General features: G+C 35.9%; 3 protein-coding genes, 1 long non-coding RNA gene and 1 pseudogene across 6 annotated transcripts; 3 read left to right on the top strand and 2 right to left on the bottom strand.

The window, feature by feature from the left end:
* Nucleotides 1-20,028: 20,028 nt before the first annotated feature.
* LOC109800980 (RAD3-like DNA-binding helicase protein) lies at nt 20,029-36,319 on the top strand. 3 transcript variants are annotated; one of them, XM_020361926.3, is made up of 30 exons: nt 20,029-20,543; nt 20,618-20,702; nt 20,983-21,058; nt 21,519-21,583; nt 21,713-21,757; nt 21,850-21,950; nt 22,046-22,187; nt 22,430-22,491; nt 22,574-22,647; nt 22,738-22,808; nt 23,492-23,579; nt 23,660-23,732; nt 23,829-23,924; nt 24,588-24,696; nt 25,737-25,830; nt 25,923-26,006; nt 26,107-26,152; nt 26,222-26,263; nt 26,488-26,684; nt 29,317-29,361; nt 29,621-29,649; nt 29,749-29,870; nt 29,968-30,015; nt 32,314-32,438; nt 32,531-32,814; nt 33,562-34,462; nt 34,612-34,683; nt 35,216-35,338; nt 35,421-35,522; nt 35,895-36,319. In XM_020361926.3, the coding sequence occupies exons 1-29, from the start codon at nt 20,177-20,179 to the stop codon at nt 35,460-35,462; spliced, it is 3,708 nt and encodes a 1,235-aa protein (XP_020217515.1). In that variant the 5' UTR covers nt 20,029-20,176; the 3' UTR covers nt 35,463-35,522; nt 35,895-36,319. The 3 variants fall into 3 exon arrangements, with proteins under 3 accessions (XP_020217515.1, XP_020217514.1, XP_082919117.1); XM_020361925.3 differs by having other exon boundaries at nt 20,030-20,543; nt 26,107-26,263; XM_083062991.1 differs by having other exon boundaries at nt 20,030-20,543; nt 26,107-26,263; nt 35,421-36,319.
* Nucleotides 26,487-39,869, bottom strand: LOC145951615 (uncharacterized). Its single transcript, XR_014429387.1, has 2 exons — nt 39,219-39,869; nt 26,487-39,135 (listed from the first exon to the last, which is right to left on the bottom strand). It is a non-coding gene; the product is annotated as an uncharacterized LOC145951615 (long non-coding RNA).
* A 4,570-nt stretch (nt 39,870-44,439) lies between these two features.
* Nucleotides 44,440-52,470, top strand: LOC109800024 (putative 12-oxophytodienoate reductase 11; annotated as a pseudogene).
* A 3,816-nt stretch (nt 52,471-56,286) lies between these two features.
* On the top strand, nt 56,287-58,530 carry LOC109800647 (putative 12-oxophytodienoate reductase 11). Its single transcript, XM_020361445.3, has 5 exons — nt 56,287-56,453; nt 56,592-56,735; nt 56,846-56,976; nt 57,519-57,689; nt 57,757-58,530. The coding sequence occupies exons 1-5, from the start codon at nt 56,347-56,349 to the stop codon at nt 58,320-58,322; spliced, it is 1,119 nt and encodes a 372-aa protein (XP_020217034.1). The 5' UTR covers nt 56,287-56,346; the 3' UTR covers nt 58,323-58,530.
* Nucleotides 58,531-65,414: 6,884 nt separating this feature from the next.
* LOC109800025 (uncharacterized) lies at nt 65,415-66,233 on the bottom strand. The gene has a single exon (XM_083064232.1). It carries the CDS (start codon nt 66,231-66,233, stop codon nt 65,415-65,417), a length of 819 nt encoding a protein of 272 aa, XP_082920358.1.
* Nucleotides 66,234-72,089: the final 5,856 nt, after the last annotated feature.

Below are 72,089 nucleotides of genomic sequence, written 5' to 3'. Positions count from 1 at the left end.
ACTCTTGTGATCACTAAAAACGTTGAACCGAGCACCATATAAATAATGCCTCCAAATTTTCAAGGCAAACACCACAGCTGCTAACTCTAAGTCATGAGTGGGATAGTTCCTCTCATGAATCTTCAGTTGCCTTGAAGCATAGGCCACCACTCTCCCGTTTTGCATCAGCACACACCCCGACCCTGATGAGAAGCATCACAGTACACGTCAAAAGGCTCACCAAAATCCGGTAACACCAACACAGGAGAAGTAGTCAACCTTCTCTTCAACTCCTCAAAGCTCCGCTCACAGGCATCTGTCCAAATAAACGGCTGCTCCTTCCTCGTCAACTGGGTCAGAGGCGCTACTATCCTAGAGAACCCTTCAATGAACCTCCGATAGTAACCCGCTAAGCCCACAAAGCTCCGTATATCCGTGACAGTCCTCGGGCACTCCCACTGCAATACCGACTCCACCTTAGCCGGATCAACAGCAATCCCCTCAGCTGAAATCACGTGGCCCAAGAACTTCACCTCATCCAACCAGAACTCACATTTTGAAAGCTTAGCATACAATTGCTTCGCTTTCAAAATCTCCAACACTGTCCTCAAGTGCTCTCCATGTTCCTCCGGGGTCCTTGAATAGATTAAGATATCATCAATAAACACTACCACGAATTTATCCAAGAACGGCCGGAAGATCCTGTTCATGTAGTCCATGAACACTGCGGGGGCGTTGGTCACACCGAACGGCATCACAACATATTCATAGTGACCATACCTAGTCCTGAAAGCAGTCTTCGGTATGTCACCCTCCTTCACCCTAATCTGGTGATATCCTGACCTCAAGTCAATCTTAGAAAACACCGACGCGCCCCTCAGTTGATCCATTAAGTCATCTATCCGGGGAAGTGGATATTTGTTCTTAATGGTCAATTTGTTCAGCTGCCAGTAATCAACACACAGTCGACTACCCCCATCCTTCTTCTTTACCAACAACACAGGGGCACCCCACGGCGAAACACTCGGTCGCACCAACTGCTTTTCCAATAAGTCCTCCAACTGACCTTTCAGCTCAGCCAGCTCAGCAGGAGCCATCCTATAGGGAGCTACTGACACTGGTCCCGCACTTGGAACCAAGTCAATGCTGAACTCCATCTCCCTAACAGGAGGCAACCCAGGCACCTCGTCAGGGAACACCTCGGCATACTCCCTCACCACTTCGATACCAGCTAAGATCCTATCGGTCTCCACACTCGTGGCAGCAAGCAGAAGACAGCACTCTGCCCCATCCCTCAGCAAGGACTCAGCTTGGACAGCTGAGATCAACAGCTCATCCTCCTCTTGAGGAAAGATTAACCGCCTATTGGCACAGTCTATAAGGATGCGATTGGCAGACAACCAATCCATCCCTAAGATTATGTCAATATCCACCAAAGGTAAACAAATCAAGTTCACCTTGTACTTCTTCTCATTCACCACAACTGGACAACCCACGCATAATTTAGAAGCAATCACAGAAGTAGAAGCGGGCGTCGACACAAGTAGTCTCAACCCCAACTCACACACAGGCACACCCAACAAAGCAGCACATGCATATGATATAAATGAATGCGTAGCACCAGAGTCAAATAGAATCATCACATCCTTACCAGCGGCCTTGCCCTTCCCCTTCACAAGATCAGAAGAAGTCGAAGCCTCAGCACCCGTCAAAGCAAATACCCTACCAGCAGTAGTAGGTCTGTCACCCCTCTGTGTATCAGCTCTCTGTGCACTACTCCTCTGAGTATCAGCCCTCTGTACATTACTCCTCGGAGTGCTCCTCTCTGGTCTATCCCTCGTAGGACAATTTGCCGATTCGTGGCCCATCTGATGACATCTGAAGCAACGGCTCTCCGTGTGCGGACAGTCCCTGATAAAGTGGGGCCCAGCACACCTAAAACATCTCAGAGTAGCACCTCCACTCTGTCTACCTCCACTAGCAGCACTGGAAGATCGCCTAGAAACAGAACTCCCTTGCTGTGGTTGGGGCCTGTCATATGGTTTCCTCTGACTCTCACCCTTCTTGGACCCAGATGGTCCCCCAATAGTCCTCACCGCACGGTTGCCACCTTCCAACTGCTCAACTACCTTCGCCTTCTCCACTAAGGCTGGGAACTCCGTGATGGCCATAGGCACCACCATTTTCTTCAGCTCATATTTCAATCCATCTGCAAATTTCCTGCATTTCCAAGCCTCAGGCATACCCTGCGAATAAAAACGGGCTAGGTGCTCGAATTTTATCGCATACTCTGATACTGTCATCCCACCCTGATGCAATCGCATAAACTCTGCCTCCTTGGCATGCCTCACGCTTTCCGGGAAGAACTTCTCCATAAACACTGTCTGGAAGCACTCCCAATCAACTGTAACTCCCCTAGCAGCAAGCATCTGATAGGTGCCTCTCCACCAATGCTCAGCCTCCCCAACAAGCATGTATACAGCGTATGCTAACCTCCTCTCTGGAGGACATCCCAGTACTGTAAAGATCTTCTCTAATTCACGGATCCAGCGGTCAGCCACTTCTGGATCCGCATCTCCTGCAAACTGTGGAGGATTACACTTCCGGAACTCAGCAAGATCCCGGCTTTCCTGTGACCCTGCAGGTCTTGCTGCACCAGCTGCAGCTCTCTCAGCCTCCATCCTAGCAAAATAGGCATTTTGCTGTTGCATAGCCATGGCCAACATCTCTAGGGCACGGGCTATCTGCTCATTTGTCCTAGTCATCTTCTACAAAGGTAACAACATCTTTAGTAAACAATAACTAAACCACACAAAATCAACAGCACAACAAATCACCACAACAATTTCAGCACAGCAATTTTCAGCACAACAGACATCACAGCAAAACAACACAGCACAGAGCTAACACAGCAAAAAGCCTAAAGGGACCACCCCCAAAGAGTGTCCACTAGACTCGAACTGCTCTGATACCACTAAAGTGTAACGACCCGACTGGTCACTACGCCCGGCATAGCACACTAGAAACACCAGACAGATAGAACAAGTATATGAATATAGGATCTAGAATATATAGATATACAAGGTTCCAGTCTGACTAGAGTTAAAGTGTACTAAAGAAAAAATACAACCAAATGCTACTATCCCACGTAGCCACAAGCAAAACAACATCGCCAAGCAAAACAGCTGCAAGGTCCACCAACCTCACCACAAGACGCACATCTATTCCTGCCCTGCTCCCATACACAGTATGATCATCGCAGTCCAAAAACATGAAAAACAACAAAAGGGTAAGCTAGTGAAATTAAAATTCAGCATACAATTATATAAATGTCAATATAAATAACAACAGATACAGTTATCAGCACACTTGTACAGCTTATACCACTCAACAATATCAGCACCGCAATGCGGCAATATCAGCACTGCTTAGCAGCAACAACAACACCACTCTAGTGGCTATAACGGCACCGCAAAGCGGCAACAATCAGCACCACTCTAGTGGCTATAACGGCACCGCAAAGCGGCAACAACAGCACCGCCTTAGCGGTTAGAATCAGCACCACATGTGTGGCTAACAACAGCACCAACTTAGCGGCTATAATATCACCCAACCCAGCATATCTTAGCACAGTACAGCACAGCACAGCACAGCAATTCAACACAATTATTACTTTCTACAATTCAGCCCAACGGTCTATAATTCCGCTATACTATATAATTTCTCTTATTAATCCATTGATTCCAGCTCAACAATACACCTCTAATACAACTACCATATTTATCTCAGCTTAATCCCCTAATCATCACAACATATTTATCAAATTCGCTTGGTTCAGCATATAACATCATTGATTAACAATTTCGGCACAACTCAACAGTCAACATCCTATGGATCATCATCTCCTTGCGCGCCCGACGCACTCGAGGTTGCGCCCCGCGCGACTCAACCCGAGAGCACCAAGGCTCTCCCGCGCCTGGCGCAATTCCAAATTGCGCTTAGCGCCTGTCTGGCAGAGACTCAAGGAGTCTCGTGCGCCCAGCAGAGCCTAACCCGCGCCCAGCGTGGGGAAGGCAGAGACCTACCAGGGTCTCGCGCCCAGCGCAAATCACAATTGCGCCCAGCGTGCCCTTGGCAGAGACTCCCAAGGAGCCTCCGCGCCCAGCGAGTCCAAAAGTGCGCCTAGCGCAGTCCAAGTATCCCAAAAACATGTTACTCTTGATATCGCGCCCAGCGCAGCTCGAGTCACACCCGGCGCGGGCCAACTAGAGACCCCCATTTGCAAGCTCGCCCAGCGCACACAACCTTGCGCCCGGCGAGCTTGCCTAAACAGAGTCTCCTGGTGGTCGCGCGCCCGGCGCGAAGAACAGCGCTCAGCGCGAACTCATCAGTAACTCTCCCAAGTTCGAAAAATTTCCAAAACCTGCAAAATTTCACAGAAAACTCACATGCAAACGGTTCAAAGTGCCACATTTTCATCAAGGAGCTCGAAAGTACCAGCTTTATGCGCATGCAACAACAGATCAAAGAAAATCTCAAATTTTGACTCAAAACCATAAAACCCCAAAACCCCAATTTTTCCAGCAACTCAGCCAAACACAAAATCAATCACCAGCAGCCAAATGAGTTCCTAAACCCATTTTCCAGCCAAAAACGCAGCCAAAATACTAACTTCCCTTACCTCGGTGAAGAAATCCGAGCTTCCGGGAAGAGACGATTGAGGAACGGAGAAGAGAGAAAAGTTGGAGAAGAAGAGGAACCCCCAAATGTTCAGCTAACAACCTTAATCACTCCACACCACCACCTTGAATCCAAGAAACCAAAGTGAAATCAGCCAAAATGAGAATGTTAGGGAGAAAAGAGAGTGAAAGGGAGAGTTAGAGTGAGAGTTGGGAGGGGAGTATGGTCAGCTAAGGGTAGGGTCTCACACCTTCTATCATGCATATCATAACACATAAATAATGAAAATAAATTGAAATAAATCATAACATAAATAATTGAAATCCATACAGTAGAGAGAATCACATTGTAACTTAAACACATAACGAAAATAACTGAAATAAAAAAAATTTAAAATCATAGTCCTCCAACTAAACAACACGAAAAGGATTCCTAATCTAATCCTAATTATATTCCGATATCACATGTCTCGTCAAAGTAATCCAACATAAAAATTAAGTCTCATCACTAACATTTTCAGCATCAAGTTGATGATCACCTACAAAAACCATAAGAGTAATAACAAACAAGAGCAAAAGTAGTGAAAAATATCTTACTCTGACTCATAATGCAGGAATGCAATCGAATGGCCAAACATACAAACTTACATGCATCGCATATGCATCAAATAAGTAATAACACTCCTAAACCATTCATGACATAATTAATTTAACAACACATAGCATAAGAGTGTGTATGCAATGGACACAAACTACATATTATTATACATGTGGCGCCAATAAAAGCATCACACAATGTATTGTCGCTAGCAATCCACATAGCGGTAAAGGCTGTAGAAGAGTGTGTTGGTGTCTCAAAATTCGTCATCCAATGAAGTAAGGGGGAGTGACAATGGCTCATTCATGGACATATATGAGGTACATGGATAGTGAGTTGATCCCTGATCCTTTTAGGTTTATGGGTTGAAATTCATTGATCCATATGTTAATTGTTTTGATAATGATATGAATGCATAATGATTGTAGTTGTGAATTTTGTGGTTGAATTGGTGATGTGTTGAGTTTAAATTATTTAAGAGTTTTTGGGTTGTATGAATTTTAGATTTTGATTAGAATGAATAAATTATAGTGGATTGATGGTATGTAATTATTTATAAATAATATATGATTGTCCTACCGATTGATTAAAGTGAATGAATGATTAAAATGCATTCATATTGATTTTAGATATCCTAAATCATGAGATTTATAGTTATGTGAATTGTAGGGTCTACAAGAGTGGCGATGGGTGCACATTTTTCACACTAAGCATGAATAGGTTGCATTGGATGTGATAAGTGCAAATTTTCATGTTGAGCGTGAAAGGGTCACACTAGGCATGGGAACCACAGAAAGGTCTTAATTTGACTTCTTTGCATTGGGTGAGGAGTGTCTCGTTTGGCATAATGTGCCATCATTTTCCCAAGAGGATGACGTCTGGTGTGACTAGGACCAAGTTGGGCACAAGAACACTAGGGGGCCTACTCCCTCAACGTTGGGTGTGGGAGTAGCCGTGTTGGTTGCAAAAACAACACAGAGGTCCCTAACCTCTTCGCGCTCAACATAGGCATTTTTTGTTGGGTGCCACATCGTTGATGCAAGGACGAGAGAGATAGAGAGAGAAAAAGAAAATAGAAATAGAAAGAGAGAGTTTTAAGAGTAATAGTTAGCGAATGAGCCAATGAGAAAGTGATTTAAGTTAGAATTGAAAAAAAAGATAAAGGGAGTGAACAATTGTGATTATTTAAGAAAAAAAGGAGAGGAATATGAGTGATTAATGATAAGGAAGAATGATATAAAGAAACAAAGAGGTAAGGTAACTATAATTGAGAAAATATGGAAAGAAAGTGAGTATGGTGAAAATAGATAATAAAAGTACAAGAAATGAAGATGATGATGACGAGATGTGTAAGTCCAAGTATAGACCTCATAGTGATGAAATCCAGTCACATGCTTATATATTTGTGGAGCAATCCAAATAGAAAGGTTTGGCTAGTTGGTGTTTTAACTATAATTGCATTGTTGTTGTGTTGGTAATGTTGTGTAGAGTCCATGCTTTCATATGTACTTTCTTTGGGAGCTAATATGAATCTATGCAGGAAAACCTTTATAATCTTTTACCTACACCTTGGGGCGTTATGGTAAAGAGTCCTTAACAAGTACGGGGGACAAGCACAACTGACTGTAATGTTTCAATTGAATCTTGGTAGATTTCCCCTAGTCGATAATGGATTAAGAAAGTCATCAGTGCGTGGTGATCTGGTCTATTTGCTCCTAAGTTGCCTTGCATTAGAGCGCGTTTTTTGACATCCTTCTATCCCAAAATCTAAAATATGCAATTTTATAAAAATATTTTTTCATTTAAAAAACAATTAAACTTGATCTTTTCGGTAAAAAGGTTTACAACACCTTCATAAAATAAGATTCTTGAATAAAAATATTATTAAACTCTTAAAATAATCAAAGTAAGACACAATTGCCAAATTACATAAGGTTCCAACAAGACTAAACGTCAAGCTTGAGTTTGGTAGAGGTCTTTGACCTCTCCGTGTCAAACGTGGATCCATTCTCACCAGGTGCCACACTTTCTTCCATTTCAAGATGTTTTTTTTTACTAATTAATTATTAAATGAGGAACCATAAGAAATAGTTGATATTGTATACTAAGAAAAGGAATTAGTGAGTAATGATGTGTAAATTTATGAAATATGCTATGCTATATCTATGACGATGTATGAAGAGTTATGTTTGTCAAGTAGGTCACCAATTTATTTGGGCTCACATTGACTTTAATAATAATTAAAAAAAGCCCAATATGTTAGTTTTATTAACATTAGTGCGGTGACTCTTAGTATGTGAGATCAATCTTTCAGAAGGAAAAGAAATCAGAGAGTAATGTATGCGTTGTGTTTCTTTATGAAATAGACAAAAGAAAAAGAATTACGTGAGAAATGGAGCAACAAACTTGGAGAAGAAGCGTTTGATACCAATTTTTGTGTACTTTGGTTCTCTCTATTATTTGGTTAGATACCCATTTGGAGATTTTTTTTTTGTCTTATTATCCACCATATTGGTAAGGAGCTATTTCTAGTGACCCCTAGTGATTCCAAGAGGACTTGTGGTATACCCATTAATTATTATTAGAGGATTTTTTATTGGATTAGATCCCATGGGTTATTACCTCGCACTGAGGGTTTTTTCACATCAAAATTTGGTGCTTGTTGAAATCTTGTTGAAATTATCTTGTTGTTTCTTAAGCCTATTATTATTTATACAAGGAAAAAGGAGATTCAAGTTTGCTTTTGCTTAATTGCTATTATTAGTTATCTTTCCCAACAATGTTGAGATACCATATAATGCTATGATGAATTTTGTGATGATGTATATTATGAAAATATTAATGATGAGATGTGATGAATAAGTTTAGTGTTGTAGGTTGACACTCAAAAAGTTGAGTATGCATTAATGAGAGATTTTTTATTTTGAATTTCGATTACAGATAATAGGATATTTGTTTATCTTTATAGTTTAATATCTTATTTGGTAGTTTGTTATGCTAAGTTGTTATCTTATCAATTTGTTATAACAACTAGCATGAGTTGTTATTCTCAACCAACACAAATTGTATAAATAGAGCTCTTGTGATAGTTCTTGATTTTAAGTGATAATAAATGAATGATATACAAGAAGTATTTTTTATGGCATTAGAGTAGGAAGGTTCAGAGTCGGAGAAGATGAAGAAAAGCTCCAGAGATGCAAAACCATTATCTGCCATCACACTTGCATCACCTTATTATCTAAGCTCCTTAGATAATTTGGGAACACCTCTTGTGGCCACAACACTTAAAGGGGACAATTACCGCACCTGGGCACGTTCCATGAGGACGACACTACATGCAAAAAGCAAGCTAGCCTTCATTGATGGTATCATGAAGAAACCGATGTTCCATAGCCAAGATTTTCAAGTTTTGGAAAAGACGAACTCCATGGTGTTAGCATGAATTATAAACTCTACAGATCCAACCTTACATGGGAGCATCTCACATGCGTCCACAACAAGAAAAGTTTGGAATAATGTTTTGCTCAAACTAATGCACCATGAATTCACCAGCTATGGCACACGTTATGCTTGATGGAACAAGAATCTAAGGCAAGCGTGACTAATTTCTACACCAAGTTCAAAAGTCATATCAATGAATTAGGAGAATTATAACCAATCCCAAAGTGTATGTGTGGAGCCTTACAAAAACTTATGCAAAGGGAAAAGATCAACATGTTCACCTATTCTTTCTTTTCTTAGTTACTTTCTAAATCTTGTACTGCACTTTCTTGTATTTTCTGGTGTAATTCATCTCAAATAGGGCTGAAATTTATCACTGAATATAATTAATTGGAGGAATTCTTCCTTTCACTATTGTTAAGTATTCAAACTCTATCAACATAATTTGTTTTAACAGGAACCATTACAGTTTTCTCCATCAGTCGAAAGCACCATAAATCATGAAAAACATTAGTTATCGTTAATATATAATTAAAAAAAACTAATTATAAAATAAGACATACCTACATGCAAGAGAAAATTCAAGTCCTTGTTAAACTTCCTCGTTTGAGAACTCCTTAATACGTGGACTAATGCATGTAATTTGATCCCATGCCTATGATTGCAATAGTAGCATGCATCCTCCAATATCTATGAGACCCCTTCTTCCTTTCTTTTCCCATTTCACTCTCACTCTCATTTTTCCTTTGCTCACAATCCCAAACCCTTGTTCTCTTCTTTGAACCTTGTTCATTTCCTCTGGAACCTTGGTGTTGTAGGTGCTGATTCATAGTGTTGGGGCTTACTGAGGCGCGGACGTCCATTCTCTTCTCCATTCATCTTTTCCATTTTCTTCCGTTCTTCTATTCCCGGAGCTCGAAATTCTTCACCGAGGTAAGGGAAGCTAGGTTTTTGCTGGATTGGGTGGAAATGAGTTTAGAAACTCATGCGTGGTTTGATGTTGGATGATTGTTGGCTGAGTTTGAAGAAATTTCATTTTCGGGGTTTTAGGTGAAAATTTGTGGATTTTGATGTGTTTGTGGTTGCATGCTGAAAATGAGTTGGTTTTCTTCTTGTTTGATGAAAATGTGGCATTTTGGTTGGTCTGCATGTGCTTGGGCTGCTGATCTTTGCAGGTTTTGGGGAAAATTTTCGAACTTGGAGGGTTGCTGATTGGTATCACGCCGGGCACAGTTCTTGGCACCGGGTGCGTGACCATCAGAGGGCTCTATTGGGCAAGCCCGTCGGGCGCAAAGTTGTGTGCGCCGGGCGAGCTTGAGAATGGGAGCCTCTGGATGGCCCACGTCGGGCATGGTTGGACCGCGCTGGGTGCGATATCAGTAGTGACTTAGCATTTTGGGTTTATGGTATGGCGCCGGGCGCGACTACGTCTCGCCGGGCGTGAAGATTCCTTAGGAGTCTCTGCCAGGGGTGGCGTCAGGCGCAATTGGTATTGCGTCGGGTGTGAGACCTTGGGGAGGTCTCTGCCTTCCCTGTGCCGAGCGCGGGTTTGGCACGCCGGGCGTGTGAGGCTCCATGGAGTCTTTGCCTCCTAGCACGCCGGGCGCAATTAGAATTACGCCAGGCGCGTTTGAGCCTTGGTGCTCTCTGGTTGGGCGACGCCGGGCGCGACCATGAGTGCACCGGGCGCGGATGTGATCTTTATCATATGCTGATATATGCTAAGAAATGTTGATATATGTTGATAATTGATGAGCTGAGCCGTTATTGATGATTTTGTTGTGCTGAGAGTTGTTTACGCTGAATTATGATGATAAGTTGTATTGATGTAATAGTTGAGTTGTGCCGTATGTTGTATGCTGTTATATTGTGTTATGCTGCATGTTGATATAAACTGTTGTAGGTCGTAAGGCTGAGCTGTTGTAGGTCGTAAGGCTGAGCTGTTGTAGGAGATCTCCGAGCTGATATGCATGACGACGCATTGTTTGTTTAACGTGATTTTTGGCTGAATGATGTGAGATATAGGCTGTGATGTGTTGTATGCTGATTCATGTTGAACTTAACAATATGCTGATAGTTGTAGCTGATTATAATTCTTGTAATTATATGTGTGTATAAGTTGATTATTTTCACTAGCTTACCATTGTTGTTTCCATGTGGATTGGACTGCAATGATCATACTATGTATGGGAGCAGAGTAGGGATAGGTTGATGTGTTGAGACAGGTCTGTAGCTGGCAGATGGAACTGATCTTTTTGATGTCTTGTTGTTTTGGGCTACTTAGTGTGGCTATTTTGATGTATTTTATATTTGGATTTTTAAGCCCCAGGCTAGACCTTGTGTATATATTTTAGCTGTTTATATATATGCATCCTCTTTCCTGCGTGGTGCTGTGTTGTTGTGAGCTGTGTGACGGTCAGGCAGGTCATTACAATATCTATTTATTTGGGTACAACTGCATGATCTAAAACTCAATATAATGAAGCCAATACTACTGAACCCCAACTATAATTTCTAACAAGTGTCAAGTCTTGTAAAAATAATATATACATCATATGAACTCTTGCTGCTGGTGTATCTAGCATCAAAAATCTACTGATAAGCATCATCATATGAGTGCTAGTGTGTTGTGCAATGACTATGTAACATTCCAAATTTTTAATATCATGTTTAATTATAATATTACATAATTTTAGCATTCTCAATTTTTGTTATTATTATATTCTTAAAAATAATAATCTAAATTTATAGTTGTCATATTTTAAAATAAATAGAGATTAAGTATATTTTTTTACATAATTATAATATTTTAAATTTTTTATTACAATACTTCCAGAAACTAAAATGAAAATATATATAATATTTAATTATATTATAAAATTTTAAATTGTATTTCACTACTAGAATTTATCTTATTACATGCGACTTTTCCTACGAATTTTGTATTAAAATCTGCAACAAATATTATTCCTATGAATTTTTCTGCAAAATTTTATCTACAGGTAATACCTTATTGGATAATATGTTTTTGCAAATTTTAAAATTTGCAAGAAATTTTGATGCGAAAAAAAATCGCAGGAAAGTTTCCTGTGAATTTTTTCGCAATAAATTATGCAGGAATATTTTTACGAAAAAAGTCAAAGAAATTACTACAAATTATATCAATAATTCTTCAACTTTCAAATGCTCACAATGAATTTGGATGAATTCATCCAAAACATTTGCTTCCACGCCTCCAACATGTGATACATAATCTTTTAAACTATAAGATTGTAGATTATAAGTCTAACACTCAACCGTATAAATCAACTAGTAAAGTAAGTGTTGTCCCAACTTATATACTTTTTAATTATTTTATTTTCAATCGATGTGGGACTTAAAGCTTTTTTAAAATATTAAACTTATAAATTTAAATATTTTTTTATTTTTCCTGCAGATTAAAACTGGCAGGAAAATCCGCAGAAAAAGTTACCTACAAAATTTTTCTAAAATATTTAGTAAATATTACTTACCAATTTATTTTTGCAAGAAAATCTGCAAGAAAAAAATAAAATTCTTACAATATTTTTTGCAAATTTTTACCATGGAAAAAAATTCTATGATCATTAAAAATGTAGCAAAATTTGCAAAAAAAATTTGTAGATTATTTTTCATAAAAAATTGTAAGAAATATCTGTAAATTATTTTTCGCAAATAAATTCATAAAAAAATATTGTGAAATTATTATTGTAAGAAAATTCGCAAACAATTTATGCAAATATTTTTTGTGGAAAAATTCGCAGGAAAATGACAATTTTCTAGTAGTATTTATAATATTTTCATAATAATATTTTAATTATATTATAAGATAAAATTTAATATTTTTAATTTATTTTTATAGATTAAATATATCTAAATAATATCTAATCATATTATTTTAATAATTTTAACTTTTAAATTTTTTTTAATTGTAAGGAATAAGAAAAATGTTGCAGCTTTGCAAAAACGACATAATATATATATATATATATATATATATATATATATATATATATATATATAATCAAAATGGTTAATAATAATAATAATAGAATTTTATAGAAAATATCTAATGAAACATGTAATCATATAATGTTTATCCAAAACATTTAATGTATGGTAACTAGCTCACGTAATTATATAGGACTCAAACCAGATATCATTAGAATGCAACTAATAATAATTATTGTAAAATTTGCCTATAAATAAGCCAACAAGGGAGGAGGGGACCATCAGTAAAAAAAAAAAAAAGTAAAAGAAAGTACGTAGGAAGGAAGAAATAAGGGAAAGAGAGAAGAAGAAAAAAAAATAGTAGTTGGCTCTTGATAATTTTACATTTCTAAGATAAGGGGAAGGAGACTCTATCCTTTTAAATTTTATATATTATTATATTTATTTCTTTTATGTTATATTTATGTGTATTTACTTAGTGAGGTTCTCCTAACCTCATTTAATTGATACTTCTTACTCTAAATAATTAATGAGATGTTGCTAGTTTATGTTATTTAATTATTTTATGATGTTTTTAACTGTTATTTACTAGAGTAAGATTCTTTAATACATCTCATTCCTATAAATTATTTTATATAATTAAAAATATGAAAATTTATCTAGCTTTATTATTTTTATAATATTTATAACTATAATATAATTTTGTTTAATTTTTCCTAAGCTCATCTTCTTGATATTTCTTCATACATTGTAAAGATAAATGTTATTCTATGGCATAAGAATAGAAGTTTGAATTAATTTGTAGTTGGAGATTTGACCTTGGAGATTTAAATGAGTAAAGGACAAGTTGAAATAAGCTTTTGTTATTTGTTAATATAATGTTCATTTATATATCCTAACTAGTTACTACAAAGATAATTCAAATTTTTATTATATCAAAAAGGACTAATATATTTGCTTATTGTTGGTTAAAAATATTTCTATGCATTTTGTTTAATTATTGATATTTATTGGATAATTATTCTCACTCCTTATTTTCTTTGTTTAAATTTTGAATTAATTATAATATAAAATAGATAGAGTTGTGAGTCATACTAGGTCCTTTCAATTCTATTATTATGACCGTTTTTCTAGGTATGAGTTGGGTATGAACGCAACTGCAAATGTCATTACCTTTTAGGACATAGGAGTATCATCATTTGTATTTTCACCAACCCAGCAAACCCCTAATATTATAGATGGCCACATAGTGATTACTTTCTATCTACCCCAACCAATCACACTAATCCAGTAGTAAACCTATATCAACCTAATATATAAATATTGTAGTAAAAGTAGATAAAATATATAATATGTAATTAAATATGTTATTGTAAATATTTTAGAATGGTATGTGATATAAATATGAGTTACTATATGTATATAAGTTCACAAATCTTCTCTATCTTTATGTAAAATAGTATTAATGTTATAATTGAGTTAATAATTTATAAGAAATACATATTTAGTATTAAATTTAAGAACTATACAAATAGACGTTACAGACTACTTCATAAATATCATCAGGTAGTTGTTGGAATTTAGAGTTAAGTCATGATAAATAAATCATGTTACCTTTAATGTATTCATTAGGTGGTATTATTCTAAGTACCATTTTACAAGCATGAGTGAAACTACCATTATTGTAACCCGTGACAAGCTCCCCGTCAATTGGGAGGCCAAGTTGTAAAGCCACATCTTTTAAAGTGACAATTGTCCCTTCATGAAGAAAATGAAATGTATGTGTTTTAGTTTTCCAACGTTCTACTAAAATTGTGACTATATGATGATTTATCTCAATTTTTCCAATGGTAAGTACACGACCAAAACTACATTAATTAGTTAATTGTCTCATACAAGGATCTAATGAGGCTATATTTTTTAAAGCCCCTATAGAATGACGTCTTGGACGAATCAATCGGTCATGTCCCTCCCATACTTTGGTTGAGATATGACTACTTTGAAAGCGCAATAATGACCCATCAGCTGGTCCAGGTTGAACATTTGTCATATTATTGTAAGTGCATGTAAAAGAAGGTATAGAAGTGATACATTGTGTGTGTACGTGAAAGAAAGTGTAGAAGTGATATGTAGTGAGTGTATGTGCAATCACTTCAACTTTTATAAACATGAATGTATGTATAAACATAGAGGAAAATATATTGCATGTATAATTTATCCAATTATAATGGTCATGAGAAAGCTCCATTGCATGTAGGTGTACAACATAATGCATGAGAAATCACTTCAATTACAATAGACATGGGAAAGCTGCATTTGCGTGGGAGTGGATGTGTTATCACCTCAACTTTTATAATTGTTCACATACATTTCATTCAATGCCAAAAGCAATAAAATAATAAAAGTAACACGAGTCCACATTTGATTTGTTGACCATGTATTCATAAAAGTAACATGCATCCACACTTGCATGACAAACCACGTGTTCATAAATAATGAACACATGATTTACAATAAAAATCTAATAAAATAAAATATTACAATTATATAAATATATTAATAAAATAGTGAATATATTATTTATAGTAAATATTTAATAAAATATTAAAATTATATAAAATTTATGCGTTTGTCAAATAATGAATATATAATTTATAATAAATATATAGTAAAATATTACAACTACATAAAAATTTATGCATTCATAAAATAATGAATATATTATTTATAATAAAATAATACAATCATGTTTTATTTGTAGTTAGGAGTATTGCATCTATTGAGCTCAGTTTCTATCATTTAACTTTTATTATTTACCTTTGCAAATGTTTAGTTTTACAAGAGACAATGTTAGTGTGTTTTGTAAGGATGAATGAGTATGAAATGCATGGTGATCTTACCAACGAAGGAGAAACACATGCTACACTATCTTCATTTTATCATAACTTCAATAGTCAAGTTTCAGAAGAGCCAAGGTTCTCAAATTGTATAGTGATACTAGTAGCAAAAACAATGCAATGAATGAACTGTGTTGGAGATACAATACAATTGTCAAATATAAAACTTCTATAACTACTGTTGATAGTGAGGAAGGCTCCTCAACTTTGTTTCTTGATCGCGTGTTTTGGTCTTTCAAACCATATATAAAAGGTTTTCACTATTGTAAGCCAATCGTGCAAGTTGATGGTACATTTTTAATAAGAAAATATCATCGTACTTTGTTAATTGCTATTACGCAAGATGGAAATTGAAACTTGTTCCCACTAGCATTCATAATTGTTGAGGGAGAGACAAAGGAAACTTGGATGTGGTTCTTGCATTATTTGCGAAGGTATGTCACACATCAATCAAATTTATGCATTATATCGGATGAGGGAAAATGTTTATCAGCAACTTTACGATCAAAATAAGTTGGGTGGATTGGCCTTTGTAACAACCCAATTTTCACAGATTGTGCGAAGGCCCAAAGCCCAATAAGGGTTATGTAGTAGCCCAGAACGGGTCATTCCTAGATTGGAACGGGTCGTTCCAAACTACTAAAATGAGTGTGATTTAGTAGCCCAAAATGGGTTGTTCCCAAACTGGAACAGGCTGTTTCAAAATACAAAAATTATCAACAAATTTTAGATGGGAACGGGGCGTTCCAAACCACCAAAACCCTAGTTGGGAACAAGCCGTTCCAAACATGGCCGTTATGGGTTAAAACGTAACCCTAGAACGGGCCGTTATGGTTTTAGAACGGGTCGTTCTGGATGTGAAATTTTACGGATGACGAAGAGTCCAGAACGGGCCATTCCGAATTTGAAACGGGTCATTCCAGCCACTCCCGATGCCTATAAATAGAGCGCTCTAGCACTCCCAAAAATTACACTTTTCAGTTCTGACTTCTTTCAGTTCTGACTTCTTTCTTCTACATTCTCTTTTTTTCCTTCTACACTCTCTAAAGACCGAGGGACACTCAGAGGAGGAGACCAAGGAGATCTCTGTTTTAGTTTCAGCTACTACTTATTGAGGTACGGGGGAAAAGGGGATTATTTGTATGCAGAGTTACATGAGGGAATTGGGTAGAGGAAGAGTCCCTTAAGATTATGAGTAATTTTATAATTATTTCTGTTTGAGGAATTGATGATCCCATTAGATTCTGTATGAGTTGAGGATTAGAAATATATATTTAATTTGTAAGAATGATGATCTGGGAGAGATAACGAAATTGTAGAAAAATGTATGTGAGTTAGGTTTTGGAAAAATTGGGGGTTTTATTATTTGAGTTAATATTCTACTAAATTGATGATTCTATCTGGTTTTAAATTTATAAATATTATTGTTACATTATTTTGTAAAATCGATGATCTAGACATGGAATGTGGTGTGCTGCCTTCGTACAATATATACATTATATCTATTGTTTTAATATTGAATTGATAACATGATGTGAGTATGTTGACATGAAATGAGATGTTGATGTGATATGATTGTGGTTCCTCACACTAATGACCAAGGATGAGACGACCCCTAGGTAAGTGATGCTATAGGGAGGGCGTGCCCTTGGCATGGTGTGGGATAAGTGAGGCAATTCACACGTATCACTTATGTCAGATGTGGCGTGGCCTTGTCATAGGGTTAATTGTAAGATTTGTGTGAATTGTGATGTGATTGTGGTTCCTCACACTAATGACCAGGGATGAGACAACCCCTGGGTAAGTGATGCTACAAGGAGGGCGTGCCCCTAGCATGGTGTGGGATGAGTGAGGTAATTAACCCGTATCACTTATGTCAGTTGTGACGTGACCTTGACATAGTGTTAATTGTAAGATTTGTGTGGATTATGAATGTGAAAATGATAGTGCTAATTGCAAGAATTGTAATGGATTGATATGACTGTGAATTTGTGATGTGAAGTTGATGCATGATTGTTAGAATTATAATATATAGAGATGGTTGTAAAGTAATGAGTTATGATGAAATGATGTGTTGGATTTTTCTTGTGTACTTTATATATAGATGTTTTCTTTTCTCACCATGCAATTGTGGATGTTTTAGGTGAGGAAGATCCAACTATGAGTGACATCTAGAATGCCAATGATTGAATTGTGGGTATGCTCTGATATTGTGACATCGGGACAGAGGATTTATAGGACATGGATTTTTATATGGATTTGGAATTGTACTTATTATTTTAAAAACAATTTGTAAACTCTTATGTTTCCTTTTCTAATTTTTCTATTTTCAATTATCTTGAATATTGAAGAATATTTATGAAGGTTTTTATGTGAACCCTTTTATCGACGTTGAAAATTTTATTTCCTTAGTCTATTTACATTATTACAATATATGTATTGGAGTAGTAAGGGTGTCACAGCCTTGGTGTACATTGAGTGTACTGCATTCGACACATTGCATTGAATTTTAATAAAGCATTTCACAATGTTGAATTAAAAAAAACCATCAACATGGGTAACAACTTATTGTTATTTATTTATTTTATTTAATTAATTTTTTAATATATTTATATTTATTTGTTATTTTAATTAATTTTTTATTGCCATAAGATATGAGATGAGACAACCACAAATTGAGACAAAATTGCTTGTAGTGAGATCATAATTTCCACAAGCAACATAATGGTTAGATAAAATTATAAGTGATAAGTGGATTGAAACATATGATGGAGGCAAATGATATGGACATATGACTAACAACCTTGCTGAGTGTATGAATTCAATTTTGAAAGGAGTAAGAGCCTTGCTTATAACTGCCTTGGTCAAAACCACATTTATAAGAATTACTGACCTCTTTGTTGATAAAGGATTGCAAGCACTTCATATGATAAATGTAGGACATGTATATTGTGAAGAAGGTTATGATGCAATAAAATTGATGTATTACTAATACATATTATGTTAGGAGGTACACTTGAGAAACATGTGAGTTTGAGGTTCAAGAGATGACAAACTCTCAAGTTGGTCGACTTGCAATGGCCTTTCAGTGTTAAATTAAACGAATGGTGTGATTGTGGAGAATTTCAAGCACTAAGACTTCTTTGTTCTCATGTTATTGCAAATTAGATTATGACATTTTTGTTGATCCCATTTATAAGTTGTAAAATATTTACAAAGCTTGCGAACATGAGTTTCATCCCCTTCAAAATAAAGATTATTGGTTTTCATATTTAGGTCCAAATCTTATTTCGAATCCTACCATGAGACGAGCCACATCTAGAAGGCCAAGTACCAATCGGATACACAACAAAATGAATCTAGCAACTCAAAATAAGTTTAAGAAATGTTTATTATGTCGAATTAAAGGACATAATCATAACAATTGTCCTTTTAAGGAAATTAATATTAATTTAAATTTATGTGCATGCATTTAATTTAAATTTATGTTTATTGAAATGTTCACTTTACTATTAATATTATAGTATTTATATTATAATTAATACTAGCTATTGATATAATATTTATTATTAATAACATTTTCATTATTATCATGATATTATTATCAAATTTTATAAAAGTATTAAATAATTCATATAAAATATTAAATTAAATTTCCATGTGAGACATCACCCCTATATTATTTTTTATTATAAAATATCTAATGTACATATAAATATGTGGTGTAAATTTATTTATCACGATACATAATGTATTAAACTTTTATCATGATTTTAAATTATGATATCAATACTTTAAAATAATTAAAAGAGTACATATAATTAACCTAGTAATAAAAAATATTACCTTTAATATTAAGAATTTAAATTCAATTTAATTAAATTTTATAGAATTAATTTTACAATCATATACAAATATTTAAAATTTATTCATAATAATTTTAAAAAATGTATTTTAATTTTTATAATTTCGTGTAAATGAAGAAAAGAGACGGGAAAGGGGAGCATGTTTGAAAACACGACTAACCCCACCAAATCATTAAAACAAAAAAAAAACCAAAAAAGGAGAAGGAAGATTGTGAAAAGAAATACAATTTATTTTTATAAAAAAAATAAATCTCAAATTCAAGTATTGACTTTCACATTTTGTTTTTTTTTTTTTTAAAGAAGAAGTTCATGGTTGAAAACATGATTTCAAGTAAAATAAAATAAAATCGTGTTTTAATATATGAATTTATGTCCTCTAATCAAATCTGACTATTTTATTTTTCAATTTGAAAAATTAAAAATGAAAAAATCAACTTTTTTAAAATTGACTTATATTTTTAAAATCAACTCGACTTACCCTAGTTTCAATTTTTTTTTTAAACCTACCCATTTTGAATTTTTTTTAAAAAATTACACTATGGATAAAAAAACCACATCCACATCATGATTAATTAGTCCGTAAAGTTTACAAAATAGAAATTAACAAGAGCGAATCTTTTGGGAACCAGCAATTTAGCGCCTAAATCGTATATTCATATTCAGAAACGTGGTCTCCCGCCTAAAGCTATATTATACCAAAGAAGTAGAGAGACACGATATGATTATGAAGTGATAGCATCAGGCGTTATGAAAACTGAAGCGAATGCAAAAGGAAAAATGGTCTCTGCGACGAACCCTAACCCTAAAAATGTGTACCACATCGGAGGCCTTCAAGTGGAATTTCCTTACCAACCGTACGGGTCTCAGTTTGCATTCATGGGTAGAGTAATCTCAACGCTTGATCGAGCTCAGAGAGAAGGCCATTGTCACGCGTTGCTCGAGTCTCCAACCGGTACTGGCAAGTCCCTTTCGCTTCTCTGTTCCTCTCTCGCTTGGCAGCGCCAATATAAAGATAAAGCTAAACAGCACAAACTCAACCTCGCTACGGAGGCAACCACCGATCCTCTTGCTCATGGCGGCGGATTTGTTCCGGAGGAGGTTTCGCTTTCTTCTGGTAACTATCTCTTATAATCCTTATTTAATTTTTTTTTTGTGTGTGTTGTCCTCAGCAAATTGTTCTGCTTTTAGCATCAGAAAATGTGGACCGTACGCAGCCTGAGGTCGGCAACAAGAAGCAGAAGAAAAAGGAAGCGCCGACTATATATTATGCCTCGTAGGTTTTATTATTATTATTATTATTATTTTTTTACCATCGACTTATCAATTGATTTCCTTTTTTATTTTTTATTTTATTGCATAAGTAATTCATGGTTATGAATTGAGAATTTTTTCATCGACTGTTGTTATGGTTTCATGCATTTAACATTGCTAAATATTGTAGAGATCAGTAGATTAGATGGATTCATATTTTCAAGTTTCAACTAGCATTCTATAATTTAAAGTATGGGCATCATCACTTAACTATGTCATTTTTTTTTGTTACACTGTATAAGGAGAACGCACTCGCAAATTTCTCAAGTGATTCGTGAATTGCGGAAAACGGCATACAGGGTGCCTATGGCTGTGTTGGTAGGTTGAATCCGTTTCTTTGATATCACTGTTACTTTTTATGTTGAGTCGTTCGATTTTGTTGTTTTCTGATCATTTTTGGATTTCTCCCTACTAATTTACCTTTGTTTTGCGTTTTTAACCAATATTAATGAAGATTACGCAAAATGTGATTTTGTTTGGTATCGTTTTGAAGAATGTGACTATGCGGCACTTCTCCAATCTGAAGTATTAATTGTCGCACCTTAATAATAAGCGGATATTTTCTTTTGATTCTGAAGCATATTGCATGTTAGTTTTAAAGCATTGCTGATGAGTTACCAATAAACAGCCAACTCATATGATAAGGATTTTAAGTTAGCATGAGTTTTAGTAAAAAGTCAGTATGCCTTATTACCACTCATTCTTGGATATGCAAAAAGATTTTACTTTCAGTAAAGTGATATGGATTTAACTGAGTATTTTTCCCTCTTTTTTCCAGGCATCACGGAAGCATTATTGCACAAATAAAAATATAATTGGCAAAGATAATATCAATGAAGAATGGTTGCTACTTGCTTTTACCTTGATAATTTTTACTTTACATTTCCCCTTTAATCTTCGTACTGATATATTTTATAAAATGTTCTCATCTAACAATATTCATATTGATACTGTTTTGTAAAATATTCTCAGTAAACTATTATTGAAAGATCAGGAAACAGGGTGTCCGGAATTCAAGTGAGTGTATGCGTATCCACTCATGCTTCCTATCTATTTTTTATATCACTCTTCCTGAAGTAACTGAAATGAGAAACCTACAATCTATGCAGAAATGCACATAAAGTCAAAAGTCATCAATCCCTTCAGAAAGGAGGATGCAATGAGGTGCATGACATAGAAGATCTTGTAAAAGTTGGGCAAGTGGTAAAAGGTTTGGCCTCTTGTGATTTTTGTCTTTTATTTATTTGTTTAAATGTTTATGCTAAGCTTTTTGAAGTACAAGACTTATGCTGTTTTCACTTTCAGGTTGCTCTTATTATGCAGCTCGTTCTATGTCAGATGATGCACAGTTGGTATTCTGTCCATATAACTACATCATTAATCCAGTAATACGGGCAGCAATGGATGTGGATATTAAAGGAGCCATAGTGATTCTTGATGAAGCTCAGTGAGTTGTTAATCTCTTTCATTTTAGTTGCCAAGTCAATGAAACAGTTCTTAGGGTCCAGTTAGATGGAACTGGCTTTATTTTGTTATTTTAGATATTAGATAGATTCTCATTCCAGATGTCTTTCACACACCAGTTGTATGCAAGCCAATCTAGAGCTAAATGGCAATTTTTAATAGTTTGGCAGTAGTATATTCCTGGTTTTCTCTATGAAACGTCCCTCACATGCTTGCACTTTGCAGCAATATAGAGGACATTTCTCGTGATGCTGGCAGTGTGGATCTTGAAGAGGATGTTTTGGATAGTATGTTATGAACCTTATTGCTTTTCTTTTCATTGTCACTAATAATGTTGTTTACTTATATGGTCATTGATACCTTTGTAAGAACTACAAATGGAGCTCCAGCAACTTTGTTCTGTTAATGCTGCAATTTACCAACCGCTATATGAAATGGCACAGGTAATAGGGTTAGATATTGGGTTTGAAATGTTTGACTTGTAAGTGTTTTCCTTGGTGCCTATAACTTTAACAAGTGCTGCATTTGTGTAGGGCCTTACTAGTTGGATGGAACAAAAGAAAAACAAGCTAGAAAAACGTGATTTTCAGCACTATGTGTCGTGGTAAGCTAAGGATGTTGTCGTTGTAGTTGTATTATTTTGTGAATGCAATTTTCATTTTGTATTTTGGATCTTGAGGCTGTAGAAATTCCAAGTATTATAGAAGTTCATGTGTTATAGATTTGATATAAACATGCTTGATTGTGTCATTTGCTACTAGTAGTTGATTGGAATTGCAATAATCAGACTGAATAAAGGATATTGGGAAAAGGAGACTTCACTGTGTGTTCTGCACCATATGATATTTTTTACTCATTGTAACTCTTTCTATGTTGGGTTGGGATGGTACTCTTAACTGTAATTTTGTTGCATGTTATATTATTTCTACTCTTGATAAGGAACATGTACTTTCTTTCTCCCGAGTACATCTTCATTTATTTATCTGCCCAGGAAATGACCTATTAAGTTTTTTTGAAGCCAGTTCATGTATTAATAAGGAAATGATCCTTTGATTGCCTAGTGTTCACGTATGATATTTATTGTTTTTAAGAATTGAAGGGTTGCTACAAGCTTTAAGTACTTGTGGTTAATTTTGTTATTTTTTTAAACTCCATTGCAATTTAATTGATATTTTGAGAAAAAATTATTTAACTGTTGTCATATGGTGGCTAGAGCCTCATAAAATAAAACTCATAACTTGTGAATTATATCCGGGATTCATTGACATAAGCTTTCTATATGTATAGTTGGACTGGTGATAATGCTTTAAGAGAGCTTGAAGAAGCAAATATTTCAAAGCAGTGTTTCCCTATCTTGCTAGAATGTGCTACCAAGGTATATCATTTATTTGGCATTTGGATTTGGATTATTCTTATGTTTGCATTGTCATTTATCAACTTGATATTTTGTTCAAGGCAATCAAAATTGCTACTGACTTGGAGACTGATGCACAGCATTTAAGTGGCATGTCAGTGATAACATTGGAAGGTCTGGGTTTATGGTTATTATGTGTTGTACTGTATTCCGTTATTGACACCATTCAATATTTGTTACTACCAATGATATTTATTGATCTCATTTCAGGCTTTTTCTCATCACTGACTTATTTCTTCTCAAGAAATGGATCTCACATGTTGGATTACCAGCTTGCTCTTCAGCGATGTGTTAGAAAAGATAGTGGTAAGTTGTTGCAATTACAGACTAACAATAATATCCAGAAGAACCACAAACGATATGGTTGGTAGCTAGTACATAAGTGAATGCTAAATGGTTTGGAGTTAAATCGATTTTTTGAGGCCTTTATTGAAATATAATAGAATCTAAATTAACTAATTGAAATCATTTATGTGGAGATAACATTTTAAAAGATTTGTTTTATGTCAAACATGAAAGATTAAATTGTTTAATTTTTGGAACATATAGAGTGTGTTTGTATAAACGTTCATCTAAACGTTAACGTACGTTTGTCTAAAGATGCCTCAGACTTACTTCTCCGTTTCGTGCTTCAGAAATTGGGATTGTCCGTTTGAAGCTTCTCAAACAGAAATCCAAACATGCACTTAGTGGTTCTGAAATATATGGTGCTAGAGTACTGCACAGAACATTACTGTTACCAGAACATAAAAAGGAGACTTGACATGAGATATAAGACAGTGCATTTAGTTTGTGAATTGAATACAAACGAGGACCCTTTTCTTTTTAAGATTGGGAACTAATTATATAGGTTGCAATGATTAAATGGTTTTGTAAAAGGTTATAATAGCTAGCATATAACTATATATCTTATGTTTCCCTCGGTTATTACTGCATTATTATAATTACCATTCATTGGTTCTATGTCAGGAAGAGCTTTTGGAAACTGGACACACACTCTAAGTTTATGGTGCTTGAATCCAGCAGTTGTGTTTAGAGATGTTGCTGATCTTTCTTTATCAGTCATCTTGACTTCTGGGTAAGCATTGTGTGAACAGGAACCTATATGGCAAGCCCAAGTTTATACATGTCCAGATCTTAATTCTTAGTATTTTTTTTCCTCCTATTTCAAGCATGCATCTTGAAACATATTCCTGAGTGGTGCATGCCTATAAAACAGTGCAAATTTCTCGAGTATGGAGGAAACTCCTACTGAAAAGCCAGTGTCTATAGCCTGACCTGATCATCTAGACTGATAATGAGCCAGTTAGGTCCAGGCCACTTAACCCTGATTTCATGTAAGCATATTTGACCCAGGTTCTGTTGCAGTTATTGGCAGAATTAACCTGCTTTTCCATGCTAACTTTCCTGAAAAGTGTCTCTCTTGGAATATCAAGTATTCCAGTAATGTATTGATGTCTCAAGTATTATGTTAAAATATCTCAAATTAACTTGGCATCTTATTTGAAAAACTGTATCGTTGGACAACATTTTTCCTGTTTAGACAATAGACATTCATATTTCAGAGTAATAATGTCCGTAAGAGGAATGCTTGTAACAGTTTCTCTAATACTCTCTTAACACTTTCTTTACTATTGACTAGTATTTATTGAAAGTCACAAATTTGGTGGGTCCTATCTCTCATCTAATGAGTCTCCCCTAACTTAGAAGTGAGATCCATCAAAATTTCTGATTTCCTTCTAGCTAGTAGTCAAGGTGTTAGAAAGAGTGTTACTAGCATTTCTCATGTTTGTTAATATGCCTAACGATATGTCTGGGTGGCAGAAATAACCTATTAACAATATTCTGTGTAAAGTGTTTGTTGAAATGTAGTTCCAGGAGACATTTCTACCTCAAACATTCATGGTAAAGTTAAACTTTCACCAAAAAATTGATATTTGATATATATGTCATTCACATTTTTATTTCTAAAATGAGTTTGCTAGCTAGTTTTATTTTTAATTGCTATGACACCCAGCATGTGAGGGCCAAATTTTGTTTAGAAGTTAGATCAGTTCTCACAATTCTACTTCCTATCATCCTTGTAGTATCATTTATGAACTTATTTTGGTACTTCAGGACACTGTCACCAATGACTTCCTTTTCTTCCGAGCTTGGAGTTCATTTTGAAACTAGTCTAGAAGCTCCTCATGTAATTGATGTTGACTCACAGGTCTTGGCTACTTCTCAATTATCCTTAAAGTTCATCATTCCTTTTTGTGCTGTAAGTTCTTTGTTAAACAAGTTATGATCTCTTGAATGTAGGTGTGGCCTGCTATAATCTCCACTGGGCCAGGCAATTATCCTCTGAATGCAAGTTATAAAACAGCAGATGGATATGCATTCCAGGTATGCTTGCTCAGCATATATTCTTCAACAAATGCTATTCTCTTCTCTAGAACACATCTGTTTATTATAAGCTATGTGATAGAATCTATCACTGATTTAGGATGCGGTTGGAAAATCTTTAGAGGAAATCTTCAAGATTGTTCCAGGTGGATGTCTAGTGTTCTTTCCAAGTTATAAATTGATGGAAAAATTATGCAACCGTTGGTCTGAAACAGGTCAATGGTCTAGGCTAAATGCAGAAAAGTCTCTTTTTGTTGGTGAGTTATCCTTATATCCGAATGCTTTCTGTATTGTGGACTAGGTTTAAGATCTGAGTTTCTGTTGATATTTATGCTTTTACTTTTCCTCATCCTTTTCTCTACGAAGTTCAAATGTTAAAGTGGAAAGACATTATTTTTGGTATTTATATCCAAAATTGATTTTGTTGTCTTGGCAATAGTTTTTGGTTGAATTAAGAATTTGTATTGTGCTTGGTGTGCAGAACCAAGAGCTGGAAGCCAAGATGATTTTGAACTTACAATAAAGGGGTATTATGATTCAATTCATCATGGAAAAAGACCTGCATTGGGAGGGAAAAAAAGGATTAAGAAAAGTGATCTAAATCATGTTCATGCAGTCGATTCCTTACAGAATTCTATGAAAGGAGGAGCTGCTTTACTTGGTGTTTGTCGAGGAAAGGTGTGCCACAATTTTACTTGTATCTAATTATTTTAGATGCTGCTTTTATAGGGCAACTATTGTGGAATTTGATTTTTTCCATGTTTTAGTAGTTTAGTTATATTGTTGTACAGTTGTTTCCTAGATAAGGCCTTTTTTATGTGAGAGTGAGAGAAACAAAAATTAATAACTAGATTATACTGTGAATGATTAAGATTAAATCATACAAGTCACTTGAGTTTTTCAAAAATTCACATCACTATTTTAAATGATCATGTGATTTTAAAAAACTTTTAATCTTGACCATCCATGTATAGTTTTACTGGTATGGTCAAAATTTATTCCTCACTCATAAAAAACCTCTTGTTAGTAGATTTTTTTCTTCCGGTGAATTCTTCCTACTAGATATGACACATGTGTTGGGAATGTTAAATTCCTATTTGGTATGCGAATTTTAAAAATCATTTGCAGGAATTTAACTTTCCTAGAAATCTTTTTTTAATTAAGTTTCCCTCTAAAACTTCATAGGAAGGGTTAAGAATCCAAGATTCCCTTGAAAGAAGATATTTTCTTATAACTATGTTTTAAAAGAAGTATAATTCCCAGTAAATATGATTTTCTTACGGGTGGAAAAGTTTCTGCATACAAAATGCCTCTTAAGAATAATTCTTAGTAAAATTATTCTCTTTAATAACTTCTTTTATATATTAAATTTTATTAATCCAGCAGTTAAATGAAAATGTATTAAGTAGATCAAGTCTGTAAAATTTTGTAAAATTTTAAAATTGTTTGCTACTTTATTAACTTAATATCATGTATAATATACTTTTTAATAATTTAATTAAAAGTCATCAACAAGAGTACACAATTACAAATGTTTGATACTCTGATTTCTCAAACATTTTTGGTGTGCATGCTTGTTCAGTTAATATCAAATTATTCAATGTAAGAACTAATAATTTACATAGTTACCGACGAGACTAATTTTATTAAGACTTAGTCTTTGCCATTATTCATCTTCTTAAGAGTTTATTTTCCCACTAACCCAAATGTTGTGATAAATAATTAGCCCAATTTTGTTTGTCTTCTTGGATTTATAATCTTTCCATATTACAAGTCAATCCTTGCTCGAAAACCTTATAATATTTTTTCCATCTCTTTGATATCTAAGTTTTGTAATACAATTTATTCCTCATCTTTAATGCATCTTACTTGGTCCAAATCACTTGATTTTGGTTCTCAATTACTGGCAAGTTTATATTTCTTTTGTTCTCTCTTTTTTTGTCCCAAGATCTTGTTAAAACCCAAAAGCTTTGTGTAGTGGTTCCCCTTACCTTTTACCAGTAACTTTTTCTTAAAAGTCAAATGCATTGCACTATTAAGTTGTCACCACTTAATTCTTGTATTCTTCTTTGTTTATGATTCTTAAAATAGACATCTTGGATCAATACCTTATGTTGTATAGCAAGTCTTTCTCTTGAAAGCAGCTTGCAATTCTTTCAAGCCCTTTTACTAGAGCTCCTTATCAAAACAAAAATAAAAATTTTGCAACCTTAAAGTTCGTCACTTATAAGTGATTAAATGTTCTTCCCACTTTTTAAGATACATGTCCATAATTTTGAAGTCATATGCTGCCACGAGCTCGCTAAAACCAAAACTGTCACAAGCTCTTGTTAATTGCCTTATCTCACTTCCAACATATCTATTTAGATCTCTACCAATAAGAATGTTTTTTTTAATGAAAAACTTGAACCAACCCCTTGAAATCTTTCCAAAACTTTTCTTTAAAAAGTACTGTAGATCACTAGATCCTATTTGTAGTGTATAACACTGATGATAATGTAATCTTCTGTGCAACAATTAATTTTATAGATAAAATCTAGTCCCCAAGCCTTTTTACATCCACCACATTCTCCTTCCATTTCTTGTTCATGATAATACTTATTCCATCATTTTATCTAATTTTCCTTATGTACTAACCAAAGTTTAAATCTTGTCGTGTCTAGCTCCTTAGCTTTTTCTCCAGTCTATTTAATTTCTTCAAGACTCATGATGTTGATCCTTCTCTGAATCATGGTATCCACCACCTCCAAAGATTTTCTTGTATATTTCAAGTACCAAGTCTAAGTGCCGATGTGAAAACCGTTGCTCATTTAACATTACATCTAGGGATCGATGTAGTGACTCTAATTCAGTTAACATTATACCCGAGTCATATAGCATATTACTTCCAAGTGATCCATGTTTAGGGTTTCAACAAGAATGATATTGGCTATCAATGTCTTAACACAACCCTCTTGGGTTGGGACCAACTATGAGACTATATGTAGAGTTTTTAATTGTGGTTTATTTGAATTGAATAATTTGCTACTATTTTAATTGATTAATTTCTATTTGTATGTTTACATTTCGTTAATTTCAATTAGGAAATGACATTAAAAGTAGTTGGGGTGTAAATAAACAATGTCAATAGTGTAACCGTTATTTAAAATGTTTTAATCTATGTTAATAATATGACTGCTTTAAGATATATGAATTCGATTTACCTTTAGCACAATTATTTGTGCTCATTATTATATGCTTGTATTTATTCGATTGACATAATATAATGCTTGTATTTATTTGATCGACATAATATAATGCTGGGTTGCAGGTTTCTGAAGGTATTGATTTCTCTGATGATAATGCCAGAGTAGTTGTATCCTTATTTCTGCTTATAATTTATTGTTCGCTATTCTTTTTTTTTTTTTTTTTGGGGGGGGGGGAGATCTTAATCTGCCATGTGACTATGGTACATCTTGTGAGGATTGAAAGTAGGTATAATCTCAGATTAAAAAATAAGATTGTTAAAGAGAACAACTTGAAGGTCCTATAATGGGTTTTGATCACACAGACATTCCATTTTTTAATAATCAATGTAAATGTTAACTATAGATTGTAGTTCTTGACAATCTCAGATTATTGTTGGTATTCCATTTCCCAACATGTAAGATTCCTTTCTTTTCTCCTAATATTTATTTTTGAAGAAGGAAGCCTACTATGGGAATAAATTTTTCTGATTGCCTGATTTATTATAACTTAACAGAAATGATATTCATGTTGCACTGAAGAAGAAATTTAATGACACCTACAAATCATCCAAAAATCTATTGAGTGGAAATGAGTGGTACTGCCACCAAGCATTCAGAGCTTTAAATCAAGCAGCAGGTAAGACTTAATTCTATTTATTTATTTTCATTATATATTAACAAAGCTTATTGTTTTTTCAAAATTTTACTTTTTTTTTTTACACTGATTTCTGTAGGGCGCTGTATTCGACATAAACTTGATTATGGAGCAATCATCCTATTGGGTATGAACGGCCTACTACTTCGGTTCTCTTCTTCTCTTCCACCTTTGTTGTTTCTCTCCTTTTTGGATTTATAATTTAGAAACTGATTTTTATATATGAAAGGGAGAATGGAATTTACTAGGCTTTCCACAGTCTGCAAAATATTACACCAGTGTTTGCTGTGGAAGAGTTTTCAACATTAAAACAGTTGTCTTTTTCATTAGTTTGTTTGGAACTAATTCCTTTTAGAATATTTTGAATTTTGGAGGACATTATATGTAATATATGAAAAGAACCTATATAAATTTCTCTCACAGAATATCAAAATACAGAATCTTGATGACTTAAGGGTCTCCTAATAGAGAGAAACCTTATCACAACTTTTATTATATTTTTTTCTTTCCTCAATACGAAGTGCTCACAGCTATTTATATTGTACCTCCTAACTAATTAGCTTTTCTGCATTAGTTAATTACAACTGACTCTTCATCAATATGTACCCAGAATTTATACAACTAAAGATAATGAATTACTAAAAATAGTAAAATACATCCCCCGCTAGGTATTACAGGCTCCCCCAATTAACAAAAGGCCTTGCGCCAAGGTCCTGTTGTAGCACCACTGTCTGCACACCAACCTTTCTCATTCAATATTTTTTTGGGCACAGAGAGTATCTAGATTTGCCTCAGCTTCATCTAAAGGGTTCATGTCATCTTCGACCATCTCTTGTTCACTGAAGATGGAATTCAATTTGTGCCACACCTTACATTTTTGTTGATGGTTTCAATTCCATTCTTCAGCACGAAAATGACACTGGCCCCAAGCAATCCTTTCATTTGCTTTCTGGTTGGAAAATTGCTGGTTGTTGCCTTTTTGCTCCTTCCAAGTGCTGGGTTTGTTGGTAATGTTTGGTTTAGATTGTTGCAGGTTGGTGATGGGAGTGATTTGAGGTAGATATTGATTGGTGGTGGTCCCAAGTGTACAGGTTTTGGGTTGGAATTGGAAATCGGTTGAAGATTTGTGAGTTTCTTGAATTCGTTTTTCTGATTCAGCCAGTATATCACACTGTAATTTGGCCAACCTCAGCCTCCTGAATGGTGTTAGGTTTATGTAACCTCACTGCCTTTTTCCAAGGGACTGCTCAACCCTCCCAAGAAAAAACTCACAACCATAGCCTCAGTAACTTCCACTTTGGCTAATAATGCATCAATTTTTTCCATGTAATCCTCTAAAGAATCCTCATACCTCAACTTTGGCAACATAGGAATTGGATCATCGTAGTTTCCTGCATCAAATCAAGGTCCCACATCTGACAAAAATTGTTTCCATGGTATGGATTTCTTTCCTTTGTGAGTGACATAAGGTGTTGCCAAGCAAAAGCTTTTCCATCCAGGATAGGAGCTACTGCTTGCCCCGTTGCTCCTTTGATTTCTCTTTAAGCTCAAAAAATTGTTGTTTTTGTCCTCCAGTTGTGGTAGTTTGTTCCATTTCCATCAAATGATTGAAAGGAAATTTGTGATCAATCACCTTGAAGTGAGAACTAGGATTTGCTTCACCACCTTTCTTGGACTCCACCGTATCATCTTTTTCTGATTGTTCAGGCATATCAGTAATTTCTCTATCATGAAACACATCTCTTCAAACGAGTTCTTGGTAGATTGTTGGGACTCTTCAAGAATGTGTTCCAAGCGTTCAATTCTTGCCTCCAAATCTTTATTGTAGACAGATTCCACCATTGTTGCTGACTACTGATACCACTTGTAATATATGAAAAGAACCTATAGAAATCTCTCTCATAGAATATCAAAATACAGGATCTTGATGACTCAAGGATCTCCTAAAAGAGAAACCTTATCACAAATTGTTATATTTCTTTCTGCCCTCAATACAAAGTGCTCACGACTTTTTATATTACACCTCGTAACTAACTTTTCTGTACTAGTTAGTTACAACTGACTCTCACATCAGTTCATACCCATAATTTATACAACTAAATAAAATGAATGACTAAAAATACATCCCTTTAATAGGTATTACCATTGGTAAATATTATCGTATCAATGGAACATAAATGAGTTGTGACGGTTTTTCCCATGGTGCAACCATGAAAGCAGGCAGTTCTGTCTTGCAAACTACCTTTTATGTTTAGATCTAATAATCTGGTGTTTCCCCCCCTTGTTTTGGTATGCCATTGAGGTGCAGTTTATTTTTTCACCAAGGTTTATTTTAACACCATTCTTTGTTTAACCATCAAATTCAACTCTATACTTTCAACAAGCTTTTCTATAATAATTGGTGTAATTATTCTTGTGGAATTAGATGAACGTTTTCGGGAAGAAAGAAATAGGGCATTCATTTCAAAGTGGCTAAGAAGACCGCTGAGAGTATATGACAGGTTTGATATGTCATTGGAGGGACTAAAATCATTCTTTGAGGATGCCAAGGTACATGGCATATTGGTTTTTTATAATCTGCCTTGTTCCTCATCAGGGTTTATTGAAGAGAGGATTTTTAATATATGGTCAACTTGCTGTAGGAACAATATGGCATAAATACAGTGCATGCCACCAAGAAGTTGGGTTTAAATGACGAGGATGTACAAAACAAGGATCGGAGTGCAAGGTTCACAAGAAAGAAAAATCAGAAACTGAACAAGTCTGATAATGGAGATGGGAGAGAAACATCATTGATTCAGACTAACATCTCTTTTCCCACACTAACCCCTCAAGATCTTGTTGAAAGCAAGCCATTAGCTCAAAAGAATAGTAACACATACAAGTGTAAATATCACTCACAATGCTGTAATCAGACAGAGCCAAGGTATTTCTTTCCTTTTGTGTTGCCAGCGTTTTGTTGTAATTGGTAATATGGTATGGTTTTTTTTAGCAACTAAATATCTAAACCTAATGAAAAACACAACTGTTTTGAAGATTTGGTGGATTTAAATCCTTCTTTGGTTGTGACCAAGTTTTTATTTTGGCCTCTATATTTCAAATCTCATAGACATGTAAGAGATATTAATCTTGTATTCAGTACAACTGAAATACAGAATACCCAGCTGATTCTTTGATTGTTTATTTAATAAATAACAATTGCATTTCTTGATGTTAGCCGATCTTTAAGCATATGTAGAATGTAGCTATATAATTGAGTTAGCAAAACTGCCACTGCCAGATCTTATATTAAAACCTATGGTGTTTTTTGTATTTTTTTATCTTTTGGGTAAATAAGTAAAGAAGACCTTAATTGATCTGCATGAACTATTGTTCTTTTTAAAATTTGGATGTCATAAATATGCTTTGCCCTTATGCCTATGCGTCTTTCTATTTTGTTTTGGCTGAGGTCTTTCAGGGTTTCAATTCTGTAATTCTAAAGATTGACTTTAGTTTCTTCAAAGTCAGCTGGACTTAGACATTCATTTTTTATCTCGTAAAATATGTTAGGTATAGTTGATAGTTTTTTATGCCATCAAATAACAATTGTCTAAACTTTAATATAATTTGCAATTATTTTTACATCACTAACAATCACATTGTGGTTACTTGTTGAAAAATGTTTTTATTACAGGTTCACTGGGGAATCATCTGTGGCAATCATACATGAGGAAACTTCCATTGTCAAGGAAACCCCTTGCATTGATGTTGATGACGATCTCAGTAGCCCAGATTACTCTAAGAATGACAACTTTGGTTCCACCATGATTGAGGCCCCAGCTCCATCTGCAGATCACTTATCAAGTCTTTCAATGTCTTTAACCAGCGGAAGTAAAAATTCTTCAAGGGCCCAGTCTTCAATAACAATTACTCCTAAAAAAAATGTAATTACAAATGATATTCTAGAAAAGGAATCATCTTTGAATTTAAGTGTTAATTCTCACAATCCAAAAAGGAGAAAGGCCATGGTCACTCCGTTTATAAACCTCGTTGAGGAAGAAAATTTTACTGCATCTTGTGCCAGTCCTCTTACATGGTACAGAAAAAGCTCTGTAGATATTAGAGAGATATCTCAAGGAAGTGAATGTGGTTTTGAGAGAACTTTGAAATCAAATTCTTCTTCATTACTGACAAGCAATATACCTGGTTCATGTTCACCAACTGCCCCTCCACCGGACAAAAGGTTACAGATATTTTGTTCACACTGCAAAGGTCCATTGGGCCGACCTGAGAATCATCTCTATCTTACATGCTTGTTGAATTCATTATCAAAAGTCCATTTAAGATCCCTTTTGAAACAGAGGCTGAAAACTTGCACTACTGATAGTGTACCAGTTATTATTACTGATTCTTTATTTGTTGACCAACGAATTTGCAATAGAATACCCAAAAGTGCTCCAGAACAGGGTATTTGGTGTCCAGAAGATGGGTGTGTCTTCAGCACTATTTTCTGTCCCTTTTGCAGTAATATCGACAATTTGCTAGGAGTTCAGATCATGGCTACCGATTCATCAAATGTTCAGTTACTTGACAAGGTGACTTTTACCACCCGGGTTAAGCAACATTGTTTCATTTGTGCATGAATCTTAATGTCCTTTTCTGTGGTGTTCTTTGCAGTTTCAGCTGTGTCAATTTTCTCTAGGTGTTCTTTTAATTGTATTTTTCACTCACATTTCTTCTTCAGATATTGTTTTTCTTTGACTCTTTGGAAGTGAAGAGCGGCGAGGAGTCAGGGAACATTGCTTCAGGGGAAGGGGTAAGATTAAAAGCAAATGGTTGTTAGTCTTTTCCATGTAGCTAATACTTATTAAAATAAGGTTTAATTACCTTTTTAGTTTCTATAAATTGATAAGCTTTATTTTTTAAGAGCTTATACGTATCATTTTTTTTCCTTTTAGTTCCTGTAGACTGTAGTATATTTATGTAGGGACTAAAAGGTAAAATTTATGAAACTATAAAGGAAACACATAAATATGTATAAGAACTAAATTGGATATTTTTAATTATAAGGACTAAAATGTAAAGTTTATGAAAATATAATAGTAATTAAATCTTAAAATAATTGTTGACAGTGGCCCATCTGTTTTCTTGCATATTGCCAGAAACAAGCATTTTATGGCTTGGGAAAAGTGTTTAAAACTGGAATTTAACAATAAAACTTCACAGAACACAATCTTTTATCTGTACTTTTGAAATTGTTCTTCATGCATGCTAAAGTGCTGAATTATAATCGATAATTGTGCTAGATATTTACCTGACACTGGATGATGACTTCTTATTTGCTGTAGGATCTGTTGCCAGTTAATGACTCTGGCATGGAGAAAATTGCTGTCTTAAATTCTATTGAGAAATATTCTTATCATCCCCAACCAGGGAATTCAGAAATCTCGAAGACTACTAGAAAATCTAAGGTAAAAGAATTCAAGTAATGCTTCGTGCATTTTGTTGACAAAGTATAGTTAATTCTTAGATATTTCATTGTAAATGATGCAGCAAAAACTAAGAGGCTTGCACCGTGCAGCAAACCAAAGTTGAAGCTAGTAATATTGGGGTTCTGATGCAGTTTTTGGTAACCTGTTAAGAATACAAATTGAGGTGGGGATGCTGGTTTCTCAAAAATTGAATTTAAGAATATTTTTTGTTTGACGTCAATCACATTTAATGTAATTAAATTTTCTATTTGGGTTGAGTTTTTTTTTTTTTTTTTTTTATTAATTTTTTTTAATTTTATATATATATATATATATGTATATATATATATATATATATTTTATATTCTTTTGCCTTTAATTGAGAAGATACCAAAAGTTGGGAAACTCCAGTCATTCTGGGCATTTTATTCTTCCCCAAGTAGCAACTTTTTGGAATCAATAATTGATGCCCAGCTGTATTTAATCAGGGAAGTATTTAAATTTCGTACACACTATTGTTTAAAGATGCTAAGCTTTTGAAGTTTTGGAATTTCAGGATTAGTTTGTACAATTTTTCCTGACTTAAAGTTGTCACCCGCATAATACAAGGATACTAAGTATGAACCTGAGTTGGTGGTTCCGAGAGTATCTCAAAGTTACCTCCCAGATAACAATGACTTCAATTGCAGTGGTGCATCTGTATAGAAAGTTTTAAGGGGTGCTTTCTTTCGTACATTTTGGAAAATGATCTCTACTTACATATGCTGACTTAGTTGAGTTTTTCTGTAAAGCATTCCCAATAGTAATATCCTTCCTGAATGGAGCTATGTTGAAATTGAGGTGTTGATGTTGCTTTAGTACGCCCCATCCAGGTGTTGTAATATTATTACTCAGCCAGGCAGGGAATTGTATATGTTTATCTAAAGCATTTAAGCCTGATTTCCTGATGATAAAATTAAAGTTCTTATTATATCAACAAAATCCTAGTACCGAAAAGTTGTAGGCGTGATTGCGCATTGCAGAACCATAAGAGTAATTAGCGTATCAATAATACAAAAGACGAAACGTGGAGATCGACTTGCTTAGAAAACGGAAAATAGGGAGTGCAATGCAGTCAATGATGAAAATTATAGATGTCAATTATCTATTTTTGTTTTTTTAAATCCTTATTGAAAAGTTGTACCAAACTTTTAAAATATCATCATTTGTCCAATTTTATATCTTAAACATTTAATTAATAAAGTGTTGATTGGTATAAATTAAAAGATAACTATAAAGACTTGCTTTTTGCTTTTTTAAAAAAATATACTAGGTATTTGATTGATCTGAAGTTTCCCTACAAACTATAGATAAAACAAATCATAGAAAGTAAAATTAGGCTTCACAATGAAACCTAGACCGAACTTGAAATTGAGAAGCTTGGAAAATATTACTTGAGTTGATAGAGGCTGGTTTTATGGGCAAAGCGAGTTAAATTTTTTGGAGGAAGAGTATTTTTCTATCATATTTGACTTGAATAGAATCACCTTTAGTCGAGTATATCTATGGTCTATATAAAGAGGTTAAATGACTTTTTTAACCTCTTAATTTATTTAATAGGTTTAATTTGGTCTTTATTATTAAAATGTTTAGTTTGATCGATTATTTTAAAAGAAATGATGTATTGTGTTTTTTTTTGGTCTAATTGAGATTAATGTAGTCAAATTTTTGTATACGTGACATGTAAAAAAAAAGTATTGTCACATATACAAATTGAACCAATTAAATAACATTAGAGACTTAAACAAATAATTTATTAAAAAAATTAACATCTGAACTATTGTGGTATATTAAAAAAATTAATTTTTAAATTTAAATATATTTTGAATCTCTTAAATTTAAGGTAACTTTGATTTTAGTTTTTGTAGTTTTAAAAAATCTTGTTTTAGTCCTTATCAAATTTTATTAGGGAATTTGTAAAATATTATCGCATAAAATCTACTTATTATTATCCTTATTAGTGAAAACATCACATTAAACTAACTAATATTGCATAATTATTTCAAATTTTCATTTTCAAATATGTTATTAGTGTCTTGAAAGATTAAAACAAAATTTTAAAAAATTATGAGAACTAAAACAACAATTTTAAAATTAAAAGATAAAAAAAAAACTTATTCTAAATTTAAACAACTAAAAACATATTCAAGCCATTTTTTCTATTATCCCTCCACTTCATAATCTTTGATCCCATTAAATTCCAATCAACAAGTTTTCGCCTTCTCCAGGGTAACAACATGAAAATGCTCTTGGTATTCATCGAGTTTCATACCACCAAAAAGAAAGATTCAATCACCAATTGAACACGCAACAAGATTAAAAACCCATTGTATGTAACCATATTCAAAAGATGATACCTGGAATTTTAGCCACGTCCAAGCAATGTGAGTAAATGCACCTCCAACTTAAAATTAAACATACCTCCATCAAACACATAATGATTGCAATGCTTCCAAATGCACCAAACTACCACCTCACATATTCTCTTCCAAATCTGTGCATGGTCTCTATTCAACCTTGTATCCTCATGTTGTAAAAAAATGTTGTTTCCATCATTTGGTAGGACTGTAATTAGCCATGTTACCGGAGCGGAGAGGGGAGAGAATATGGTAGTAGCCTCTTGCTACTTATCTAGTTGGATAAATATTGGTTCTATACTTGTCTTATATCTATTAAGGGAAATCTACATATTTTTTCAATATTGGCGTGTATTTACAGATGTATTTGGATATTTATTAAAAAATTTTAAAAAATTATTAATAATTTATGTTTATTTTAATAATTTCTTTAAAATAACAGTTTGAAAGTTAAAACTTAAATCATTCAAATATTATATACAATTTTATTAATTAAGATTCTTCAATTTAGAAACTAAATTTAATTATTGAAGTATTTCATTCCCCATAAATTTTAAAAAATTTAATATGTAATATCATAATTGTATATTAGTGAATCCCACAAGAACTATTTGTAGTTGTCCTATTAACACATGGGTATAAAAACTATCCTTACTCATTATCTGCAGGTGTACATTTATAAGACCCATTTTTTACTCGTAACGAATTTTATTTGTGGATGATCATAATGGATGTCCACCCATAACATAACTTCCAAATACTATCAAACAAAGGGCATGAAAATAGAATATGGAAAAATGATTCAACACATGAATTGTAAAATGTGTGCCAACTATCCTTATTTGTTAGAGGCAATTAAAGAATGCAACCCTGGGAGGAGTTTTCATCTTCCACAAAGAAAGAAACACTTTCTCAAATGACTTATCATTAACCCCTTAAAATGTAGCACGTTATCCAGAGCTTATTGTGTAAACACCAAAATCGTCTTCTACTATTCCCTACAATCTCTCTTGTTACACCTCCAAGATTCATCATTATGCCACTTGTCCATGTCACCAACAAACATTTCTTGTTGTTGAAACAATAAAAAGACCTAAAATGAGTTTTTACAAACGGTTCCTCACCAACGTAATTATCTTCATAAAACTTTACAGGTTTACCATCCCTCATTTTTTTGGGGTGGGTATAGATTGTTTTTTTTTTAAAAATCAATGCAAACCGAACCAATCAGTTTTTAAATGAATTAATTTAGTAGATTCTGATCCAATCCAGTTTATTGATCTAATTTTGAACTGGACCTAATTAATAAATCGGTTTCGAACCGATTTTGATCCAAATTTCAAAATATATTTTAGGATTCCTACTATCTCTTGGCACCCATGGATTTTTCTAGAACAATACCTGAAATTGAAAGCTCACCAAAAATTAATTATTTAAAATTCTAAGAATTAAATTAAAAAGAAAGCAAAAGGGAAGGTATTTACAAATTTAGGAAATAGGGTTTATGCAAAGAAGAAAATGCACTAGCCACCACCAGTAGTCCAGCACCTGCAACCATAAAGGCAGAGATTGCGATAGTGATTTTATTCGTGAGAATCGCAACTTACAAAATGCCGAGACTCCAACGCGACTTCATTTTACATTTTGCAATTCATCGCGTAAACAGGAGAGCACAGGAGAGGCACGCGTACTGTGTGTAGTGTGTTGCGCACAAGAGAGCAGTTAGGACTCGAGAAAAAGTTAAAACAGATTTTTTTAAGGGGTTTTATCCGATCTATTTTAAATAAACCGGTTCGATTAAATGATTTTTTAAAAACCGGTTTGGTTCGGATATTTTTAATTTGGATCAGTTATTTTGTAGATCAGTTTGGTTCAATTTTGAATGATTTGGTTTGGTTTAGTTTTTTTTGCACACCCCTAATTTTTTCCCCCACTTTATTGCTGTCTCAAATCACTTAATATTGCTACTTTTACCACAAAATATTTTGAGATCCCTCCACCAAATATATGTGGACCTATTTCCTCCCTCTTTCATTAACCCCTCCATCCATCATACTTAATGTCTAAAAGTTTTCCCTTCATGGTGAAAACGATTTCACCTCCACTTCATTAAAAAGTCCAACATTTTTAATACTCATCCTTCCCAATTTCTTTTAAGAACACAACTTCTTTCAACTTACACATGAATTTCTTTCCCTCCCTTAAACTCGTATCCACCCAACTGCCCTAACTTACTTTTGAAGAAATTCACTTTCAAACTAGCAACCAACACAAAGAAGTGAAGAATGTTGTTGATGACATAGACATTGCTCAAGGATGTTTCTCCAATGAAGATTGTAGCATTGACATATTGGAGCAAATTCACCACCACCTTATTACTTTTAACTTCCAAATCTTAAACAAATTCAGAGTTTTGACTTGTCACATCAACTCGTTAAGACCTTTCACCACAATAGTAAATGAAAGGGTTTCAAAAGTTCTTTTTTGACAAAGGTTTTTGTTAATTAAAAATTTATTAGTGGGACTTTCATTAACTAAAACCGACATGAAGCTAGAGAATAAACAAGCTTTCATCCACCCCATATTTTGAATCAAACCCAAGCCTATGAAACATGTACCAAAGAAAATTCCATTCATGGAATCAACTTTTTTCTTCTTCCTAATCTACCTTCAAGATCAAACACCTTCCCCCCCCTCCCCCTTTTTTCTTGCTTCATCTACTACTTCATTTGCAACAAGAACACCATGAAGAAGGTTTTTTCTTGTAAAAAAAGCACTTTGTCTACTATCAATCACATTTGACAACACTTGCTCAATTCTTTTAGCTAGAACCATTGCCACAATTTTGTACATACAACCACTAGAGAAATCGGTTTATGTTCACCCAAGTGCGTAGGATTATCCACCATAGGAATGAGGATATATGAAAGACACATTATTACCTTTAGGAACACTCATCTTTCATGAAATTCTCCTAAAAGATCACGATATCTTTTTTTTCTTCTTCAAACTATCCCAACAAGACTTGATAAATTTGAAATTAAAACCATCAAGCCTAAGACTCTTTAAACTTCTATAATCCCACACCACCTATTTTACTTCCATCTCCTCAAACTTGGAAATCAACATATTCTTAAGAAATTTCTTTAAAAATGATCCCATCCAACTTTTTGGTTTATCCTACATCTTTTCACTAAAGCTTTTTGGAAAAAAAAAATCCACCATTTTCCCCTTCACCTTTGTTGGTTCATCCACTTGCTCATCTTTTATGGTAACACCTCTTAGAGAATTTTTTTTCGTATTCTCCAATTAATAAAAGAATGGAAAAATTGTATTATACCATCTTATTAGTAATTTTTATTAAATATATTTCATTTAATATTTATTTATTTTTAGTTATAATTGAAAAGGACAAGTTTAGAGTAAAAAACAAATGATGTTTCAATTGTTTTGAACTTCTCATTGACTTTTCTTTTGCATCGTGAAGGTCATTTCTTTTTCAAATCAAGTTTTCTATTTTTTAAATCTCCTAAATTAAAATTTTTATCTAAATGATTCTACTCTCTACTAGATGAAGAGGTTGTCTCCTCTAAAAAGAAGTTAATTAATTTTAAAGTTTTCCTTTTTTAACAGTCAATAAGCAACTTACAACATAACAATACTTTCATCATACTCAACAGGTTCAACATACAACACATGACAACAAACAACTCGATCAACTACAGCTTCACAACACAACACATATTTGCAACTCATATCAACACATAGTCAACTCATCAACAACTTATGCGTCGTCACACATTTCAACTCAGAGATCTCCTACAACACAGGGTGGGCAGTCTAAGTGGCTAGGTCTTACCAAACCGACAACACAGAACCTTTTTGGGCTTACTAGGTAAACAAAAAATTTGGATATCAATCCACAACACGATAACGGTATCTCAGACTTTGTCACTTAAACAAGGAAGTATAGTACTATGTCAGGACAAGACAATTGGGTTTAGGCCTACCACAAAATTAGCTAGCTTAACTAAGCCACCTATGGGATTAGCCTACTGACTGTCCTCCAAATACTACAACCCCCCGATACTCGGTTAGGAACTAAGTTCCCGACTTCGTCTTTACTCAAATTGATCGCTTGTAATTGGTATAGCTTGACCTGACCCCTATACCGTAGTCGCTTTATACACGTGTGCCTCGACCTTGCCCACACATGTGATCAACTAAGTAGAAGAGAACAACACATCATCCACTCCAAGGGACAACTTCCTAAGAGGGGTTTTCAACAAACTGGGCTCTCAGAGCACCACAACTATCTCAATCCGAACAATGGAATGAGAAACTTCAAAAACTTCTCCTCTAGTCATAGTGATCAACAACTCATCATCACAACTCAATCAACACAGTTTTCAACTCATCATCTCAATCAACTTTCAGCACAACAACTCAATCAACAAACAATTTTTCAACTCAGATCTTCTCTACTCAGCTACTTAACTACACAATTTGTTTACAACGCTATACTCAACATGCATCTCATCATTTCACAATTACATCATCAATACTCATGTTTGACTTTCTACTCACCATACATCTCAGTGTAACTATACAACTCCATAATATAATTATCGACATGTAACACCTAGAATTCCTTAACATACAATATTTCTACAACTATTTCATCATTTTATACAATCATAAAACCAACATGCTCACGCGCGGCGCAAATCATTTTGCGCTCGGCGTCATCCAAACAGAGACTCATAAGATTCTCCTAGCCCGGTGCGCCTACTCTGCACCCGGCGTAAAATCAAACAGAGACATCCCAGAGTCTCCCACGCCTGGTGCGCCCAGCTCATGCCCCGTGCCAAATCAGGCAGAGACCTCACAAGGGTCTCATGCTCAGCGCGCCAAGATCGCGCCTGGTGCCATATCAGTAACCTGAAATACAAGACCAACATCTGATATCGCGCTCGACTTGGTTCTCCCCACGCCCGACACGAACTCATCCAGAGACTCCCATTCCCAATCACGCCCGGCGTGACTAACCTCGCGCCTGGCGTGAGTTGAAAATAATTACTTCTGATGAATGCACGCCCGACGCCAAGAACATGCACCCGACGCAAATTCAAACAACCAACCCCAAAACTTCGAAATTTACTTCAAAAACCTGAAAATCAACAACTTCAACCACATGAAATCCATGAAATGAAATACATAAATTTTATACAACTCAAAAACAACCTCAGATTCAACATGCAACCACTCATTGCATCAAAATCACCAAAAACCTCAATTTTCCGAAAACCCTAAAAAATGAGAAATCTTTCAATTCAACCCTTGATTCTCCACATTCATGCACCAATTGAGTTCCTAAACTCATGACATGCAACAAATCAATCTGCATTCTAGCTTCCCTCACCTGAAGATTGGCTCAAAATGGCCAAGAATAAGAAGAAGAAGAAGATTTTTCTCCCGAGCTCAACCCACGAACTTCAATCCTCCACAACAAGCTTCCTAGCCTAAATTTCAATAAAAGATAGAAGAAATTAGTGATCTAGAGAAGAAGAAGAATCAAACAGAGAAATTTGGAGAGAAAGGAGCTCACGGACCAGAGTCCTTCTCTCTAAAACCTCTCTCTAAGTTTCTTTGAGAATGAGCTTATGAGACTCTGTTATCAAAGAAAACCTTAAATACTCTTCCCTCTAGCTAGGCATGGCAATCTAACCCGCCCCCGTGGGTACCCGCCCGAACCCGCCCCGATTTGGACGGGGAAAACCCGTGTTTATTGGGTTCGGGTTCGGATTTTCCCCGATTGATAAAATCGAGGGCGGGGGCGGGGACGGTGATGTTAATACCCACCCGCCCCCGCCCCCATACCTGCCCCCGCCCCCGCCATGCTTAATAATATAATTAAAAAATTATTTATATATATATATAAACCAAAATTAGAAATATTTATATGTAAAAATTTATATTATTTTACTTTTATTTTATTTTTTAAAATTGTTCATATTTATTTAAAAGAAAAAAAGAAAAAAAAAGAAGAAAAAAAATAAGAGCGGCGGCAGGGATGGGGACCCAGATTTTATCCCCGGCAAGTATCGGAGGCGGGGGCAGGGGCGGTTTAAATTTGCGGGGGCGGGGGCGGGGAATGTAAAACCCGCCCCCACCCTGTCCCGTTGCCATGCCTACCTCTAGCATTCACTAACCTTGAACCAACCTACTATGTTACACAAATAAGAGGAAATATTAAATAGTTTTTAAATATATAAATTATAAATATTAATAATTAGTTTTACATGAAAAAATGATGAATTTATAATAAAATTGGTATTTATTTAACTATAGTTTTTGTTACATAAAAACCCTATTGATTATATTTTAAAAATATGTTTTAAATTATTTTTAGTTTCTATAACTTTTGAAAATCGTAATTTTAATCTTTAATTTTTTTTATTGCAAATTTAATTAATTCCATAATTGTTTTTTTTTTAAATTAAGCAATGTTAGTTTAAATTATTATAAATTAGAAAAAAAGTTGTAAAAGGACAATAGTCATCATCTTAAAAGTGTAAATATTCTGACAAGCACATGATACATGTTATTTGTTTAACCTTGTCTTTGTTAATATAATGGTATATAGACTAGAATCACATTAGAGTCACATACACAATACAACAGAAAGAAGAAATATTTAATAAAAATATGTTACTTAAATATTATATTTTACCATTAGATTAAATTTCTAAAATTAAAACAAAAGTCAAGTGATCAAGGCCTCCAATACCACCCCCTTGATACTACATATACTTGCTTCTAAATATTTATGTTACTTTAGGTTCCAATGAATTTGAAACATACTCTTACATACAAGATAGTGTTGCACAAAAGGATTAAGATATTAATGCCCTAAAATAAGATGAGCTTTAGTGAGTTAATTGTGAATAAATATTATTTATTAATTTTGTAACATATTATATATATATATGTTATTAAATACTTTTAATAACATTTTTACATAATTAAATAATATTTTTTTAATGTTACAAAAGTAATATTTTTTTAATATTTTAATAATTTTATTACGTTTACTTTATCAAATAATAATCAATTTTAATATAAATATTGCTATCACTTATGACATATGATTTCTAGTTAAAGATATTTATAGTTAGTCACCATCAAATTTATATAAAATATCAAAATTTATTTAATTTAAATACCACTCTACAATAAACATTAATTTTCATAAACAATTAGAGATTATAAAAGCATCTATATCTACGTGGATACATGGTAAATAAACCTCTAATATCATCTTAACAGAATAAATTTCAATCTAACAGAATCTTATAAAATTGAATTGTAGGTAAGAATTGCTTTTTATTTATATATAATAAATTTGTCATATCTCTAATCAATATAAAACTTGAATTTTTATCAATAAAAGTGTATTATTCCAAGAAAACGGATATATCTATTTTTTTTTAGCTTTTAGAAACTATATATTTTATAGAAAAAAATATACAATAGAAAAAATATCAATTGAGAAAAGAAGTTTGTCACAAAAGATATCTCAATAATTTCTCTTCTTTTATATAATACGAAAAGACACTTTATGTGAGTGAATGGAGTAGCTAGTGAGAAGAGAAGGATGGCGAACACGAACGGCAAAGAAGAAAGCAAAAAGATGGATGAAACATAGGTGTTACCCTTACTCACCCCATACAAGATGGGATGTTTTAATCTATCCCATAGGTATATATAGCCTTGAACATGCATGGTCTGCTTCTTTTAATTTTGTGATTTTTCTCATCGAAATTATCTTAAATTAGTTCTACAAATATACATTAGTTGTACATGTTTATGTTATTTGATAATTGATACGATATAGCATGCAAGGTAGCCTAATACACCTGTCATTTGGAAAAAAAGGGCATGTGGAAGCTTGGAAACCAATTGCGAGTGCAATTCATGAAAAGGAGGGTATTTTCTTTTGTCAACTTTGGCATGCGAGAAGAGTCTCCAACTATTCTTTCCGATACTTTTTTATTAGATGAAATATATACGTGTAAGCTCTAGTAATTTAGGATTATAGTTCATTTAGTGAAGAATGATAACTACCCACTTTGATAAGAGATTAGAAGAGTTTAATTATTTTAGAACATTTTTACCAAAAATAAAGATTTTTTTCTAATAATTTATTTTTTAAAAAATTCTTATTAACTCATATCTTAGGAAATAGTCAAATGGAAATAAAAGAAAAAAAAAGAAGAAAAATACAAGTGTTATAGGTAATATGACGTGATAAAAATAAATTGAAAAAAATATAAAATATATTGATTAAGTATTTGAAAAATAAGGTGTCCAAAAATCACTATTTAATACCAGAGATGGTTTTCACCTATATCAAATTCTTGAATGAAAACATATATCAAAGAACTCTTATTCAATCGGTTGAGTTTCGTGCATAAATTATTCTTAATATCGAGATCGATCGATAAGTAGATTAATAGAACCGAAGTGACTAATAAATAAGAAAATGTATTAAAAATAACTAAATGAAGCATAAGAATAATATTAATACCATATTATTACAAGCAATATCTATTTTAAAGGTATTGTTATCTATTGAAGAAACTTTTCCTTTTGTTGTTATTTTCTTTTTAACCAAACAAGTAGAATATTTCTGTTTTTCTTTTCACCATTTTCTTTCATATTTTCCTTTTACCGAATGATTTAAAAAATGACAAAAATACATTTTTCGCCCCTTATATTATTTATTAATGTTAATTTAGTCTTACTTTAATTAATTAAATTAATTTAATTTAACATATTTAAAATGTATCTCAATATTTTATTTTTTACCCCTTCCATTTAAATACTTAACAGATGTGATATGTATCATGCTATCATGTCACGTGACATGATGACATGACACGTGATATGACACCTGTCATATCTCTTAAGTTTCTAAATGGAAAGAATAAAAAATTAAATATTAAGATATATTTTAAAGATGTAGGACTAAATTAATTCAATTAATTAAAATAAGACTAAATTAAATTTAATAAATAACATAAGGGACAAAAAATATATTTTTGCCTAAAAAAATTACCATGTTCTCAATACTTTCTATTTAAATTCTTTCTCTTGTATTTCTTATGTTTCTATTATTCTCCTAAACCAAATTAAAGTGTTTCAGTGTATTCATAGTGAAGAAGCACAATTTTTGTAGTTTGCAAATACTCCATTATGTCTAATTTGATTAAATTAATCGAGTACTAATTCAAATAAAACCCATTTTTTAAAAAATATTATGAAAAAGTAATACATATATTTTTCTTTTAAACAATAATTGTCTGATAAGTTAATTATATATACACTTAAATATTGTATCAAATATTTTAAATTGAATAAGTTAATTTATAACTTTTAACTAAAAATTAATTTTCCAAACACATATATATCTTGTAAAAATAAGGGTGTCGAATGATGATCATTTATTTATTTGTCTGTACAAGTGAAGAGTACCAACCAGATGGCCAAGCCGCAATTTCTAGCACAAACAAACAACCAGTTAAGGATATCAACAGCCATAAAGCAACAACAACTGATAAATATCCACCTCCTCACCATGTGAGAGCCGATTAAATTCCAAAGCTTGTCAATGACTTCAAAATGGCAGCCAAAAATGCCATGGAAGCAGGTATAGTGTATATAATATTAATTTGATGTTAGTGGAAAATTAAGAGCACAATGAGAAAATAAGAGTGAAGTGTGATACATGCAGGTTTTGACGGAGTAGAGATACACAGAGGGAACGGGCATTCCGAACATGGATCAACGCAATTACTTGGAGGGCCTATGACTAGAGCTAGGACTAAGAAGGTAGAAGAGTCCCTTTAATTAATAAGTGGTGATAACAATCTTTGAAACTACACCTAAGAAAAAGGACTTAGAGATCAAAATAATTCAAAATGTACTAATCATTGAATGTCAATAATGACTTAGACATTTTAAAAAAATAGTTATAATAAAGTGCTTATGGCTGATTTTGAAATCAAGACCTCAAACTTCTTTAGGTCTCAATTAATCGCAAAGATATTTTATTTAGCTTGTAATACTGATAATTTATTTATCTTTTATTTACTTTTTACTATGTGAGAACTACTTTGTACAAGTCATTTGAGTATGAATGAAAAAATAGATTTGGATGTTTATTTTTCAGAAGTGTGAGAATCGTCTCTGCTAGAGTTCTTTCTTGAATCATTTGATCTTATCAAGAATTCATTAAAATTCTTGTGACGATCCTAAAGGCTTATCAAACATTAATTGTTTGTGGCGCCTATTATCTTCTTTCTCACTCATTTTCTATTTCCTTGTTATTTTTTTGCATTGCTAATTTTCAGAATCTGTTCAAACTTTCTTGTTTTCACATCTCCGATTTTACTAATCCTTTTTAGTGATTTATATGTCTAAATTGCGTTTTAGAATATCATCTTTCATCTTATCATGGAATTGTGCAATTCTTGAATTTGCAACGTGAGATACGATTAAATCGAATGGTATCATTAAGTTTGTGCACGACTCCCCATCATTTGGTATCAAGCCTGGTTGGTTATAATTAGTTCTTTCAATTTTCTAGTGTTTCATTTTTTTTCTTCAATTCCTATTCTGTACTGCATTTTTGTTCTTGGTGTTCATCCCATGTTCAATAACTTTAATCCTTTCAATCCATGTGATTTTGGCTATGTTGCTTTGGGCTAAGTTGCTGTTAAGTGTTAAATATATGCTCGTTTTATTGGGAATTCTTGTCTAGTTTCATTCTTAGTTACTGCAACTTCAATGCTTCATTCCAAAATTACATATTTTCATTATTATAAGCATTTGTGAGTAAAAAAAGATTAAAAAAAATCTACAGCAAAAGAATTTTAAAAAAAAATTTATGATAAAAGATTTTTTTTTAAAAAGGTACCGCAACTATATACTAAATTCCGTGCATCCCACTTGTTTGATAAAATTCCTTAGTGTCAAGTGTCTTCTCTACTCATTGTTGTTCCACAAAATTAGTGTTTGTCTTACTTGTTTGTTGGTAGTGGAATTGTTTTTTTGCTACTTATTGTTTGTTTGGTGATAAAATTATGTTGTTTGAGCCTTGTGATTACTATCCTAAAATTAACATAATTCTTAATGGGCTTAATTGAACGTTGTTACTATGAAAGTAAGAATTAACTTCAATTAGATACGTCTGCGTAGCCTAGCCTGAGAAGGTGTGTAGGATAAATTAGGTTAATTTACCTTCAAAAGAAACATATTAAATTTCTAAATTTTAAATTAATCATAGGAACTCATTGTGCGAACCCTAATTCCAGGATTCTTCTCTATATTCAAAGTTTCACCTTTTATCAACGCTTTCTTTACAATTTACTTAGTTCTTCAATCAAATAAATTTCTTTTCAAATTATTTTCTCTATTTTTAAAATAATTATAATTATTAGGTCAAACATGTAGTCCCTGTGGATTCGATATTTTATTACTTGACGACAATCATACACTTGTGATTTTCTCACATCAAGTTTCTCAATTGGAAGGTACAATGATAGGGTGGTATGTGATGTGGTTCCAATGGAAGCAAGCCATATCCTTTTAGGAAGACCATGATAGTATGACACCAAAACAATATATGATGGATTCACCAAAAAAATTTCTTTCAAGAATAATGATCATAAAATTATTCTTAAACCTTTGTCTCTTAGAGAGGTTTGTGAGGATCAAATAAAAATGAGAGAAAAGAGAATGTAGGAGATGAATTCACAAATTTGAAGACAAATGCTGCCCAGGAAGGAGGGAATGATTGGGGACATTGAAGTTGATCAAGGGTCAAGACAATTACTTGGATGGTCTATGATTAGAGCTAGGACTAAGAAGGTAGAGGAGTTCCTACAGCAAGTGGTGGCAACAATCTTTGAAGCTACACCAAAGGAAAATAATAATAGTTATAATGAAGTGCTTATGGTTGGTTTTGAAACCAAGACCTCAAGCTTCTTTAGATTTCAATTAACCGCAAAGACATTTTATTTAGCTTGTAATGTTGATAATTTATTTTTCTTTTATTTACATTTTAGTACGTGAGAATTGTCTCTGCTACGGTTCTTCCTTGAACCATTTGATCTTATCAAGAATTCACTAAAATTCTTGTGGTGAACCTTAAGGCTTATCAAACATTAATTGTTTGTGGCACCTATCATCTTCTTCCTTACTCATTTTATGTTTTCTTGTTATTTTTCCACATTGCTAATTTCCAAAATCTATCCAAACTTTCATGTTTTCATATCTTCGGTTTTATTAATCCTTTTTCAGTGGTTTATATGTCTAAATTGTGTTTTAGAATGTCATCTTTCATCTTGTCGTGGAATCGTGCAATTCTAGAATTTGCAGCGTGAGATCATTAAGTTTGTGCATGAATTCACATCATACTTGCTGAATTAATTTCTAAAGGACAAAGTAAATGACAGAGATGACAAGTATGGAGGTAACTTAGAAAATCGTTGCCGCTTCCTACTACAAGTGGTGAAGGCAGTTGCTGATGAGATTGGAGCAAACAAGGTTGGGGTTTGGCTTTCCCTATTCGCTGATTATAATGATTATGAAGACTCTGATCCTCAAGCATTGAGTATTTATGTGGCTCAATCATTCAATGAATTGGGCATTTTGTACTATCACATGATTGAGCCTAGGATGATAACACATAATTTCACAAGTTTGACACCAAATGGTTCCTATTACCCATTAGGAAGGGGTTCAACAAGGGGACATTTATTGTAGCTGGTGGCTACAACAGGAGTGTTGGAAATGAAGCTATATCTAACACTACTGCAAATTTGGTTACATATGGATGCCTTTTTTTGGCTAACCCATACCCCCTCAAATGATTTCAATTGATGCTCAGTTAAACGACCCTGATGCAAGTACCTTTTATACACATCATCCTATGCTCGGATATACGAACTACCCATTTCATCAACATATATAGCCCCATCCCGCATCGAGTTGCACTATCTTTATCATTGCTAATCATGTACAATTAATTAAGTGTCATATATTTTATTATGGGTTTACATTTTTAAAAAAAGTTTTTTTTTTTTACAATTTCCAAAGTTTTGTTTTGCTTCTTATAAGTGAGTTGATTGATATTATCATTGTAACGTAGTGAGTAGATTTCAGAGTTTAGTTGACTCTAGAGAGAAGAGTATATAAGAGTTTCTCTGAGAATAGAACTTCATAAGTTCATTCTCAAAGAAACTTAGAGAGAAGTTTTAGAGAGAAGGACTCTGGATCTGTGAGCTCCTTTCTCTCCCAAATTTCTCTATATGATTCTTCTTTTCCTCTAGATCACTAATGTTTTCTATCTTCTCTTGAATTTCAGATTAGAAAGCTTGTTTTTGGAGGATTGAAGTCCAGAAGTTGAGCTTTGGAGGATACTTCTTCTTCTTCTCAGTTCTTGGCTATTCTGAGCCAATTTTCAGGTGAGGGAAGCTAGAATGTATGTTGTTTGGCTGCATGTGAGTTTAGGAACTCAATTGATGTATGAAATTGGAGAATCCATGGCTGGAATGGAGGAAATTCTCATTTTTCAGGGTTTGGGAAAAATGGGATTTTTGGTGATTTTGATGCATCAGGTGGGTGCATGTTGAATCTGAGGTTGTTTTTGAGTTGTATGGAGTCTATGCATTGTGTTTCTTGGTTTGCATGTGGTTGGATTTACTATTTTTCAGGTTTTGGACGAAATTTTTGAAGTTTTGGGGCTGCTGTATGAATTTGCACCGGGCGCATATTATTGGTGCCAAGCTTGTATTCATCAGAAGCAATTTCTGGATGAATTCAAGCTGGGAGCGAGCTGGCTGCACCGGGCGTGAGTGTGCTTTCAGAATTTGACTTTATGGTATTCATGAAAGTTGTAGACTTGGATCGTATCTTTCCCATGGAATTGGAATCACCTAAAAAGGAGGTATAGAACTCTAGATATGGCTGTTTTATTGAATAGGGGCCAAATTGTCAGCATTAGTTATAGATGTTGCGGTTTTTGTAAGTTTTGACAAAGTAGATGATGGAATTAGGATTCAAGGTCTTAATAAGAGTTGTAGGAAATCCCCTTATCTTTCTTTTGAGATATGTTTGGACTTATTTGGATGAGTATAACTCTTTGGATGTTGTTTTCTTTGATAGTTGTCGAAGGGAGATACTTGTTGTTTTGATGTGTTAAGTTGTTATCAGGTTGGTTAAAAAGTTGTTTGATACTATAATGTATAGTTGGTTCATATATGTATGATATATGATGTATGGTGGTGAATGATTCATATATATGCTTGGTAATGATATGTATGAATGTTTGAATATGATATCACATATGTATATGTTCATATGAGGATGATATTGATTATGATGGTGGATAGACCATGTATGATGTATGATGTATTATTGCATGTGATGCCTTATGGCATGTGTCTAGCCTAGGACTTGAGGAGAGGGAAAATGCTTTCGAACTGGAAGAGCTCACATAGAGTCTCTTGAGAGTGGTGCTTGGATAGGCCATTGATTATGAGAGTGATGCTCAGGTAGGCCACTGGTTTTGGGTGAGAGTGGTGCTCAGGTAGGCCACTGGTTTGGGTGAGTCTCCTCTAAGTCCTTAGCTAGTGTTGAAGCGGATTATGAGGTCGAGGGTTATTCCTTTAACCAAGTACTAGGGAAGGTGCGTGATTCCTTATGGATAGTAGGTGGGCCAACTCCACAAGTGACTTGGTAATGCATGCCAAGGTTGTGGTAAGCCTGTACCCAGCTGTGCTATACTTGATGGTGGAACCGGACTTCCAATTGTGTAAGTGACATCATCCGAGTAAACCCGAGTGAGGATTTATATCCTATTTAGTTATGACTGAGCAGGCGCATTGGGCGTGAAAATGGTTGAGGTAGTTTCGGTAGGATTGGGATGTCACTTATACTGCTCTGCTGTTAGGGAGATATCCTAGGTGTATGCGTGACGACGCATTAGATGATTGATATGCATTGATATCTTTCATGAGTTGCATGTATTGCATGACTGCTATGATGATGAAGTGTATGGTGTTTGACTTCATATTTGATGAATTGATTATTGATTGAGATGGAAGTTCCTTTAGGACTTGATTTGGATGCATAGTAGTATAGATTTTATTCTACACTTGTATGATTGCTCTTTGAACTCTAGCTTACCCTTGTGTTTCCATGTGGTTGGACTACGATGATCATACCTTGTATGAAAGCAGGTCAGGGCTAGCTTGGAGTTGAGGTGATCACTACGAGAGGAGGAGTTTTGTCATAGTGTCAGAGTTACTTTCTTGGGTAACTGTTGTGTGTGCTTGACCGACACTAGGAGGTTATGATTTTGGGATGACTGTACATATATGGTGCTATATTTTTTACATAGACACATAGTTATTATATTTATATTTACATACCTATATGTATGAGTCATTCAGTTCTATATTTTCTTAGTTCACTAGTAGTAGTGCGATTTCACTAAGTGTAGGGACATGGCGGGTCGTTACAATCATCGTTATTGTGAGTTTTTTTTAATCAAACCATTGGGACATATCGTTAATAAGCAAAATATTACACTATTGGAAATATTCTAAGAAGAAATATTAGAAGATAAAATAAAGACTGATATATTTATTTCATTCATAATAATAATTGTAAAGAGAGATACATTTATATAATTTTAGTAGGTGTCAATCGATTAGATTTTAAAGTCAATTTTTTAAGAGTTCATTTGGAGTTATTAGAGTGGACAGTGAAACCCTTGAAAGGCAAGTGGAGATCCTAAATTATAGATTAATGTCACTTTCATTTACCTATTTGAGACTATTGGTGGTGACAAATCCTAGTACGGGAAAAATGTAAAATCCAATCGTGAAAAAATTCAAAATGAAGTTGTCCATGTGAAAACATAAGGTGTTGTTTTTGTTGGAAGAATATGTCTCATTAGCTCTATACTTTCCTTATTCCCATTCTTTTACTTGTCTTTCTTTAAAATGTCTTATTCTATTGCAAGTAAAAATAAGAGAATATATAAAGAAACTTTTTGTGGGGTGGTGAGGAGGGAAAAGGGAAATTTGGGAAGACTGTTGGTTGGGTGATGAAAACTTGACTTCTAAATTCCCGAGGATTTTTTCTAATTCACTACAACATGGAAACCTGATTTCTATCATGGGGAATGGGTGAGTGTAAATTGGAAATGGGGTTTGAAATGGAGGAGAAATTGGTTTAAATGGGAAAAACAAGTGGTTGAGTTGGAAAGTATGTTAGAGGGTTGCAAACCACTAAGAAGAGAAAGGGATAGATGGATTTAGATAAAGACAGATCTAGAAATTCTTAGTGAGATCAACATATAGTTCTTTACATGATCTATGGCTTGGAGAGGAGGGGAAGGAATGGTTGGCAAATGTGTGGAAATTGGATATACCATAAAAGGTAAAATTTATGTTATGATGATTAGTCCAAAATTGTTAGATCAAAAGATGTATTTAGATCTCTTTGGGTATTAATTTTAATATTGTACAAGAATATTAAAAAATTAATATCATTTCCAAAATATATTATCAAATAATTAAGAAAATCCAAAAAAAATATTAGTATCATGAGAATATTTCCCACTTCCCTTTATTTCTTATCTCTCCACCAAATATAACATAAGGAGCGATGAATCTTTATAACCCCCACCCCAACTGTTAGAGAGTTTTATGCACTTCATTCAATGAGTAATAAGTAAACCACAAAAGTGAGCTTGACACTATAATATTACTTAAAACCTTAAGACGACATTATGTAGGTAAATCTTTCTTGCTTATATACTACTCAACTTATCCAACTCTAATCGATGTGGGACTTTACTTCACACTTGAAGTCCAATACTCATCCTCAAGTGGAAGTCTTCTTTTCTACCATCACACACATCAATGACACACATTCTCCACACCTCTAGGGAGACTTTTAGTATAATGGACGATCTCACTCTTGAATCTCAAGCCAATTCCATTATTTTGTCAATTCTATTGGCTAATAAACATCTAAACCGATCACGAGTCACTTAGTTGAATCATCAACTCTGATATCATAGTTGGATCGGGGGAGTTCAACATCGAGGGAACACTTTATCAATGGGTAGTGAGTAATACATAAATGAGCTTGAGACCGCAACATAACCTAAAACCTTAAAGTATTAGATAGATGAGTCTTTCTCACTTATATACTACTCAACCTGTCTAACTCAAACCAATTTGAGACTTTATTTCATACTTGAACTCCAAGACCCATCACAACACTCTAAACTTTTTTTATTATATATAACTTTTATTTTACATCAAATTTTAACGATCTAACTATTAAATTAAAAGATTTTAATGCATAAGTCAAGTTTGTAAAATTGGAAAAAGTTTGAAAATGATTTAATACTTCATTTTATTAATTCAAATTGATGGATAATCATAAAAACACTTTATACGTTGATTTGATTAATGAAACAAAGTATAAATAGTTTTCAAAATTTTTTAAACTTTGTAAACTTAACTTATATATTAAAAACTTTTATTTTAATGGTTAGATCATTAAAACTTTCAATCATTTTTTTTCATTATTATTTTAAATTTTTTATAGAAAATTTATTTTAATATTACACTTACAGGATTTTTTTTTCCTTTTATAGTATGATTACTTATGAAAAATTTTAAATATTAATAATACTTTTCATATATGAATTATTTCATTAGTAAGTAATTGACATTTATAATATTTCTTTAAATTCATTTTTTTTACCACTTTTATGTTCCCATTCTTGTATAGGAAATTTATACAATATAATTTAAAATTTTAATTTTCCTTGTGTATTTTTCTTGTGGGTTTTTCATGAAAATTAACTTCTTTTTTATGAATTTTGTAATTTTTCTTACAATTTTTTTTTCAAAATTTGCTATGTGTTTGCAAAAATATATGCCTTAATTTATCGAAAAGAAACCCATGAAGTTTTTAATATTCTCTACAGATGTTATACAAATTTTGTTTTGTATGAAATAAATTGATGTATCTTGCAAAGTTTTTACTAAAATAATTTACAAATAAATTCTCTCCTACTAAATAAATGCATAAAAGTCGTACAAAAATATCTGATGAGTATTTCAATAAAAATAAGAAAAATATTCTATTATCTGAAAATATTTACTTAAGAAAATAATTATTATTTAAAGAATATAATTAAATAATTAAATCACATATAAAGATAATATTATCAACATTTTGGTCCCTCCAAAGTTTTCGGTCAAACTCCGCCACAGAACATAAGTGGGAGACATCACCAGATGTCCCAACTCCCACGCACCTAAATGCTACAGAGTGATAAATAAATAGCAGTTGAACAAGTCAAACTAATATTGACCGACTTATCTGTTAACTCTGGGTATAATGCAAGGAAAAAAAAATATTAAACGAGAAAGAGTCAAAAAATATCTCATAGTATAATTTGTATTCTTCTATATAATGTGACAAGACACTGATTGAGTAGTGAGAAGGAGACGAATGGCGAACTCGAACACGATCACGATCCACCACAAAGAAGTGGATGAAAGGGAGGCCATACCCCTGCTCACCCCATACAATATGAGAAATTTTAATCTATCTCACAGGTATATATATATAGCCTTGAGAGCATGCTTTAATTTTGTTATTCTCATCTTAAATTAGTTCAGCTCATGACTAATTTTGATGTGCATGTTTATGTTAATGTTATTTGATAATTGATAATTGATACGACATGCATGCAGGATAGTGTTGGCACCGTTAACACGATCGAGGTCTTACAACTACGTCCCTCAACCGCATGCAGCTCTATATTATTCTCAAAGAACAACTAAAGGTGGCTTCTTGATCGGGGAAGCCTCTGGGGTGTCTGATACGGCAGTTCATGGGTAATCTTATTTATTTATTAAAATGGAGATCCATGTTTAGGCACACAATAATTAAGATTATCTAGCTCCTACTAATTAATGTTTTATTTTCTTTTCTTGGATGACCAAAGGTACCCTAATACACCTGGCATTTGGAAAACTGAGCATGTGGAAGCTTGGAAACCAATTGTGAACGCTGTTCATGAAAAGGGGGGTGTTTTCTTTTGTCAACTTTGGCACGCGGCAATAGTCTTCAACGATGGTACATTGCTTTCGTTTTCCAACTCACCTACTCCATTACTGTACAACTAATTAACAATTTTATTATTATACATTTTTTTTTAGTGGGTCAGTTCGGTCCAATATATTTATGTTATAAATATCCTTTCAAGAATTCGATATAGTTGTTATATATTATCAAGAAATGCTATAAACATAATTTTTCGTGTACATAATAGGTGAAAACTGTGTATCTACTTTTCATTAAATATGTTGATACCATTCTTCACTTGATAAATTCTAATTTTTAAATTAATGAAGTTTATATGAATTTCATCGGAATATAATAATAATAAAAAAATTGTTTTTTTCTTCATATTATAAATTCTTTTTTTATATAATTTTACATTTAGCACGTAATTATATATACACTTAATTCTATCAAATATTTTAAATTGAATACATTAATTTAAAGCTTTTAACTGATTCTGAATCTACCTTAACATGATGTAATCTATAACTTAATCTTTTCCTTAACAATTTAAGATGTCAAATGATGATCATTGATTTATCTATAAAGTGCAGAATACGAACCAGATCATGGCCAAGCTGCAATATCCGGCACAAACAATCCAGTTGATAAGGATATCACCAACAATAAAGCAACAACGACTCTTTCTGGGAGTGTGACAACGGATGAAATTTCAAAATTTGTCAATGACTTCAAAATGGCGGCCAAAAATGCCATAGAAGCAGGTATACTATTTGATGTTATAGTGTACTAGTGGAAAATTAAGAGCATAATGGAGTTTGATACATGCAGGTTTTGATGGGGTGGAGATACACGGAGCGAACGGGTACTTACTGGATCAATTCCTAAAGGGAAAAGTGAACGACAAGTATGGAGGTAACATAGAAAATCGTTGTCGGTTCCCACTGCAAGTGGTGAAGGCAGTTGCTGATGAGATTGGAGCAGACAAGGTTGGGATTAGGCTCTGCCCTTTCCCTGATGAGTCTGATCAGTGTGACCCTCAAGCACTGGCTATTCATATGGCTCAATCACTGAATGAACTGGGAATTCTATACTGCCACATGATTGAACCCAGGATGGTAACACAAGTCAACACCAAATGGTCTCTATTGCCAATTAGAAAGGTCTTCAAGGGGACATTTATTGTGGCTGGTGGTTACAACAGGAGTGAGGGAAACGAAGCTATATCAAGTGGTGCTGCCGATTTGGTCGCATATGGACGCCTTTTCTTGGCGAATCCAGATCTGCCCACAAGATTTCAGCTCGATGCTCAGTTAAACGACCCCGATCCTACTACCTTTTGTATACCTGATCCTGTGCTTGGATATACCGATTACCCATTTCTTCAACATATATAGCTATAGCCCCAACCCCTTTAGTAATCATCATCTTTGGACTTGTACCATCTTTTATTATGCCTTTGCTTAGCCTTGTCCACTCAAACCATTCTGCTCGGGTTGCATTTATTAACTTAGGGTTTATGAAATTTCATTTGTTATACTTATAGTTTTATTTTTATTTTTTTTATCTTCAATCTTTAATATTAGTGTTTGTTGCCTTTGTTAAGTGGTGAGCATGCCAATTTAATCCCACATAATTATATTGCTGTTTAGATTAATGTGAGTTTTGACTTTATTAATAACATTTTAACTAGGGACTGATGAATATTGACATCGAAATTGTTCCCAAGAAAACAAAAAAGAATATGGGTGATTCTATGAAGAATTGACTCATTGTCTTCTACAATTGGTATCGTGTAGGTAGTGCAACAAATGTCCAAGTGTCTATTTTTATTTTTTATTTTTTATTGGTTACTGTTTTTACTGAAGATCGGTCGTAGGAACGATTTGCTGGGCAAGATCGGTGAACCTTCTTCGCTGGGTACGGTTGCTGTTCCGAGTGGGGTGATACCTGCAAAAGAGATTTCGATGCTAAAGTTAGTGTTTGTGGATGTATGGGTCTCGTATAAGTAATGCACGTACCTTAGTGTGAATTAAGATTTTTCTGGGCCTTGGGCCTGAGATCGGTTGTAATCTGTTTAGATAGTGGGCCTTGTCTTGGCCGATGTCGCCTAGCGTGTGTCCGAGGTCACTCCGCGCTGTGATGTCGAGCTTGAGCTCGGCATAGCGGTACGGATAATACACTAGCCCCCGAGCTCCGAAGACCGCGGGTCGAGGAATTAAGACCGAGCTCGACAAGGGGCCGTGACCCTTCGCGTACACCTGTCTGTCATGATGCCATGTGTCGTAACCGTCACCTCGTTCCCATAACGCGTGGACGGCGTGTTAATGGGAAGTGACGGTTATGCAATGATGGATGTGCCCATCATAATGGGGTCCCATTAATGCGTCGTCAGTGCTGTCCCCAATCTCTCCATGTGTCACGTCCAATTTGAATTTTGGGGAAACCCCTTTTCTCTTTCTCTCGCGCCCTCTCCACTTCACTTTACTCTTTTCATTCCTTTTCTTTCTTATCTTGCTCTCGACGTTTCAATCGCCTCCGCCCACTCTTCATCTTCTTTCCTTATTCCTGTTCTTCTCCGTCGTTGCCGTTACTGGAAATCGGGTCTCCAACGGCAATCAGGTCCCCGTATTTCCACTGTACTGTTATTACCAAAGGAGTACCAAGTACTTCGTTCTCTCTATCTTCTATTCTCGTTCTTCTTCTTCACCTTCCTTCTTCCTTGAGTCTTTTTACCTTTTGATGGCTGGTGATAGCGGCGCCGCCCCCTCTGCCCCGGCCAAGGGCAAGGGCACGACGCGCGACAAGGCAGTGGCCTTCGAGACGGCTGCTGCTGAAAAGAAAAAGGGGGGGAACCAACCCAGGGAACCCTTCCCGTCATCTCTGGCTACGTGTGGGTCAGGGGTGACGTCAGAGAGTTCTAAAGCGTCTTTAAGTCGTTCTTGGAGATTAATGCGATGTGAAAATCGCACAAGATCTGTCAATCGTCCATCTCTAAGCTCATCCGGCTTGAACCTTTTCAGCCCGGCGAGCGTGTATATATGGGGGGTACTTCCAATCCTCCTCTTTTCTACATGTACCAGTGTTTCTTTATGGATTTAGGCGTATGCCTTCCATTTACCCAATTTGAATGCGATTTTTTGAATTTTGTCAACTCGGCTCCTTGCCAGTTGCACCCCAATAGCTGGGGTTTTTTGAGGGCTTTCCAAGTCCTGTGCTCGACCCTAGGGATAGGGTTGTCTCTGCCTGTTTTTCTTCATTTTTTTTAACTGAAATTGGGCGTACCTCCCTATGGTTGGGTGTCTTTCAATGGGAGTAAGGCTGGGGGCTGTTTTCTCTTTACTCCCAGTCTTACAAGAATTTCAAACAAGAGTTCTTCCAGGTTCTGCCCAAGGAGGTCGACCTACTAGAAGATGAGGTGTTCCACTTCGGTGGGTTGCCGAGGTTCCCTCTCTACTGGAAGCAGGCTCTGGTCAGGTTTAACGGGTCGACCAACCTTCAATTGACGATCTCGGACGCTACTGCCATTAAAGACCTAGAAGCGCTTCCTCGTCCCTTGGATTGCAAGCTCCTCTTGTCGCTTGCTAACTCGGCGTACAAGGAGAGGGGTCTAGAGAGTGAGTACCTTGTCCTCCTCAGTTGTCAGGGTTTGTAAAATTTTCTTTTACTGATGTATTTGGCTTTTTTTCTTGCAGGCATAATGGGAAAGAGCAAGTGGCGCGAGTTGAAGTCTCGCTATAACATTGCCGAGATCGAGGTCCCCGAGCCTCAAGAAGAGGAGATTGCCCCCTTGGAGACCCGCAGAAAAAGAAAGAGGGGGGAGAAGGAGGTCGGGGGGACCTTTGCCCCTCGAGATGCAGAGGAGGTGACTTCTAAGGTTGCTGACGCCGGTGCATTCGACCTCACTGGGAGTCCTCCACCTAAGGGAGTTTCCCAAGTGGTCGCTGAGGAGGTTGCCCATGCCGCCGAGGTTTGTGCCTTTCCTTGTGGTTTTACTTCTATACTGCCTGAACAAGGGTAAATACATTGCTCAATGCTTCGACAAGGATCACCTTTTGACATGGTTGGATCATGTGAGCGCATTGTCAGATATAGACTCATTGTGGAGTTCGAGGGTGACCGCTGAGACCTTCTACCCCAAGGGTTCGCTGCGCTCGGCTATGATCGAGAAGGTCAGGCCAGTGGAGGGCCTTGACTCTGCTGAGGTCTTTATGCATAGGGCTATGGCTATTGTGGACCACTAGAAGCACAAGTGGTCCAAGCAGCAAGGGGACCTTGAGAAGATGAAGGGCCGAGTCCAACCTCTGGAGGAGGAGAATCGAGCGTTAGGGGCCGCCCTGGGCGAGGCTAAGAGGCAGAACGAGGCCGAGCTTCAAGCCACGAGGAGAGATCTCACGAGGGTCCAGAAGTCATTGGAGATCACCTTGAAGGCTAACGAGGTCTATGCTGCTCAGGTTGGCGAGCTTCAGGAGCTTTCCACCTTCTCTCGGGGTAGAGTGCGCTCCCTTGAGGATGAGGTCTCGATGCTGAAGGTCGAGTTGGGACAAGCTGCTGAGAAGCGTCTCTGTGATGAGGTGCTTCTTAGTGGCAAGGAAGAGGATGTCGCGGCTCTAAAGGTGGACCGTGATCAGATGGCTGATGCTAAGGCGGAGCTGGAGAGGAAGCTTGCCGAGACCGAGCGAGCTGTAGTGTTCGAGCATAAGAAATGCTTCGTCAAGGCAGCTCGTCAGGCGAGGTTGCTTGCACCTAGAGTCGACCTCTTTGCTATGCATGTGGAGAGAGAGGTGCGCTTCGGGAGGCTGGTGAAGGAAGACAACCTCCCGGACAGCTCGAGCGACAATGCCTCCACCTAGGCTGATTTTGTAATAACTTAGCTTATCTTGCTCATTTCGTTTTTTGAACATTTTGTATTTGCCGAACCTATGTATATAATTTGCTTTGTTCATTTGTGGTTTTCATTTTGCGCTTTCAATGATTCTATTGTGACCTTTTATTTTGTGCTCATGTTTTAGGCTTAGTTTTTGCCCATTTTTTGCATTTTGAAAACACGTTTAAACTTCGTTTTAGTTTAAAGTGATTTGCACCAGCGTTCGAATTCGACCTCAGTATAGGACAGGATAATTCGCACTAAGGTTCGAACTTGACCTCGGCGTAAGATGAAACAATCCATACTAAGGTTCGAACTCAACCTCAGCGTAAGATGAAACGATTCATACTAAGGTTCGAACTCGACCTCGGGTAAGATGAAACGATTCATACTAAGGTTCAAACTCGACCTCGAGTAAGATAGAACAATTCATACTAAGGTTCGAACTCGACCTCAGTGAAGATAGAACAATTCATACTAAGGTTCGAACTCAACCTCAATGAAGATAGAACAATTCATACTAAGGTTCGAACTCAACCTCAGTGTAAAGTGAAATAATGTGTACCGAGGTTCGAACTTGACCTCGGGTTAAGATTTTGTTCTTAAGGTTCGAATTCGACCTCAGGTTGAGAGTTCGTATCAAGGTTCAGACTCGACCTCGTCTTAAGATAAAAATATTTGTGTCAAGGTTTGAACTCGACCTCGACTTAAGATAATGCATTTTATAATAAAACAGGGTAAAATCAAGAAGTCATGAATGGAATGAGTCATTTTATTAATGTTATGGGTGTGCCTCGTTAAAAACCCTCTCAGCCAAAACCCATTTTTCTGTTTTTTGGGACAAAAGACTGATTCGGGAAAAGAGTGCACAACTCATTCGTACAAATTTAACTGTAATAGAACTTGAGATGCGTGGCATTCTAAGTTCGCGGGATGGCTTTGCCGCTGAGTTCTTCTAGTCGGTATGCCCCATTTTCTAAGTCTTCTATAACTCGAAATGGGCCATCCCAGTTGGGTGCAAGTTTCCCCTTTGATGGGTCTCTTCGTGCTTCGCCTAGTAGTCACCACACCAAGTCTCCGACCCGGAAAGATCGAGGTCGGACTCGCGTGTTGTATCTTCTGGAGGCTCGAAGCTTGCAGGCCTCCTCACGAATCCGGGATTCTTCACTGAGCTCGTCAATGAGGTCGAGGTTGACCGCTGTCTCCTAAGAGTTTTGCTCACTGTCGAAGACATGACATCGATGAGACGTCTCGCCGACCTCCACTTGGATCATGGCATCGGCTCCATAGGTTAGCCTGTACGGCGTTTCCTGCGTTGTCGATTGGGGGGTACAGTGGTACGCCCAGAGGATGCTAGGAAGTTCGTCGGCCCATTTTCCTTTGGTGGTTCCTAGCCACTTCTTGAGCTCTTAGAGTATCACCTTGTTTGCAGCTTCGGCTTGGCCATTGGTCTGTTGATGTTCTACCGAGGTTAGGAGGTGCTTGATTCCGAGTTTGCGGAGGAAGTCCTCGAAACTCTGCGTAATGAACTGTAGACCGTTATCGATAACAAGGGAATGTGGAATTCCAAACCTGCATATGATGTTCTTCCAGGTGAACTTCTGTACGTTCTCAGTGGCGATCTTGGCGAGTGGGCATGCCTCAATCCACTTGGTGAAGTAGTCGATTGCCACTATGAGGAATTTGAGCTGACCCCTCGCGGGAGGAAATGGTCTGAGGATGTCCATTCCCCACTCGGCGAAAGGCCACAACGACATCATCTGGTGGAGGGCTTCGGGCGGTTGCCGATGTACATTGCCGAGCTGCTGGCATTCCGTGCATCTTTGTACGTAGGCTTGGCAGTCCGACTTCAGTGTGGGCTAGTAATACCCATCTCGGAGTACCCTGGTCGCCATCGAGCGTGCTCCAGAGTGCATACCGCATATCCCTCGATGGATCTCCTCGATGACATAAGTGGCTTGAGGCTCTGTTAAGCATTTAAGCAACGGGGTGGAGATGCCGCGTTTGAACAGTTCGTCTCCGACTATGATGAACTTAGCTGACCTTACCCTGATCTTCCGAGCTTCACCATTATTTTCGGGTAGAATTCCTTGCTTCAGGTAGTTCCAAATATCTGCCATCCATCCTTGGTCTGCATTGTCACTGGTGTTGGCGACCTTGTCGTCTAGACTGGGCGAGTTTAGTGTTTCCTGTATGATAGTCCGATTTTGCCCGGGGCTCTTCGTGCTGGCGAGCTTGGATAGGAGGTTGGCTCTTGCGTTTTTGATGGAACTAGGTTGAAGAGGATTGATGATCTTCAATAATTCCATGCTTAGGACCGTGAGTGTTCTTGAGGTCACCTTCAATGACTCTTGAAGCTCCACGAAGTGTTCTTCATGGAGGAGAAGTCTTGAAGAGATTCGGTTCTCCTTAGCTTGTGTAGGAAGCTTGAGGAACCAAGCAAAGGTTGAAAACCTTTGGTGAGAAACCTAAGAGAGATAATTCCCTACGGTTTTGGAGAGACTCTTGAGAGAGAAATCTGATGTTTATTTCTCAAATTTGTCAAAAGTGAGTACAAGAGAGGTAATTACAAATATATAGGGTAGAGGTAGCTTCTAGGAGAAGCTAACCTTAACCATGGTTCACTAGGAACCATGGTAAGGTAAGCTTAACTTCCCACGGTTTAGCAAGCTTGTAGGAGAAGCTAATCTTGACCATGGTTCACTTAAGAAACATGGTAAGGTAAGCTTAACCTACTAAGGTTTAGAAGCTTGCAAGGCAAGCTTCAAACCTTGAAGAGGAGACAAGTGAATTTCAGCCATGAACAAAGGAAGAAGGCTAGGCGGCCTTGGGTCCAATTTGCTCCATGAATTAATTCAAAAATCCTTGATTTGGTTTAGTTAGGTTCATCATATGATGATGAGACCTAGCTAAATCAAATCTATGAAAAATTAGGAGAAAAATGAATCCAATATGCAAAATTTTGCCTAGGCCCAGTTCTGACCCAATTACTAGTCATACCCTCAAGCATTGCTAAATGCCACCCCTTTTTCCCTACTGAAAAAAATACAAAATGAATGTATCAACTAGGGAGGTTAAATGGAGCTAAACTCTCCAAGTAGCCTACCTTAAAAACAATATACAAACACTAGGAAAAAGCAAGTAAAGTGTCTCACAAATACAAAGGCAAAAATAACCTATACAAGAGACTATGTAAAAACTATACAATATATACAAGTAGAACTAGGCCTTCTCTTTATGATAGAGCATTCCAAGTGAAGAATACCTTGGGCTTGACAAGTCCACTAGTCTTCACAAGGTCCAACTCTTGTTGGATTCTTCTAGCCATAGCTCTAGTGACTGGGCCCTTGGCCTATGGTCTATGAGTTTTGCTCGCGGGGTACATGGTGGATTGTGAACTCTTCGAAGGAGGAGATCTGTTGGGAGGCTACATGGAAGTACCTCTGCAATAAGGCATCCTTGGTCTGATATGCCCCGCTGAGCTACTCTACCATGAGCTTTGAGTCGCTGTTGCAACTCACTCTCTGCACTCCGAGGTTGTGAGCCAACCTTAGCCCTGCGAGAAGTGCCTCATACTCTGCTTGGTTGTTGGTCACTTTGAAGCCAAACTTCAGAGATTGCTCTAAGGTGACCTTATTCGGCCCTTCCATGATAATACCTGCACCACCACCCTTAGAGTTGGAGGACCCATCAACATGTAAAGTCCATACTTGTTGTTCGTCGGCCGAGATGTTGGCGTCAGTTCGGCCATAAATTCTGCCAGGCACTGAGCTTTTAGGGGGCCGCGACTTTCATATCTGATGCCGAACTCGGACAGTTCTACCGACCATGCTATCATCCGTTCGGAGAGCTCCAGCTTTCTCAGGATTTGCTTGATTGGGTAATCAATTTTGACGACCACCTGGTGGCTTTGAAAATAAGGTCGGAGCCTCCGAGCTGCGGTGACAAGTGCTAGTGCGAGCTTCTCAATCATCTGATACCATTTTTCCGTGTCTTGGAGAACTTGGCTGATGAAGTAGATCGGCGTCTGCACTTTCTGGTGCTCTTGTACTATGACTGCGCTGATTGCGCCTTCTGCCATGACCAGGTAGAGGAGGAGGTCGACGTGGTAATCTGGCCTCTGGAGGACTGGCAGAGTCGTGAGGAAGACTTTGAAGTTCTTGAAAGCCTTTTCGCACTGGTTTGTCCACTCGAAGTTCTTCAGCTTTCGCAGCAGGGTGAAGATGGGCCCTACTTTCTCTGCCAACCTGGGGATAAAATGTGAAAGAGAAACCAACCTTCCTGCCAGGCGCTGGACGTCTTTCACAGTCTGGGGGCTCTGCATCTGGATGATGGCTTTGCATTTCTCCGGGTTGGCCTCAATGCCCCTACTGGTGATCATGAAGCCAATGAATTTACCTCCCTGGACGCCGAAGACACACTTCTCTGGGTTGAGGCACATGTTGTGTTTTCTGTATGACTGAACACCTCGGCCAGATCGGCTGCATGACGTTCGGCGGAAGTGGTTTTGACCACCATGTCATCAACGTAAACCTCCATATTCTGCCCAATCTGTTGGTGGAAAACCTTATCCATCAGTCGTTGGTAAATGGCCCTGCGTTTTTGAGACCGAAAGGCATCACTCGGTAGAAAAAGTTGGCGTGGTCAGTGATGTGTAACGACCTGACTGGTCACTACACATGGCACAACACACTAGAAACACTGCACAGAAAAGAACAACTGTATACATATAGAGTCTAGAATATACATATACATGATCCAATCTGAACATAGTTAAAGTGTACAAAAATTACAATCAAATGCTACTATCCCAAGTAGCTCAACAACAAAATAATCACAAAAGAGATCAGCTCCACCGGTCCGCTGAAGACTCACTGCTAGACACCCACTTATCCCTGCTCTGCTCCCATACATAGTATGATCATTGCAGTCCAAACATCATGGAAACAACAAATGGTAAGCTAGTGTAAATAAAATCGACATACATATATATATATATATACATAATATTATGGTAGAAAACAACTACGGCTATTAGCACACCAGTACTGCTTATACTACTCACTGCATACAACATTCACAGCACCGCATTACGACAATATCAGCACTGCTTGGCAGCAATAACAACACCACAATAGTGGCTATAACGGCACCTCTTAGCGGCAGTAACAGTACCACATTAGTGGCTAAAACAACACCGACATAGCGGCTAGAACAGCACCACCACAGTGGCCATACATAGCATACAGCTCAACATTTCATAGCACAACACAACACAATCAGCATACAACACAACTAAATGTCATTCCACACAGCCTTCTACTCATAAATCAGCTAGAGCACATCTATATTATAATTCAGCATTTTAAATCACTAATAACGGCCCAACTCAGCCTAGCAATTTCATCTATTTCAACTTAACAACAATTCTCAGCATTATCACCTAGTCAGCACAACATATTCATCAAGTTCGGCTTAGTTCAGCATATAACAACATCGATTATCAACCTTAGCAAAAATTCAACAGCTAATAGCATGTATAACAATATCTCCTTGCGCGCCCGGCGCACTCGAGGTCACGCCCAGCGCGGTTCAACCCGAGAGTACCAGGGACCAGCGCGCCCAGCGCAAGAGTACTCGTGCCCGGCGAGACTCAACCCAAGAGTCCAAGGCTCTCACGCGCTTGGCGCAATTCCAATTGCGCCCAGTGCCTGCCAGGCAGAGACTCTAAGGAGTCTCGTGCGCTCAGCGTGGCCTAACCCGCGCCCAGCGTGGGGAAGGCAGAGACCTACCAAGGTCTCGCGCCCGGCGCAATTCGCATTGTGCCTAGTGCTCTCTTGGCAGAGACTCCCAAGGAGCCTCCGCGCCCAGCGAGTCCAAACGCGCGCCTAGCGCGACACTAGAGTACCCAAAACATGTTACCATTGATATCGTGCTCGGCGCAGCCCAAGTCACGCCCAGCGCGGGCCAACCAGAGACTCCCATTTGCAAGCTCGCCCGGCGCACACAGCTTTGCGCCCGGCGGGCTTGCCTAAACAGAGTCCCCTGGTGGTCACGCGCCCGGCGCGAAGAACAACACCCAGTGCGAACTCAGCAGCAACTCTCCCCAAGTTCAAAATTTGTCCAAATCCTGCAAAACTTAATAGCAAATCCACATGCAATCCAGCCAAAAGTTCCCATTCTCATCAAATATCAATAAAAACAATCCATTTTCAACATGCAAACACAAATCACCAAAAACCCCAAAATTTCTTCAAAGTTCTGAAAACCCTAAAAATTCGATTTTTCATCCATCTCAGCCAGAAATCATCCATTAACAAACAGCATAGGAGTATCTAAGACTCATTCCAAGCCAGAAACAGCCAAAATAACTAGCTTCCCTTACCTCGAATCACAAAATCCTAGTTCCGGAAAGAGACCAAAGAGTAGACAAAGTGAACTTTGAACGAATGGGACCGGAGAAGAAGGAAATCCAACACCAGCTAGCAACCAAATCACTCAGCTCCACCACCTTGTAATAGCCAGAGAAAGATCCAAGGGAACAGAGTGAAATTTTGAGTGAGGCGGGAGTGAGTAAAAGTGAAGTGAGAGTTAGAGTGTGAGTGAAAGTAAAAAGTGGGTGAGGGCAAAATGGGAAAAGAAGAACTAGGGGTCTCACAATGAAAAACGTGTGCACCTCATCCGGTGGGTACATCATGATTTGGTTATACCCGAAGTAAGCATCTAGGAAGCTGAGTAGGGCGTGCCCGGATGTTCCGTCAACCAGTCTATCAATGCTTGGTAGGGGGTATGAGTCCTTGGGACATGCTTTATTCAGGTCGGTCTAATCGACACACATGCGCCACTTCCCCGAGCTCTTCTTCACCAGTACCACATTTGCCAGCCACGTGGTGTATCTGACTTCGCGGATGAAGCCCATGTTCAGTAGCTTTTGTGTCTCGGTGATGATGGCTTCTCGTCTCTCACCCCCGACCTTCCTTTTCCTCTAGGCCATTGGTTTGCCTCCTTGTGGATTGCCAACCACGTGGTGTATCTAACTTCGCGGATGAAGCCCGCGTTCAGTAACTTTTGTGTCTCGGTGATGGTGGCTTCTCGTCTCTCACCCCCGACCTTCCTTTTCCTCTAGGCCACTAGTTTTGCCTCCTTGTGGATTGCCAACCTGTGACAGATGAAGTTAGCATCTATACCTGGCATGTCGACCCTGGACCATGCAAAGAGGTCGAAATTCTTGGAGATTTCGGCTTCAAGTTGCCGCTGTAACTCCAGGTTTAGCTGCCTGCTTATTTTTGTGCACTGTCCGGGGAATTTGCCGACCTGAAGATCATCAAGCTCGTCAATGGGACTTGGCCGTTCGTCATGAGAATCCTATCTCGGATCCAGGTCAGTGATGTTGACCTGGGTGATATGAGCTACTGTAGGAGGGTCACATTTGCGGCGTTCCTCGGGTGATGAGACCTTCAACTGCTGAGCTGTCTTCTGGTTTGCTCTGACAGAAATGATCTTGCCACCACTTCCTGGGAATTTTCATCGTGAGGTGTGGGGTAGATACCACTGCTCCGAGTTGGTTTAACGTCGGCCTTCCGATGATGATGTTGTAGGATATGTTGGCTTCGACGAGGAGGTAGCGGACCATGATCCTCCTTGAGTTAGAAGTTCCGAAGGTTGCCAGCAGATCCACGTACCCTCGAGTGTGAACTTGCTCTCCTACAAAACCGACTAGAGGTTCTGTGTGAGGTTGGATAAGAGAGTGGGGGATATCTAACCTTAGGAACGTCGGCCAGTATATGTAACAACCCAATTTTTCACTAGGCCAAGGGCCCAATTCGTTGCCCGGAACGGGCCGTTTCAAAAGTAAAACGGGCCGTTCCGGAATAAGGAAATGCTTAGAAAATGAAGTGGGAGAACGGGCCGTTCCAATTGGAGAACGGGCCGTTCTGGTTTGGAGAACGGGCCGTTCTGGAGGGAGAACGGGCCGTTCCGGAGGGAGAACGAGCCGTTCTGGAAATAGAACGGGCCGTTCTGCTGAGTTTGAGAACGGGTCGTTCCGGTTTTAGAACAGGCCGTTTCAGTTGAGAAATTTGCGTAGGTTTGAAGGGTCCAGAACGGGCGTTCCAATTTTGGAACGGGCCGTTTCGGTAGGTGAGCCTGAAATCCTATAAATAGCGCCCCTCACCTGTCATTTTCACACATCTCTCATTCTCTTTTCCTATTATTTTTCTGTTCTCTCTTCTTTCCTTCTTCTTCTCTCTGAAGACCAAGGGGCACTTAGAGGAGGAGACCAAGAGATCCCTGTTTTATTCCAACTGTTGTTTATCCAGGTACGGGAGAAAATGGGACTATTTATATGTAGAGTTACATGAGGGAATTGGGTAGAGGAAGAACCCTAATTTTATGATTATTTCTGTTTAGAGAATTCTTTGTTTTATGTGATTCTGTATGAATTTAGGATTATGAAAATATATTTTATTTGTAGAAATGATGCTCTGGGAGAGAGAACGAAATCATAGAAAAGTGTCTGTAAGTTAGGCTTTGGAAAAATTGGACTATTTCTGTTTGAGAAATTAAGGATCCCATTAGATTCTGTATGTGTTGAGGATTAGAAATACATATTTAATTTGTAAGAATGATGATCTGAGAAGGAGAATGAAACTGTAGAAAAGTGCCTGTGGGCTAGGTTTTGGAAAAATTGGGGATTTTACCGTTATGTTTAAATTATATTAAATTGGCAATTTTGTTGAGTATTATATTAATTTGTAAAAGTTATTGTTATACTATTTGATAAGAATTGATAATCTAGACATGAATTGCTCGAAGGGTGTGTAAACCCTTATTTTGTTGGACTTATCTGTTGTGTATGTGATATGGAATTGTGTTGGTAATATGAAATTGAGATATGAGATGAGATGTTGTGTGGATATGATTATGACTGTGATTGTGGTTCCCCACATCAATGACCAGGGATGGCATGGCCCCTGGGTAAGTGATGCTACAGGGAGGGCATGACCCTGGCATGGTGTGGGATGAGTGAGACAATTGACACGTATCACTTATGTCGAATATGGCAGCCCTGACATAGGGTTAATTGCAAGAGATTGTGTGGATTGTGATGTGATTGTGGTTCCTCACATCAATGACTAGGGATGGAACGACCCCTGGGTAAGTGATGCTACAGGGAGGGCGTGACCCTGGCATGGTGTGGGATGAATGAGGCAATTAACCTGTATCACTTATGTCAGTTGTGGCGTGGTCTTGACATAGTGTTAATTGTAAGATTTGTGTGGATTGTGATGGATTGATGTAATTGAGATGTGAAGATGTTGAATGATTGATAAATTATGATCTATATAAATGCTTGTGGATATTTCATTAATGTATAATGATGAGATTATGTTGTGTTTTCCTTCTGTGCTTTATGTATAGATGTTTTCTTTTCTCACCGTACAATTTTATGGATGTTTTAGGTGAGGAAGATTCGGCTGCGAGTGACATCTAGAATGCCAACAGTTAAATTAGGGGTATGCTCTGATATTGTGACATCGGGGCAGAGGGCTTTTAGAACAGAATTTTTTATGGATTTGGAATTGTAAATATCATTTTGAAAACAATTTGTAAACTTTTGTGTTTCATTTTCAAAATCCTTATTATTGTGGTTAGTGAAGAATGATTTTTGAAGTATTCTCATGTGAACCCTTTTATCGAAATTTAAAACATTTATTTGTAAAGTTACAGTATATGTGTTGGGGTAGTAAGGGTGTCACATTTAGTGGTATCAAAGCAGGTCCATCCAATCGGCCGTGAGTTATGAGTCTACTATGCTTGTTTGGTAAATGAATGATGAAATGAATTGTGGAACTGATTGATGTGCTAATGATTAACGACTATGTTTGTTGTTTATTTAATTGTGTGTACTCTAATAATGTTTTGCTTTATGATGAAGATAATGATGATGATGTTTCCCTTGCGTTGTTAGTGTTGTGCTTACACTTATATTATTTTCTCATAGTTTGGCTGAAAGACATGATATAGCTTAGTTGATGTTATTCATGATTGCTTATTTGTTTTGATATGCCTTGCTTATGTAAGAAGTAGTGGTTGAGTGGTATCGCTCGTGTTGCGAGCATATGTCAGTAGTAGTAGACAAAGCCTTGATAATCAACTAGAAAATATTGGGACCTTAGATTTGGGTGAGACATTGATTTGTCAAGAGTTTACGGTTAATGGAATTTCTGGAATCTATAGTGGTAGCGAGTGAATCCAAGGAAGTTGTATATGAGAATTTGAGTTTTGATATTTAATG

The sequence above is a fragment of the Cajanus cajan genome, chromosome 9 (genome assembly GCF_000230855.2).
Source record: "Cajanus cajan strain Asha chromosome 9, NIPB_CcT2T_4, whole genome shotgun sequence".
In the NCBI taxonomy this organism is placed as follows: Eukaryota; Viridiplantae; Streptophyta; class Magnoliopsida; order Fabales; family Fabaceae; genus Cajanus; species Cajanus cajan.
Note: the sequence above shows the minus strand (reverse complement) of the source record. Positions and strands in the feature narration are given on the sequence as shown.

Coding starts and splice junctions, on each gene's coding strand:
- LOC109800980 (XM_020361925.3), top strand. CDS start 20,177: ATGAAAACTGAAGCGAATGCAAAAGGAAAAATGGTCTCTGCGACGAAC. Junction 22,809..23,491: donor TTTCAGCACTATGTGTCGTG/GTAAGCTAAGGA, acceptor CTATATGTATAG/TTGGACTGGTGATAATGCTT. Junction 26,685..29,316: donor TTGGTGTTTGTCGAGGAAAG/GTGTGCCACAAT, acceptor GCTGGGTTGCAG/GTTTCTGAAGGTATTGATTT.
- LOC109800647 (XM_020361445.3), top strand. CDS start 56,347: ATGGCGAACTCGAACACGATCACGATCCACCACAAAGAAGTGGATGAA. Junction 56,977..57,518: donor GGCAATAGTCTTCAACGATG/GTACATTGCTTT, acceptor TATAAAGTGCAG/AATACGAACCAGATCATGGC. Junction 57,690..57,756: donor CAAAAATGCCATAGAAGCAG/GTATACTATTTG, acceptor TGATACATGCAG/GTTTTGATGGGGTGGAGATA.
- LOC109800025 (XM_083064232.1), bottom strand. CDS start 66,233: ATGTGCCTCAACCCAGAGAAGTGTGTCTTCGGCGTCCAGGGAGGTAAA.